The 72,089-nt window shown below is 39.3% G+C and overlaps 1 protein-coding gene across 1 annotated transcript; it reads right to left on the bottom strand.

The window, feature by feature from the left end:
- Window positions 1–43,636: 43,636 nt before the first annotated feature.
- Window positions 43,637–48,669, bottom strand: GAPT (GRB2 binding adaptor protein, transmembrane). Its single transcript, XM_022597176.2, has 2 exons — window positions 48,545–48,669; window positions 43,637–45,457 (listed from the first exon to the last, which is right to left on the bottom strand). Exon 2 carries the CDS (start codon window positions 45,068–45,070, stop codon window positions 44,597–44,599), a length of 474 nt encoding a protein of 157 aa, XP_022452884.2. The 5' UTR covers window positions 45,071–45,457; window positions 48,545–48,669; the 3' UTR covers window positions 43,637–44,596.
- Between the last annotated feature and the right edge of the window lie 23,420 nt (window positions 48,670–72,089).

Genomic DNA, 72,089 nt, shown 5'->3' with positions numbered 1-72,089 from the left:
CTGTGGAAGATGGAGCCTGCACTGGAAGGAAATAACCAGCCTTCCACCCTCTGTCCCCTGCCAGCTCCCCATTGGCTAAACCCAGTCAGAATCATGAGCCTTGGAATCTGTTGATTCAGCCTCCTAAGACAGAGAGCAGAGTAAAGAATGGCAGAGTAGGGTGGAAAAGGAGGGTAAGTAGGAGGTATCAGCACACTGTCCCATTTTAAAGATGAGCAAATTGAGAGTCAAAGCAAATAATAACTTTTGCAGGTCACAGAGGCAAAACAAAATTTAAACTCAGATCTTTCTAGTTCTCTTTGCATTCATTATATGTATTAACTATGCTATTGAGCTTGGTTAAGAGAAAAATCATCTGTAATTTCATCATAGGGAGTTTTCCCAAAATTCCAACTCCATTTTCCTCATTTAACTTTCACAGCCTTAACATCCCCAGGACTATACAATCAAGTGTGTACATGCATCATCACATTTCAACTGGACCCTTGAATAATTTCTATGTACCATCTCTTTTTTGTCTGCTTTTATTATTGTTTCCTAATGTGAACAATTTCACTAGTGAATTTTTTAATTCCTCAAGTCAACAAATACTTATGAATGGCCCAACGTGCACCATAGTTGTTTTTGACACTGTAGAGGATACAACTGACATATTTGCATGGTCTGTACTTTTTAGTGCTTATAATCCTATATTTTTTAATGAAGGACTATATGCTCCAGGAGACCAGGGGTCCTATTTAAGTTGTTCACTACTATTTAATAACTACCTGGCAGATGGTAGGTGCTTGACAAATTTTGATGAATTTAAATGTAAAATACTGAAAAACAAATATAATGAAGCTCATAAGTGTGTGGCACATGTAGTAAAGGGTTAGAGGTCTGGGAAGATGAAGCTCAGGGAGGATCAGCAAAGAGCGAGGAAGCTTTGGTGGAAATGGAGATGTTCAGAGGAACCTGAAAAGATGAACAAGGTTTAATAGATACAAATGGGAAGGACACTTGGGTACTTTAGAGGGGAAATAGTTTAGAGGACTAGGTTTTTCCTACAGGAAATGAAAGCAAACATGATAAAAGGAAGAAGTTTGCTCTGGAGGAACACACTCTGCCCTTTCTGGGGCCTTCCCAGATCTTTCCTGTCCTCATTCCCCCTCCCCCCACTCTGGAGCATCTCCTTTTCCCAAAAATGTCAGCTGTTTCTGGTTGCATGATATTTAGGAAAACCTGCCTGTCTAGCCTCCTTTCTCAGAATAAGGCTTTGTTTAATGACTTCTAGCACTAAATTAAACATGTGTTTAAGATTCCAGCTTATGTCACAAAAAACAGACACCTAGATCAATGGAACAGAATTGAGAGCCCAGAAATAAACCCACACACTTATGGTCAATCTATGACAAAGGAGGCAAGAATATACAATGGAGAAAAGACAGTCGCTTCAATAAGTGTTGCTGGAAAAACTGGACAGATACATGTAAAAGAATGAAATTAGTATATTCTCTAACACTGTATACAAAAATAAACACAAAATGGATTAAAGACCTAAATGTAAGATCAGACACTATAAAACTAGAAGAAAACATAGGCAGAACACTCTTTGATATAAATAACAGCAATATTTTGGGGGATCCATCTCCTAATGTATAGGAAATAAAAGCAAAAGTAAACAAATGGGACTTAATTAAACTTAAAAACTTTTGCACAGCAAAGGAAACCATCCACAAAACAAGAAGACAACCTACTGAATGAGAGAAAATATTTGCAAATGATATGACCGATAAGGGATTAATATCCAATATATATAAACAACTCAACATCAAAAATAAATAAATAAACAAGAACAACCTGATTAAAACATGGGCAGAAGAACTGTATACACATTTTTCCAAAGAGGAAATGCAGATGGTCAACAGGCACATGAAAAGATGCTCAACATTGCTAATCATCAGGGAAATGCAAATCAAAACTACAATGAGGTATCACCTCACACTTGTCAATAGGCACAAACTATTGGGTGTAAGATAGGCTCAAGGATGTATTGTACAACACAGGGAATATAGCCAATGTTTTGTAATAACTGCAAATGGAAAGTAACCCTTAAAAATTGTATTAAATTTTTTTAAAAATTAAAAAAGTTCTCAGCTATCACCATCTAGGAAAATTTCCTTGATTCTTCCAGGCTCCAGGTATATTTGTCCTGTGCTGCTATAGTACTCAGAACTTTGGCCATCATAGCACTTTTTGAGGTGTATTGAGATGGCTTACCTTATGGCCTCTCTCCCCATAGTAAGTGGCAGGAGTTCTGGGACTGTCCCCCTGTTGCCATACAATGTATGAATGACTGTATGTTACCAATAAGCCACAGGGAGGATTTTAAGCTATTTTATGAATATGCTTCACTTATCTTTTCTCAAATGCTGTATTTCAAGCTGATGAAGATGCTTTTCTGGTGAAGGCATTTTTGGAGCCCTGAAAATTACATTGTAGATGTGGCTAGGTGTAGGACTGACTTGGTTTGGGATACAGGGTGACCAACCATTTCAGTTTGCCCAGGACTGAGGGCTTTGCTGGGATATAGGATTTTCAATGCTGAATCCTCAAAAGTCACAGCAAACTGAGGCGAGTTGGTCCCACCCTAGTGGGAAATGAAAAACTGATAAAAAGGAGCTTTTCTTATGCACTGTGCTATGCCTGTAAACACTAGCTAAGGTTATGTTAGTGCTGAAAAATGTAATTTTTGATCTTGCTTTTTCATCTTTTGACTAATGGAACATTATGTCTTAGTAGAAAAGCGTTCACCCTGTGAAGAGTAGCCAATCAAGAGACTGAGAATTCTTAGGCTCTTCCATTATGTTGCTTTTAGCATACCACAGTAATTGGTTCTCTCCAAGTTCCCAGTTAGTCCTCGTGATTTAACTGATTGTAAGGACTTCCAAGTAGGGAGTTTTCATCTTAGATGTTTCATTACAGACGGATTTGTAGGAAGTGTTTTTGTAGTTGTTGATTTTTTGCTTTTAACTCTCAGAAGCTACTTGAGGGAGAAATTACTTTCATCTCTTAGAGGAGACACTGGGTTGGAACATTCACAACCAAGCACCTCAGCACTATTTGAATTGAGCCCCAGTGAATGGAATTTCAGTTCAATTCGCTCCATTATTTCTTTACTGGGTTCCTTGTTTTTGCCTGTAGAGAAAGAGATTGGTGGATGATAGAACAAGGATAAAAATTATGCAAGGTTTTGAGGAATTGATTTTCTTATTCAGGAAATGAAGTGGATGGAATATACTCTAAGGTTGGAAGTGCCCTCAAGTCTAACACTGAAGCCAGGAGAGCAGCAGCAACTCAGCTCTTTCGTTAGCTTGGAATCCAAGAGATGATTAGAAGTTTAACTCATGCAGCTCAAGTGATTTTCTGGAACAGCACGTAGGTGAATACATAAGAAAAAGTTTCGCTCACTAAGAGTTTTATCTTTTATGTGCTTGTGAATGATTGTGGCTTAAATTACTGGCCTATTTGTTGTCTCATTCTTACGGATCACAGGCACAAATTAGACAAAGGCAACCCTAAGGCATTCTTTTGAGGCAAAAACGTCCAGTAGTACATTTAATAGCTGTCTTTTCAAGAGAGTTTACTAAGCTTTTTGTACATGCAATTTTATCATTTTCTTCTCACATAAAACCCACAAGGTAGATATTGTGATGATCCTTGTTTATAGACGAGAAAACCAATTGAAGCGTGGGAAGTTTAAGAAGTTTGCTTTTTGTCAGCAGAAACGTAAGCATTCCAATTCAGGTGGTGTGGCTCTAGAGCTACAAGCTTATCCACTATGTCACAGGTATTTCACATGAGTGAACAAGTGACCCCACCCCTCTATAATGAGAAATGGTCTGCAGGACCGTTTTTGAAGTTCTTGAGTAATTTCCTATAACGTCAAAGAGGCAGCTTTGGTATTTCGCTTTGTAACTACAGAATTTGAGTTCCTTAAGTTTAAAAAAAAATTACTCCCAAACTAGCATACAAATTGCCAATTGTCCCTTTAGGTACGTATTCAGAAATCAAGTCTCAGAATTTTCCTGTCCAAGAATCTTCATCCTAACTTCCACAGAACAAATTTTGAATTAAGAAAATTATCAATGAAAAAGATAATGATAACAGAAACATAATGTTGGATTTGAATTCTGAAGGAGGAAAATGTGCATTTATTTCTTTACAAAGTTAATATTTTTGAGATTCATTAGGTTCATAGGATTATATGCAGAGTGCATGTTTCCTTTTTCACATTATGTTTCTTATGTCCAAATAAAATATCTTCCCTTTTTAAATTCTGTAACATTAGTTCAAGTCTTTTCAAAGTGATAGGCGTGGTATCATAAAACTTTTGAAGAAAAAGTAAATTAGTAAAGTAATAATTTCTTATATCTTCATACCAACTGTGATATAAGCATTATTATTATGAATCTCACTTTATAGATGAGGAAACAAAACCAAAGTTAAAGTGAATTACCTAGAGTGCATGTCAAGCAAATGGAAGACCCTAGACTGGAAGGCAGTTTTGCAAAAGAAGAAATGATTTATCCTGGGCTTAATAGCTATCCCAGGAAGTACAAGGTCATTCCCTTGGTCATCACTCCAGCACTTGAGTTGCTATGGGAAGCGAGCAGTTAGAACCTAGTAGAAATAAATGTACCATTAAAAAGGAGTCACTAACATAACCATGAACATTCATTGACACTGAGGCTCTTTCCTTACTAACATCAGCCTTCTTTACTGAATCCTAAATCTGCATATTGTTTGGTTGATGCTGGATTCTTCTGGAATGTTTGAATTCATCTGGTTGAAACATAAAATACTGCTCATGAAAGGATTCTTAAGCAGGGTGATTTGCTTTGCAGTGGGATGACCCTACCTAACTGAAATAGAACTCTGATTGCTATCATTAATAAAATAATAAGAAGAATACCCCCGTTTTCCCAGGGATATCTACCATTTACAAATCACTTTCATATTAATTAAGTCATTGATTCTCAAGATAATCATTTAGGTGGAAGATATGTTGTTTTTAATTATGTTATATATTTCTATGGCTGAGGGTAGACTAAGGAAACATTTATAGGTGGATTCTTCCTATAATGGTTCATAAATTTATAATAGAAGAAATTGCAAGTGTCTTTTAGTATCGTTGCATTGATCACTGACTTATACTGCTGTTTCTCATTAATTTCCTTATAACTGATGGTTATAATCCTAATGACAAAATTTAGTATTTGTAGAAACTTAAAGGTTACAAAATCATACCCCCATATTTTAATTTTACTTTATGGCACCAGGAGAGTCTGAAACTAAAACAGAGAAGTAATCACTAGGGTTCACATCTATTTATTACTTTGTTTTCAGAAAGAAGTATATACCTTCTAGCAAAAATTTAGTGAGTTCCTAGAAAAATCATGATGCTTGCTGTGGATAATCAGAGGCCCAATTTCATACTCAGACAAACCAATATAAAGAAACAAAAACTTCACTGAAGTTATGGACCATAAAGGTTTTCTAAGTTATTACTATATTAGTCAACAGGTATTGAAAGCTGGTTTTATAGTATCAAAATATCAAATGAAAGTTCAGCTACTCCCTTTTAAGAGTAAGAAACATTGATTAGCCTCTCGGCTTCTGTGAGCCTTTATTTTCCTATCTGTAATATAAGGTCAATCATGGCTGCAGGGCTGTTTTTGAATATGTCCACTGTAAAGAGCTATACTGATGGGATTGATGGTCAGAGGCACTAGGATGGACTTCGGTGAGCTTGGACAAATTATTGAATTGAACCTCAATGTCCTTGCCTGTAAAATAAGAATAATGTTAATAGATTCCTCCGAGGGCTTTTTTTTTCAGGATTAAATGATAGATGTATGCCTGTGAAAAGGTTTCAAACGACAAAGCATATGCTAGCCAGACCACCTTAGTATAGACAGGAAGCACATCCACAACTAAAAAACATTTTGATATCTTTGGATCCCAATTGCTTTTCATAACCACATATTAATTGTGGTAAAAAGAAAAAAAGTGGAAGGTTGTGATATGTCATATTTTAATCTGATTTAAAAACTAGTGTCTGCTGTTTTGAAGGCTCTCCTTCTCTTTCCCCACTGGATATATCAGTGTTACTCTTGGTTATAATTTGCTCTGTCTCCTGCCTTGTATCTACTGTCTTCCTAGGTGAGCTCACCCACACCCTCAATTTTCATTGATCTAATGATGCTCCTAGATCCATATTTTGAGTCCAGATTTTCTCCTGCCCTTTAGACTGGTTCAGCAAATTGCCTACTGGATCGCTGCACCTGTATGTCCAAGGGTACCTAAGCCACAGCAGGTCCAAAAGAGTCCTTCCCTGTTCCATACTTGCACCTTCCTCTGTGTTCCCCGTCTTTGCAAGTGGTTCCACCAACCACCTAGCTGCTTGGGTCAGAAATCTTGGCTAGATATTGACTTTTCAATCTTCATCATTCTTCAAATCCAATCAATCAGCAAGTATTGTCCTTTCTACCATCTAAATATCTATCCAATTAAATCCTTCTCTCCATTTCTACTAGGTTACCTTCATTAGCCATTTGAATTTTTGATTGTAGTCCCCAACCTCCATTTTCTCCCAATCTATTATCCATATCATGTCCTGAATGATATTTCTGAAATCCAAAATTAATCACTTGTTCTCTATGCTTAAAACTCTAATTTCTTCCCTGTGCCCAGCAACTTAACATGACTCAGAAGGCCCACATGATCTAGCTTCTACTTGTTCTCACAGCCTTCCTCTCTCACCTCCACATTCTACACACCAGCTCTACTGAGTCTCTTTCACTCATCCATTGTGCAATGCTCCCTTTTGCCTCTAGACTTTAGCAAAAACTAGGTCTTCTGCTTAGAACATTTTATCACCATTCTCCCTGTAACACACACACACACACACACACACACACACACACTTTACTTTTTTAATTCACTGTCAATTTTTTAACTCTCAAATTAAACTTTCCATCATCTAGGAAATGTTTCTTACCCATTCCACTCTGAAGTCTAGGCTAGGTATCACCCAATATATTCCCTGTACTTCTACCATCAAAAAATTATTTTGTAATCACCAGATTACTTCCATGTCATCTCCACCAAACCACACAATTGGTAAGGATCAGATCTGTGTCTATCTTTTAGATTCCTCTCTCCTTGAATATGTCAGGATTCAACCAGATCACAGAACACATAGGAGAGATACAGCAAGAGATTTTTTTTTTTTGCAAGGAATTGGCCTATGTAATTGTGGGGGCTGGCTGGACACATCTGAAATGTGTAGGGCTTGCCATCAGGAAGGACAGGCTGGAACTCTTGGTAATGAGCTGAAGCTGCTATCCACAGGCAGAATTGCTTCTTCAGGGAATCCTCAGCTCTGCTCATAAGACCTTTCAGCTGATTGAATCAGGTCCAGCTCACTCAGATTATCTGAGAAAATCTCCCTTACTTAAAGTCAACTAATTATGGACTTTAATCACATCTACAAAATACCTTAACAGCAACACCTAGATTAGTGTTTGATTGAACAACTAGGGACTATAACCTAGCCAAGTTGACAAACGAAACTAACCACCACACCTCAACACCTAAATAAATATTTGTGAAATTAATGGCTGCATGAACTATTTTGTTCAGTAAGAGCACCCCTGGGGTACATCTGAAATATTCCACTTTGTACTAAGGACATTGGTGCTATTACATTATTTATATTTCATACTTATTAAAATCTTCTGGGTTTTCTTTTTTGGTACCTTTGAAAGGAAAAAAATTGCACACTTTTTGCTATATTTATGGTCCCTCAGATTTCTTAGAAGAGAATCAATTCACATGATTAAATGTAACAGGCTTTGAGCTTCCTGAGGTCAGGATGGTGTATTATTGTTTGGCGCCCTCTCAGCTCTACCAACTGTATGTGCACAGCAGCTGCTCAATGAAGATCTGTCAAAAAAGAACAAAATTAACCTGCTAGGATTCTTTTTAAGACCGATTTTGAAATTGTTCTGGGTGCTGTGGGTCCTGTATTTTTTTTTTAATTAAGGTATAATTTAGACAGAGCAAAATTCACCCTTTTAGGGTGCACTTATGAGAGTTCTGACAAATGCATGCAGTGGTTCATTACCCAAAAATCTTGTCCATACACTTTTATAGTCAACCCTCTCCCACCTCAAATCCTGGAAACCAGTATGGTCTGCTTGCCATGCCTAAGGTATTGCCTTGTCCAAAATGTCAGGTAAATGGAATCATACAGAATGTCATATAAACTGCAGATCTCAGACTCTTTTGTGTCTGGTTCTATCACCTGGCATAATGCTCTTGGGATTCACCCATGTTGCTGTTATGTCAGTGTCAGTAATTTCCTCCTTTTTCTTGCTGAGTAGAATTCTACAGTATGGATGTATCATAGTTTGTTTATCCATTGCAGGATCTGCTTTTAATTACTCAAGATTTCTCTCTCTTCATTCTTCCTCAATTCTTTTTTGTTTTCTCTTCCTATTCATCTCTATCTCCACCCAGAAGCAGGCGAAGTACTGTTCTATTTGGTCAGATTTTAAGATAGTTATTTGATCCTATTTTGTGGCTGGAGCCTAGTGAGCAGCAATAAACTCATACTAAGCCAATGTTTTCTCTCAAGACACATTGTGGTGGTTAAAAGAGAAGGTTTTCTCCACAAAAATGCTGGGCAAAGATGTGGAGAAAAGGGAACCCTCGTGCACTGTTGGTGAGACTGTAAATTGGTGCAGCCACTATGGAAAACAGTATGGAGGTTCCTCAAAAAACTAAAAATAGAGCTACTATATGATCCAGCAATCCCACTACTGGGTATCTATCTGAACAAAACAAAAAGACTAACTTGAAAACATACATGCACCCCAATGTTCATAGGTGCATTATTTACACTTGCCAAGATATGGAAGCAACCTAAGTGTCCATTAACAGATGAATGGATAAAGAAGATGTGGCATATATGTGCAGTGGAATACTACTCAGCCATAAAAAAGAATAAAATTCTGCCGTTTACAACAACATGGATGGACTTGGAGGGCATTATGTTAAGTGAAAGTGAAATAAGTCAAACAGAGAAAGACAAATACTGTATGATATCACTTATATGTGGAACCTAAAAAATACAACAAACTAGTGAATAAAACAAAAAAGAAGCAAACTCACAGATATAGAGAACAAACTTGTGGTTACCAGTGGGGAGAGGGAAGTGGGGAGGGGTAATATAGGTGTAAGGAATTAAGAGGTACAAACTATTAGGTATAAAATAATCTATAAGGACGTATTGTACAACAGGGGGAATATATCTAATATTTTATAATAACTATAAATGGAGTATAACCTTTAAAAATTGTGAATCACTATATCATACACCTGTAACTTATATAATATTGTATAGCAACTATACTACGATAAAAAGATTCTTTTTAAAAAGAGAAGATTTTGTTTGTATCCCTCCTCTGTCACTTATTAGCTGTGTGATCATGATCAAGTTACCTAATCTCTCTGTGCCTGTATTTCTTTATATGTGAAATGGAGATAATAACAGTACCTGTCTTAGCTTATGAGCATTAAATAAGTTAATAATTACAAATGGTGTAGAACAGTACCTGGCATATTGTAAACTCTTAATAAGTGTTGGCTGTTATTATCTGGAGCCATTTCAAGACACTAAAAGGTCTTTATTTTGAGTAAAAATGTAGCATGTACAAAACTTGCTGAAAAGTTTACTTTTGCTCCAAGAGGAGAGTGGACCCATGGTCTTGGGAGGGTGATTTTGGGCTGCGGGACAGGAGCTTGAAGCTCTGTTCAGCTTTAAGTTATGAAGGCACCCTTTGGGTGGTGGTATAGAGTTCCTGTATCTCTTTACCTCTTTTACCAGTGGAATGCTGCCTAATATGTCCTCATGCACTCTTCCCATTGTCCCTGCTCTGAGGTAATTGGATTGACCTAGCTGGTGTAAAAGCTGTGTCTGGGTGAATTACGGGTTTGGCATTTATCTGATTTACACAGTTCTCTCAGCAATAGGAGCACAGGCTTGCTGGGAAATATTGCTGCCTCAATCCTTGTGTGGGCTCCCAGGTCGTGTCACTCCTGTGGCTATTTTGCCACCACCCTCAACGTTATTCTGTGCACATTTTCACTCTTTGCTGGCTTGTCCCTGGAAAAGGGAAAAGAGAGAACTACAGACAAAAAAATAATTTTAGTTTCCTTTTATTCTTACTTCTTTAGGCTTGAAATATTGATAAAATGAGTTCTTCCAACCTAGTTTATAATTCCCATGCCTCAGTAAAATGTTTGTAACTTTCACTTACTGTGTCTGCTCTGCTGGAAGATAATTCCTTTGTTCATATTATTCTATAAACCTAGTATTTACTTCATTTATATGACCTTCCACTGAGATTTTAGGAACCCATTTTTTTTTTCAGGTGTGGCTCTATATTCCTTGGGCTTCTATTTTTATAAGCAATCTAATCTCCTGCAAACCCTGCAGTAATTATAAAATGGTATCAGAATAAATTATCACTGAGTTATAAGCTTGCAATATAAAAAGAAAACCTTTTCACTTTTAGCCTTTTTTAAAATGATAAAGCATTTTTATACAAGTTATATAAGTATAACTTAGATTTTTGAAAGTCAGATAAAGAAGAGGAGAAAATAAAAAATACTCAAAGTACCACTTGGAGATAACCTTGTTTTTGATTGAGCTTTTCCAGAATTATCAATCTACCATATGTGTATAAAAAAAGAGTCTCATGCTTTATTTCTATGCCAATAAGCACATTTCTACATTATTGTATTTAATGTACGTTATTTATTGTTTTAGTGGCTTCATGAATTTACACCATCTCTATGAGGCACGGAGTAATGTATACATACACATATAAACATAGATGTGTCTGTTTACTGAATTTTTCTCCATTCTTTTATCTTTCTGTATATTCCAATGAGAAAATATCTTGTGATGGTTTAGTTTTCGTAAATTTATAGTACTTTTTCATATTTAATTGAGCAAGTTGTCCATAATTTCCCTTTTTTTAAAAATTTGAAGTAAAGGCCTGCTACTATTTTAGTGACACTATCTAATCTTAGAAGCCAATTGTGATTTAAATGATATTTCCCCACTTTACTATGCATATTTCACAAGTGTAAACATACCCCTTACAGCAGATTTATTACAGGTAAATGGTGAAGTAAAGAGAGTTGATTTCCAGTGCTCACTCCTTTCCTTACATGGGCTTCTCCTCATTCTTGTAGTCTCTGGAGGTGCCCGGTGTTCTCAGGGCGTCTCTGCCAACCCCGCATCAAATTTTCCTTTTAGTTAGTGGTCCAGTTAGAAAGGAAAGGCAATCCCATGTCAGACCTCCTTCTTACAGATATATGCATTTAAAAATGATCCACTTCTCTAACCCACAAAAATAAAGCCCCGATGCTGGAGTTACAGTTCTCTAGACATGGTCCACAAAGCAAGATGTTTTTCATCTCAATGGGTAACCACATATTTTACAAACTAGGTACCAGACTCATGTATCATGCTCTGTGCCAGTCTTTTAAGGTTTAAAATAATTCCCTAGCATTAAAATTAATACTGAGTATTGACTACTATACACAATGGAGCCTTTCCCATTTAGAGGAGTTACCGTTTAAACGGTTGGAAATGGCTCACTAATGGGGAGCATGTGAGGAATGATGTGATGAAGCAGTGTTTGGGGCACTGATGTGACATCAGCATGCAGGATAAGCTCCCAGGGAAAGGACCTGGCAGAGAAAGGACTCATCTGGATCAGAGGGAGGCAAATCAATCATCTGGAGGCAAATCAGAATCATCTGTATGGGACTGAATGAATACTGGAGCCTTACATAAAGGAACAATTAAATCCCAACATCTTGGAGTGGGGATGGGGTTTTGTTTATCTTTTATTATTTGTTTTAATACTCTCCAGGTGATTTTAAAATGACTTAATTATTATTGTACTGAAACATCTGTAACACAAAATTATAATTTTAATCATCTTTAAGTGTACGATTTCCAGGTGATTTTAATCTAGGCTCTCAACGTGTTCTAGATAAGCAGATGGGGAAAGGTATATGTGTTGGGCAGGTAGAAGACTTTGGAAACAATGCAGCTTACTGTTAAACGTAAGTTAATCTATGACATCTGTGGGACCTCTCACTGTTGTGGCCTCTCCCGTTGTGGAGCACAGGCTCCGGACGCGCAGGCTCAGCGGCCATGGCTCACGGGCCCAGCCGCTCCGCGGCATGTGGGATCCTCCCGGACCGGGACACGAACCCGTGTGCCCTGCATTGGCAGGCGGGCTCTCAACCACTGCGCCACCAGGGAAGCCCGACATCTGTGATTTTTAAATTCATGGTGACCCTCACTAAATAATAAAACATTTGAGTTATCAAGACTAAAGAAATAGTGAATTAGAGTAATCACTTATGTAGGCAAAAGCAAAAATTTTACATAAATTATTTGTCTACCTCAGGGCTTCTTTTGATTTATAAGTGCATCTCAGATTTAGTAATGAGGCCCTTCCCTGCTGGGTAGCCAGTGTTTGAAGCTCACATTTTACTCCGTTAGAGCCCTGCTTTCTGGCAAACGCTATACATTTTAGATCTTATACTCTATATGTGTGTGTGTGTGTGCGTGCACACGTGCGTGTGTGCACGTGCTTTTCCTGAGGCTAGAGCTCGAAATAATTTCTCAGATTATCAGCTTCAAATATAAATCATCACCTAAAGTATCACTAAGTTGCTATGATTATTAAAAATGAGTATGCAGATACCTTACATCACGGTCAACTAAATTAAATCAAGCTGAAAAGAATCAAACCCTTGAAACAAATCTTACCTCCACATATGCTAAATCTGCAAATGTCAAAGCTCTGGTTTTCTCTAGCTTCTTTCCATTTAGTTTCCCGGCAACAATATCTACCGCTTTACAAAAGCAACAGCTAGTGTCAATCATTATAAATTTTGTTTATGGGTTTTTTTCAGTGGTTATTAAATGTTGAAGAGGAGGAAAAATAATTTTCCCTCCAGTCTTCTGAGTTCTTGGCTGAGACCTCGGTAATAAAAGACAGATTAACAAGAGAAAAACAGAAGTTTGTTAACATGTATACCTCCCATTTTCATGAGAGAACCCAGGAAAAATGAGTAACTCCCTGATATGTCCCAAGCCACCATCTTAGATACCATCTTCAGGTAAAGACAAAAGGAAGATGTTGGGGAATGGAGGGGGAGCAATTCACAGGGAAGGAGAGGGGAGTAAATGTTTGATAAACAAAGGTTGCCCTGACATAAGGATAAATCTCTCAGGTAAAAAAGTTATCTCTGGTAATAGCTCTCTTCCTGGTACGGACCTCCTTTCTAATGTAAATTTCCATTATAAATGAAGATTTCCCTTAAAAAAGGATAATCTCTACTCTGCTTTTAGAGCTTCTCCTGTGTGTGCAGTTTCTCAAAATAATCCTTATACCAAAGACGCTTATTTTGTGGTGGCATATTCTGCTCCCTTCAACGTGCAGCATCAAGGGTGGTGACAAAACAAACTACTATGTCCTGTTAAGGTCACCATGTCTGAATGTGGTAGAGAATAGCTCATTTTAATCCTTGACTTCTAGAATAAAAATGAAGATTCTCAGAAAGCAAGTGGTCACTGTTCCACTGTACCAAGGTACAAGGAATCAATTACAGCAGCATTTATCAAAGTTAAAGTGAAAGACCCTTTCTTTAAGATTTGGGAAGTCAAAATGGCTAGATTGATTCTGTGCAAATCAAGGTCAAAATCCTGAAAACAACTGCTTCCCTTTGAACTTAGAAAACATCACTCCAGAAGAAGAAGTTTTAAGAAAAGAAGCTAAACCAGGTACTTTCATATTATTTCCCTAGGATGAAGTAAAAAGATCATTTGGTTAAGATCAGGATTTTGATATTGTGATTTTTTTTTTATGTCAGACTAAAATGATCCAAAAAATCTAAAACCTTCTTCTCTTGAAGAACTCTGAACAGATTATTCTTTCAAATGACTTAGATAGTTGGGCAAATCTGAAACACAACATGAACAATGTGTTTAATCAAAGAATCAGTATCTCTAATAAATGTCAAAGGAGTGTTATCTACCATGTCTCCTTTCTTGAGATACTTAAAATTATATGCTATTTTAAGGAAGTTAAAATAAATTGCTGACAATGGAATTTCTCAATATTAAAATCAGCATGCTATACTCCTTAGTCCCACTGTGATAGACAAGATGAAATGTTTCCAGGCTCATGGAAATTCTAGGGTATCCTCAAAGGATGGGTAACCTTACCTAAACACGGCAGCCCAGTCCCTAGAAAGCAAGTGTATTTTCCATGTTCTGGGGCTTTCAGAGCTTCACTAGGGAAGCAGGTTAAGAATGGAACCACTTCCAAAGACCAGAAATTTTCCTTTTTGGCTCAGGTTCATTCCCACTCATGGCGCGGTTAACACTGAACTTCTTATAACTGACTTGAGTCTTTGTTGCAGAATTCCATTCTGTTAAAGAATTTCAAACAGCTGGGCCATTTGCAAAGATGAGCTTTTGCATAAAAAGGTCATGAAAAGAAGAGAAGTGGAAAATATACTAGAAGAGAAAATAATGGGGAACCTTGAATAAGATGCTAAACTTGGACTTTTCCAAATGGCAATGCAGAGTCATCCAAGTACTGGTGGGGGAGGATGCAGAGTAGTGATGCAATAATATGCTGATTTAAGGAAGATAATATGGTATCATGATGAAGATGGGTTAAAAGGGGAGTTGACTACCAGCTGAGAGATCTGTCTGCTCTGGCCATTCTGGAGGTGGGATGGGTTTTAGTAAAGAGTGAATGTCATTACAAATACTCAGTGTTGAAGCAGTAGATCATAGGGAGGTCTTTAGCCCTCCTTATTCCTGGCCTGGAAGATCGGGTTAAAGGTGTTCCTCTGGTTCACTTACGTAGCACTGGCATACTCATCTTGTTTTTTGACTCCCCACCCTGGAAGGACCAAGCATATGAAACACTGTCTCCTTCTGTTATCGGAGCCCCATGTGGAGAAAAAGACAGACCATTAAATTCTGTCCTGGACTATCCCATAACTAGGCCTCTGGATATCCAGATACTGGCAAGAGCAAGATAGCCTGTGGACATATAACTCAGGCCTCTCAACCTCATTCGCTCAACCGACTCAGTGAATCAAATCCTCAGCATCACTATTCGTGGGATAGAAGGAAGCATCTTCTGTGGACCCTCTGCTGAATAACAGTGAGTATTATCAGCCCTGGGAAAGCAGAATCATCTTTGCTAGTTTGTAAAATCTCTCCAAAGAGATGGTAAACATTGAGAATTTGTTTTGAAGCAGAAGAATATTAAGAAAAAATTTTCTGGAAAGGAATAAAAAGCAAACGCATGCGCCCAGAAATGATTGTTGTTTTTATAGTACTCTTCAGAAAAGAAACCCACCTAGGCTGTGTAACAGATTGCAGGTGTTTAATGTGGCCATTGTGGACAAGACTGGCAGATAAGTGCTTTCGGAAGGTGTAATCAACCCCTCAGTTACCTCTGGGCTGACAGTGCTGCTGAGAGCTGTTTAGCATTCCAGTTCCATTGTTGAGTTCTGGGCTTGGAGGGCCTCTAGTGGCTGTCAACCTCATTAGGAAAAAAAAAGAACAATTGCTATGTCATCTAAAGAGTTTTATGCCCAGAATGTAAAATGTGACAGTTTTAAGGCTGCCCTCTTTTTGTGATAGGGAGTTTTAGAGTGGAGTCTATAAGAGAGAAAGAGAGACATTGGTCATTCTTGACTTTATTTGTATGTTATTGAGTTAGTACCACAAGCAGGTCCCTGATAAAAAGAAGAGAGATGGTCACTGTACACTGTACCAAGAAATGTAATTCTACCATCCTCCCGTGTCCAACTTAAAATGTTGAGTAGGTATATAAAAAAACTTTTTAGTACATTTGGTTACACACCCTTACCTCTCCCCAACCCACCACCCCATGCTCAGAGAGCCCCTAAGAAAACAGAAGAAAATGAACACAGCCTTTGGTGGGAGCAGCAAAGTGCATCCAAGCTTTCTCCTATGTGACTCTCACTGGTTCCTTTTCCCCTACAAAATAGTATGAGGGCCTGGAAATGCATTCTGCTGATAGGTGCTCAGGTCAGAAAAGCTGATAAGAACTCGGTGGGCCTGGGTTAACAAGAATCCTATAGAATGAAGCTATACAATCAGAGGAAACATGTCATCCTGTCCTCCACTCTATCTCCCATGTATCATACATAGAAAATGTCTAAAATACATTTTTTCCAATAATAAAATAAATTTTAACATATCAAGTGAATTTCTTAGGGCTAGCTCAGTACCAGGCTGTGTGAGATGCTCCCTGAAAGTTCTTTGTAATCCAGCCTGTAACACCAGGGCAAGAGTCTACATAGGACTTTGGGGAGGGAAAAGGAGATATGCCAAGTAGCAATTAAAATGTTCATATTACCCAAATCCCCCAAATTATATATTCTTGGGAATAATATAGTAATCAGGAGACTGAACAAGGTGTGAAGCCAATAAGGAAGAGCTACCTTAGGCCCAGAAGGCATGAGCTACAGCTATTAAGAGGCAGGGAGGGGGCTCTATAATCCTTAGTATTTACAAACTCACGACAAATGCCTTTACAGTTAAATATTCCTCTTTACATATCATACTTTGTACTTGATAATGATGTGAGATTAACTAATTAAAAGCAAGTGTGTCCAAATGAGCTGAGGTAAACCAAGGGATCCTTTTAAAATACATTTTCAGCAGTGGTCATTAAAGATGGCCATCTGGACATCTGTATTTATCTCCTCTCCCACCCAAGTCCCCATTAAATCACTCTGAAAGGAATTTAACAATGTATTCATGCGTAATAGCAGATAGAATTGGAGAGGGACTGTCAGTCGAAAAGAGATTTCAATACGTCTCTGGAAAGCAGAAAGATAAAGATGGTGCTGACCATACAGCTTGAGTGAAAGCAAACTGGAGCCTAGAACTCATGCTTTCTGAGCTGCCACCAAAGAAACAAATAGCCTGCCCAGTGGAGCCTTGGCAAAGCTTCAGACTCAAGACCCTATGGAGGGAGCGAAAATAGGGGATTACTGAAAGGTCTGAATACAGAGTAGCTGACTTCCCCACCCCGTCACTCCTGAAAGCTGTGGATCAGGCATTTATCCCTGAGGGGAAACATGAGGCTTCCTCCTTAAAGAAACTGGACAAAAGTTGTCTGGGAGAACCAGGGCAGCCAGCATGAATGTTGCCATGCCAAAGCAAATCTCAGGGATTCCTGGACTTCGGGGACCATCCAACCTAAGGACCAGCTTCTTACCCGTTCCCCCTAAAGCCACAGTACCCATTAAAATGTATACCCAGGATAGCCTTTTATGATCTTGTTCTGAAATTCAAAATGACCCAATCAATGCTCACCAAGACTTTTAGGAAAGACGCCTAAATGAAAACAAAAGAAAATAAGCAAATTTTAAGGATCACTCAGAAAGAAATTAAGATTGTTCTGGGAACGGAATGTTAAATAAGTAGGCTTCAGAGAAATTTGAGAAGCTATTATACCCACAAACCATGAACAGTATACTATGAAAAAGGAACTATTAGAAGACATGAAAGAGGTCTTGGAAATCTAAAATACGATTGACAAAATATAAAAATGATTATCAGGTTTAAAAGACAAAGTCAAAGAACTCTTCCAAATAGGTAACATTTTCCAAATAGCCAGGAACTGTTCTAAGCTGTTTAGTCAACACAACAAGCCCATTATGTAGGTAATAATATGATGCTCTTTTTTTAGCTAAGGTATAGAGGAATTAAGCAACTTGGTCAAGGTCACTTAGTTAATGAGCTAGGATTAAAACCTAGTTAGTCTACCTCCAGAGTCAATGAACTTAACTGTGATGCTATACTATTTCCAAAAATAAAGCCGGTATTTTTAAGCACTTACTCTGTGACAAGCACTGTGCTCAATGAATTAACTCATTTAGTCCTCAGAACAACCTTCTGAGTAGACACCACTATTAGTCCATTCTAGAAATGAGGAAATGTAACAAGAAAGGTTAAGAAACTCCTATGGGTAACACAGATAATAAGGGGGAGGTGGGATTAAATCCATGCAGCCTTGTTCCATAACCTATTATATTATCTAAAACACAAGGGGCTAAAATATGAAGGTAATAGTAAAAGAAGGTCTACAACCAAGCAAGTTAATATCTGACTTAGAATAATTTCAGAAAGAAAGAACAGAGAAAATGGAGGTGAAGAAGTCATCAAATACATTTTAAAAGGGAAGTGCCCAGGCTGAAAGAAGACATGAGATTTCCTATCAAAAAAGGTTATTAGAATAATATAGAAGTTGACTTTTTAAAAAAAACGATACCTAGACAATCCCTGTGAAACTTGGGAGCAATAAAGAGAAAGAGAGTATGCTAAAAATTTCCATTGGCAGTAGGGGTATGCTGGTGGAACAAGGGAAGAGAAAACAGATAAAATATGATGTAACTGAGAATAGGTATCTCATCTGCCAGACTTGATGCTAGAAAACAATGGAGCCATAACATTCTTAAAATTCTAAGAGGAATGGTGCTCAATCTAGAATTCTGTTCTAAGCTGAATTATCATGTGAAATTTGAGGGCAAAGAGAAGATAATTTAGATGTGCAAGGAATGTGAAACTTCATCTCGCTGGTAGGCACTTACTTGAGGCTCTGTTCCAACTAGGTAAAACAAGACAGTAAATTTTTTCAAAAGACATGAATTCCAGGAAATAATGGCATCAACCCAAGAAAATAATTAGAAAAACCCAAGCACACAGCCAGTTCCAAGATCAAATAGTCTAGCCTAAAGCAAGGGAAAGAGGGTTCCAATGAGGAGGAGGGAGAGAGAGAGAGAGGGGTAATATAAAAAAGAAAAATGGCAATTTTGGAAAAACAAAGGGCTATACAAAAAATAGGAAATGTAACCATAATTTTGTCTACAGTGAATAATATATTGGTATAGTAATGTAAATGCTTTATATTAATATTCAATCTGTATACAAAGTACATGTAATTTTGGTTGCAAAATAGAATGTAAAGATTGAAAAGTAAAGTACATTTGATAATAGTGGGAAGTGGAAAGAGAGAGGAGGAAAGGAGGGGTGGAGTCAAGGCTGAGTGGATTTTTGTACAGTTTGCGCACTGTGCAAAGGTACACAGATGATGGGGCAGTGGGGGCTGAGAGCTGACACCTGCAAGAATAGGCATGTATTTTTTAACCACTAAGCTTATTTTCTCTCATTATACAAAAAGGGGTTTGTTTGTGTGATTTTTTTAGTGGATGATATGAACTTAAAAGATGAGTAAAAGCAATGTGAATTAGAACAGGAAGTTGGGAGAAGACAGAAGTGATCCCCTCCTAGTGGAACACTGTAGTCAGTGCAGAAGAGGGAGTAACCAGATGCAGGTGTAGAGAGAGAAATACTGAGCTTTAATTTTTTTTTTTTTTTTTGAGAAGTGAAACAAATGTACAAGAAACTAATCTGGATAATAACACGGTCCCATCACATTTTCCAAGGATTTTTTTCACATTATAAACATTCAACTGTGGGATTTGACATTAAATATTTAAATGGTGTCTTCTAACCACATTTTCATATGTATATATGTATAACATTAGATATTTAAATGATGCCTTCTAACCACATTTTCATTATAATGGTGACCTCAACCCATTCTGGATTATTCTGGCAAGGTTTAGGCTCAGCCTAATGCACTGGTATAGTTAATAATCTGTACATTTTAATTGGGGCAGGAAAACCAAAACTCCTTTTACCTTTTCCACACCTTTACTTCCTTCCCCAATTAGCTCCCTGTCAACTTGCTAGAGTTGTTCAAATTCCACAATTGGTTGTTTTGGCTCCTCTCAAATGCAAATCCTCTCTCGGTGGCAAGCAAATACATTAATTTACATAGAAGAAGTTGGCATATGGAGGTCTAGGAGTTAGAGGTGGAAAAGATATGGGAAAAGGCAACAAGACAAGGAGAGAAGGAGAGAAAAGGTGAGCCATGTTGAATATAAAATGGTGTGCTTCATTTCATAGTTTTGTCTAAGGTATTTGAGTATGGCAATAAAACAGCACACTTTCTGTTTCCAACCTTTAAAGCTACTGTGGGTAACTTTTAGGTAAACCCCTCAGAGACATACAGTCAGACACACTCACAGCTGCTACTGATGAGACAGTCTTACCCAACACATAATCTCATTTAAATTATAAGGAGCTACATGCAGCTCAATAACAAAAAAACAAACAACCCAATCCAAAAATGGACAGAAGACCTAAATAGACATTTCTCCAAAGAAGATCTACAGATTGCCAACAAACACATGAAAGGATGCTCAACATCACTAATCATTAGAGAAAGGCAAATCAAAACTACAATGAGGTATCACCTCACGCCAGTTAGAACGGCCATCATCAAAAAGCCTACAAACAATAAATGCCGGAGAGGGTGTGGAGAAAAGGGAACCCTCTTGCACTGTTGGTGGGAATGTAAATTGATACAGCCACTATGGAGAACAGTATGGAGGGTTCTTAAAAAACTAAAAATAGAATTACCATATGATCCAGCAATCCCACCACTGGGCATATACCCAGAGAAAACCATAATTCAAAAAGACACATGCACCCCAATGTTCATTGCAGCACTATTTACAATAGCCAGGTCATGGAAGCAACCTAAATGCCCATTGACAGATGAATGGATAAAGAAGATGTGGTACATATATACAATGGAATATTACTCAGCCATAAAAAGGAATGAAATTGGGTCATTTGTTGAGACGTGGATGGATCTAGAGACTGTCATACACAGTGAAGTAAGTCAGAAAGAGAAAAAAAAATATCGTATATTAACGCATATATGTGGAACCTAGAAAAATGGTACAGATGAACTGGTTTGCAGGGCAGAAATTGAAACACAGATGTAGAGAACAAATATATGGACACCAAGGGGGGAAAGCAGTGGGGGGTGGTGGTGGTGGTGTGATGAATTGGGCGATTGGGATTGACATGTATACACTGATGTGGATAAAATGGATGACTAATAAGAACCTGCTGTATAAAAAAATAAATAAAATTTAAAAAAAAGAACATACATAACAATAATTACCTTAAATGCAAACGGATTAAATGCTCCAACAACAACAAAAAATATATATATAAAGCTACTTTGGGTAACTCTTAGGTAGGAGATAAGAGTGTTAATCAAGATAAAGTTATCAGGGAGAACACAGCAAGAAAAAGGAAGGTGCAGCAAACACTGGGCTGTAAAATTACTAAGATGTATGGCGGGCAAATTAATATTCCCAGAAGAAAAGCAGACAACTTTCATAATTAAATGATGCCACTATCTCACTTAAAAGAAGTGCGGAGAATTTTAAGAATCTGTCTCAAAGGAATTGTGAAAACATTTCTAGTTCTAGCAGAGGACATAGAAAGCAGAAAATATGAGTGCTTAACGTATGACTTAACAATTCCATTCTGAGAAGATGCTAATGCAGCATCTCTACTTTGTGAAGATTTTAAAAATTCTTTTTAGAAAATTGCCTCCTGAGGGCTTTGCACTGTCAGTTCTCTCTTGGTGTTTGAAGTGTAAGAGTTGTGGCAGGTAAAAATCCATTATCACTTAACATGTCAGCTCAATCTGTGATATCCATGTAAATGTGGTAACCTAAAACTAGTGACAGAATTTTTAAAATATGAATTTTATACAACTTTAGATAGGTGTTAAAATTACTGTAATTTTCAGGAATACTATTAATAAGTTACAGTACCTATTTGTTTTTAAGAAAGCATGCATTGAATCAGCTAGCACTGCACACCCTACTGGACACATTAAGTAATGACTTTGTGATGTTGACGTATACACACTACTGTAAATAAAATAGATATCTAATAAGAACCTACTTTATAGCACAGGGAACTCTACTCAATACTCTGTAATGGCCTATATGAGAATAGAATCTAAAGAAGAGTACATTTATGTATATGTATAACTGATTCACTTTGCTGTACAGCAGAACCTAACACAACATTGTAAATCAACTGTAGTCCAAAAAAATTAATTTTAAAGAAAGCCTACGTTGGGTGTTAAAATATCATTCTGTAACATTTTGTTCTGAAAGAAGTATTTGACTTTTAAACAACATTCTGCAGTAAATTCAGATTTTTGAATCTCGAACTCTACAGCAAAGACAACTTGTGACCATCTCTGTTTACTTTTGAGTTTACATTCTCCTCAGGAAGTAAATAAATATTCAGAGGTTAATAAAGCTGCTGTAGACACTCACCTACCGGTCTTTGTAGGGACATATGTTTCCTGTTATCTTAAGCAAATACCTAGGAGGGGGGGTGCTGAGTCTTATAGGAAATAGATGTTTTTCTTTATAAGAAATTGCCAAACTATTTTCAACTGTAACTGTACCATTTTGCATCCTTGCAATGTGTGAGAGGTTCAATTATTCCTCAATCTCCCAAAACTTGCTATGGAGCCCTTATATTGCATTCATTCTACTAGGCATGTAGTGGTAACTTTTTTTTTATATATAAACTTATTTATTTATTTATTTATTGGCTGCATTGGGTCTTTGTTGCTGCGTGCGGGCTTTCTCTAGTTGCGGCGAGTGGGAACTACTCTTTGTTGCGGTGCACGAGCTTCTCATTGCAGTGGCTTCTCTTGCTGCAGAGCACAGGCTCTAGGCATAAGGGCTTCAGTAGTTGTGGCACACGGGTTTAGTTGCTCTGCGGCATGTGGGATCTTCCCGGACCAGGGCTCGAACCCATGTCCCCTGTCTTGGGAGGCGGATTCTTAACCACTGTGCAACCAGGGAAGCCCGTTAACTTATTTTAATTTGTATTTCCCCAGTGATTAATAATGTTGAGAAACTTTTCATATGCTTATTAGCCATTCATATATTTTCTCTAGTAAAGTGTTTCTTCTCACTTTTTGTCATTTTTATTAGTGGGATTTTTATCTTCTTACTGAGTTGTTAGAGTCCTTTATATTATCTGGATACATGCCCTATACAAGACAGTTATATTCCAATTATTTTCTCCAATTCTGTGGCTTGCCTTCAAAGACTCAGCTTTCCCCACTGTATTAAAAAAAAATTACAAGCTGAGTTCCACAGATAATCAGAATTCTGCAGAGCTGCCTGGGGCTGCTGAGGTGGGTAAGAGGCTGAGTGGTTTTGCTGTCTATCTGTCTGCCTGTCTTTCTATTTACATATTTTTAATTTTGGAGTACTGCAAAATATTTTGCTTTAGCAAAACATTTGAAATTACCACTATAACAGAGCAGCTTGTGGTAACTGTTTACTAGGTTAACTATGATCTGACTTTCCAAACTATTATTAAACTACAGATATAAACATAATGGCAGTTTGTGGTACACGGGCCTCTCACTGTTGTGGCCTCTCCCGTTGCGGAGCACAGGCTCCGGACGCGCAGGCTCAGTGGCCATGGCTCACGGGCCTAGCCGCTCCGCGGCATGTGGGATCTTCCCAGACTGGGACACGAACCCGTGTACCCTGCATCGGCAGGCAGACTCTCAACCACTGTTCCACCAAGGAAGCCCATGGCAGTATACTTTAATGGGGATGTCTTAAGACCTTAGAGGACTTTTGGCATCCTTAAGTTTGATGGTGTCCCTATAGTATTCTAAACATTTTTAAATTACTCACATTAAATATATTTAAATTTCTTAATTCAATTACTTATGTCAGTATGGATACATAGATGTTCATTTTATACTTTAGGTTACAATTGAATACTATTTATTTACTTTATTGCTCAAACTGTTCCAGTTTTGGCTACTCGGAGCTCTTTATGTTGTCCCCTGTGTCCCTAAACATACTCTTTGCATTAAAAAAATTGAAATAAACTTTTAAACTTTGCTTCTGAAATTATTTGGCTATGGATAATGCACCTCATGAACATTTGGCTATAATTCTCAGCAATTATCAAGTATACTCGGGAATTCTTGCAAAGCAAGGTAAAGCTAACCTATGCATTATTTTCAAATATAATGAAATTTTTGTGATTATTAATAGTAACAATTAAGTAAATGTAATATACATTATCTAGCAATGACTAATTTTTTTTTTGCAATGACTAATTTTGATTTTGCAGTTTTATTTGTGCACTTTAGAGTCGATACTTCCGTTTGGGTTGTTTGTCTAAGGTCCTGGTTCCTTGAAGAGCTCACAAGCTCTACACTCTGTACCTTATAGAGAGTGTGCAGGGGAAAATAATCCACCCCTTGTGTGATGATTATGCAGAGCAAATGTCAGGGTAGCCCCAGTAATTCCCCTCCAGGTGTCTAAGTTAAGATGGTACTTTTGCTTCTGCTTTGCTCCTGTCTTCTTTTCTCTCTTTCCCACAAAGGGGCAAGACTGAGCAGAAGAAAGTAACAGCTGTAATTAAGATCAGACTCAGGGAAGAGAAAGGGGAATAAGTTATAATGAAATGAGCCCACATAGTTACCACAGGAAATAGACAAGTGGGGAGAGAGGTTAAATTAGAAATTAGAAAGGAATTACAAAGAATGTATATATGTGTATAACTGAATCACTTTGCACAGCAGAAATTAACACAACATTGTAAGTCAACTATACTTTAGTAAAATAAACTTTTAAAAGAAGTAAAAAGAAAGGACTTATTCTGCCAGTGTTTTCTTGGAAATGTTAGCTGAGCATGATTGTAAGAGCTAAGAGGCCTCACATCCACAGTGGTTGTGAGTAGTAGCTGTTAGTTCCCTCCTGGTGGGTACCCTGTTGGTGGATTGGAAACAGGCAGAAACCATATCAGATTAATACCCAACAGAAACAGAGTTTGGTAACAGGAGCCTCTCACATCATGAATTTCAGCAGCCTTATGTAATGAAGCCTCTTGCTTCCATACTTACTCGCAACCAGTTAAAAAAGAAGTGTAGAGATTTAAAAAATGCAGATTTCCCTGTTCTTTGCTATAAAGATTTGGATTCAGTTTGCAGAGCTTCCCAGAAATCTGTAGTTTTAAGTCTCCAGGAAACTCTTAGTAACCAGTCAAATATTTAGACTGATTTTCTTCTGTCTGAAGACTTTTTGTATAGGATTTCAGTCTCACAGGGGAAATGGTGAGTCTCTTGGATTTAACATGGTTTGTTATTCATTGAAAAGGCACATGCTAAAAATTTGCCTCTTACTGTGGGTGAATAAAAAGGTAAAGGAACCAGGACCTTAAATTCTAATCTAACAGCTCATATATTATGGGCAGGACTGGGGATGTAATTTGCAGGGCCCAGGGCAAAATGAAAGTGCAGAGACACTTGTTAAAAAATGATTGAGGATTTTAAGGCAGCAACAGCAAAGCAGTAAACCAAGTATGGGGCCGTTCTAAGCATAAGGTCCTATATAACTGCATGGATGGTACACACAATGGAGCATCTAATGATGGGATTAAGATTCTGGTAAACTGCATTCTGTAAATGAAGTCATCAGATTCAAAAACTGAATTGTTGGCAGGATTAAGGTTAGACTTAATCATTTCACAGAGACAGTGTAAAATACTCAATATTATCATTAGCTAAGCATTTTCTTCTCTAGTAATATAGCATCTATCAGGGTAGGAACATCACAATGTCCTATCTGTTCATGTAAAAGAAAGTCTTAGCTATTGATGAAACTTCACATGCTTAAATTAGAAAAATCAGTGTGAACTTATGCTTTAAAAAGAAATACATATATTCAATAACGTGGTACTAACTTTGTATGTTAGTAGTTTCTAAACTTAGTAACTACTAAGTTAGATAGATAGTTACTAAACTTATGGTGATCATTTCATAATGTATGCAAATGTCAAAACACTATGTAGGACACTTGAAACATAATATTGTACGTCAATTATATTTAATAAGAAAGAAATACATATATATGTACATATACAAATGTGTACATACATACACGCATGTATATATGTTTTACCTCTGTCACTAAGGAAAATGGATCAAATGAAGAAACATTTCTGCTCATCACCAATCCTCTTGTGCAATCCAAGAACCCAGGTATTTTATTCTAATAGTATTCTCAACTAAGAGGCAAGGGGTATTACAGGAAAGTAATGGATTCCATATCTTAAGGAAAAGAAATATCAAAACATGTCTAATTCTTACCAAAAAGGGTAGTGCTGAAAGGACAGACTCTTCAAAAAACAACTCATTAATCAAGTGGTGATAATTTAAACCACAGCCACCACAGCAATAATACTGTAATACTGATAACTATGATTATTCTTGTTATGTCAGTTTGAACAAGGTTTGCTGTGAAATTCAGTGAGTTCCTAATGCCATTCCAAAGAGAACAGTTTGTATAAACATTATTTTAGAAATACAGAACGAAAGAAAGGTGAATACATTCAAATTTATAATGGTTTTGTAACTGAGCAGGACCCTATGGGGCCTTCCTGGGACAGACCCCCCACATGTCCTCCACCTGCCTCTGGTTTATAGAAAAGCTGAGGCTCCCAGGCCTCCCCTGAGTCACAAAAAGCTAGCTAAGGAGTTAATGATTAGAAGAATGTGAAAATGTAGTTACAAAAAAAAATAGCAGCTGGGCCAGGAAAACTGGTAACAGTTTAAACAGTAGATCAGCCATATGGCAGAGTCACAGAACCTTTGGTTCCTCCCTAAAGAACATGGGCAACAGTGTCTGATGCACATTCCTGAGTTGTCTTGTAGATAATAAAATCCCACCAGATGGGAGAAACTAACTGCATGACGACCATGAGCACATAGGCCCCAGACTGGCTGGAGGCTGAGCACTGATGATGTTAAACCCTGTGACACCACTTTCCAATGTGCTTCACCATCAACCAGGCAGAAAATTATGAACGAGCTGATCATGCACCTTGTGACTCTCTCCCTCATCTTGCCTTTAAAAAACACTTCCCTGAAATCCACCAGTGAGTTCGGGTCTTTTGAGCATGAGCCACACATACTCCTTGCTTGGCCCTTGCATTAAACCTTTCTCTGCTCCAAACTCCAATGTTTTGGTTTGTTTGGCTTCACTGTGAGTCGGGCACACGAACTTGGGTTTGACAACAATTTTAACAAATAAAGTTGCAATATATAAAAGTGCTCAGTTTCTTATACTTTTATATATCTGCTATATGTCTGTTTATAAAGAATAGACATGCTGTTGCTTTCATCTGTGTACAATGGAAAGAATAAAGAGAGAAGCATGGAGAAAGTCTGGGGAAAAAAAGGAATCTATACCAAAACTAGGAAGGAATGAACATTAACAGGTGACCCAAAATAAAAATCAGGTGGAAAGGGAGCTCAACAGGTAGTCAGTATCAGTGACCACAAACAAAACTAAGTAGAGGGCTTCCCTGGTGGCACAGTGGTTGAGAGTCCACCTGCTGATGGAGGGGACACAGGTTCGTGCCCTGGTCCGGGAAGATCCCACATGCCGCGGAGCGGCTGGGCCCGTGAGCCATGGCCATTGAGCCTGCATGTCCGGAGCCTGTGCTCCTCAGAGGGAGAGGCCACAACAGTGAGAGGCCCGCGTACCGCAAAAAAAAAAAAAAAGTAGAGAAGGAGGTCACCATTGTTCCAGGGAAATAAATAATAAGCCAGTGTTCTTAATGAGGAGAGCTAACTACCTAATGTTAATCGCTTATTGCCTAGAAAGTGAAGCTCCTATACAGCACTATTGATAATAATAAAATGTTACCAAGAAATATATCAGTTTGTAATATTGCTAACAGACTAGGTCAATATATCATAAAGACAAGACAGTGGGTTGTGTAGCTAAGTGATTATTTGAAAGTATATTATGGCTGGGGGAAGACAACAGGAGACAAAATAATGACAATAATAATATCCACATAAGAAGTGAGGACTTAGAGTCAATGAAGTAACAGATAAAATATGTCCCCTAAAAGAAAGCTCACTATGGGAAAAGTGACCAAATTCTTTGTCCCATCTGTTGGCAACAAAAATCCTTGGCTGGTCTGAGAAGGTATTATTTTTCTAATGCATCTGCTAAGATTACTCCAACCCCAAGAAGTTATCAAAATAATATGACTACAGCTCTAGGTATGTATTAAAATTAGTATAGCTATCCACCTAGGAAGGTATTAACATCAAGTGTGAAATAACAAAGGAATGAATTAAGCTTGTAATAGTGAAACTGTAGAATAGTTTTAAGAGTTAGTAGAATAATAAATTTGCTGAGTTTGTATGTGTGTAAGTTTTGTCGTCTTAGTGGTTTTGGAGTATTCAAAATAATCAGTCATAGTAATTTTGTATTTCCCATTTAAATTGAAAGGATATTTTGTTATTCATGTGTTATTTATATTAAATATTTATGAAAAAATATTTTCAAAGATTTATTAAATACATAAGTTTAACAAATTTAATAAATTTGCCATTATGATGGTTAATTTTATGTGTCAACTTGACTGAAACACAGAATGCCTATATGGCTGGTTAAACATTATTCTGGGTGTGTCTGTGAGGATGTTTCCAAAAGTATTAGCATTTGAATTGGTAGACTGAATAAAGCAGATGGCCCTCTCCAGTGTGGGTGGGTATCGCCTGCCCAGTCCTTTGAGGGCCTGAATGGAACAAAGGGCAGAAGAAGGTTAGATTCCTGTTCTCTCTGCCTCACTACTTGAACATGGATCTACCCTCAGCACTCCTAGTTCTCAGGTTTTCAGACCCAGGCTAGAATCTACACCATCAGGTCCCTGGCTCTCAGGCTTTGAACTACACTACCTGCCTTCCTGGGTCTCCAGTTTGCAGACAATATATCCCATTGGTTCTACTTCTCTGGATAATCCTGACTAATAAAACTATTAAACAAAATACAAATAGAAATGGATGTTCTTCTCCATGAGGTGTTCACCTCAGACATTAAAGAATTGATGACTACTCCGAAGAACAATGCTCACTTCACATCACAATGTAATGTCTAGGTGCTTCAGAGTTTTTTTAAAGGAATTATTCACATGACATAGAAAATGAAATATCATAGCCCATTAAACTGTGTAACATACCTCCAGGACATGTGTCCTGCAAGAATATAAACTCTCCATATTTGTATTACACAGAAATAATCTGTGAGCTTCATCCTGTGGAGTGACCCACCACTTATGTATAGGTTATATTCCTGGATCTCACCGCTTTTACTGGTGTCGAGAGGTGAGAGTGGAAAGTATGGTATGGGGCTAGAAGGAAAACTTCACTGTATATCTTCTTGTATCTTTTGAATTTTGAACCACGTAAATATATAACCATTACATTAAAAAAATTGTCTATTGAAGTTGCCCTTTCTGGATAATTGATGTCTTACAACTCTTGCTGTAATAGGAAGGTGTTAGCTACTATTATAGAGTGAATGAAGCAACTAGCCTTGAAGAAAGTGAGAAAATCGTCGAGATGGGTATCTAGGGGAAGAGCATTCCAGGAAGAGGAAACAACTAGGAAAAGGGTCTGAAGGATGCTATTTTATGGTGTGTGAAATCACCCTGGAGAGGAGATTATGGTGAAATTATTACTACTCCAAAAATATGTCTATTAAGAGCAGTGCCATGCAAACTGCCCCCAAAATTATAGTTACAGGATGATTTTATAACTTTGCAAATTAATTGAAAGATCAGGATTTTGTTTTATAGCTTTAAGTTTTGACTTCTCCTGATTTCTCAGCCTAAATTTTCAATCAAGTGACACAGAGTACCATTTAAAATATACCCTAAAGAATATTGTATATTTGTGGGCCACTAGTGTGCACTGCCTTTAAAAACTTATACAGAGGGCTTCCCTGGTGGCACAGTGGTTGGGGGTCCGCCTGCCAGTGCAGGGGATGCGGGTTCGTGCCCCGGTCTGGGGGAATCCCACATGCTGCGGAGCGGCTGGGACCGTGGGCCATGGCCGCTGAGCCTGCGCGTCTGGGGCCTATGCTCCGCGGTGGGAGAGGCCACAACAGAGAGAGGCCCGCGTACCACCAAAAAAAAAAAAAAAAAAAAAACTTATACAGAGGAAATAGCAATGTAAAAGCAAAAACATAAAAGTATTTTTTACTGTTTTTACTTTAGCTTCTTTTAAATTTTTATATTAATCTTTTAAAGATCAACAAATGCAATCATTTTTTTTGAAAAACAGAACTCTTTTATAAATTAAATAGAAAACCCAAGATTCTCTCTTTGGCTATGTATCTATTTTTGTTCTCCAGTTGAGTTTTCCAGTTGTCATTGTTCTCTGATCTTTAGCCATTTAATCTCCTTTTGACAGAGATACATCTTATTTTCCTATCTAAATATGTGCCATAGAGCATATTTGAACAACCTGAATAGCTGTTTAATAGAGTTAGCTTTGTCATATTTCATTATTAGAAACTGTTGGGTTGGAAAAATACAACTTATTTTCTTCTTAAATCTTTAATTGTGGGAGTAAAGCAGATATGGTGACCTAAAAAACTAAAAAGGAAAGTATAAATGTATAAAATAAGTGGATTTTAAAAAATTTTGTGTTGGTAAAGAAGAGGTTAGGAATAGAGGAGACTATTATTTTTCTAGATAATTACTACTAGCCTTCTCTGCTTTTTTAAAAAATTAATTTTATTGGAATATAGCTGATTTACAGTGCTGTGTTAGTTTCTGCTGTTTTTAAAGGCTTTCTCCTGAACCTGTATCTCTATTTGTTCCAATTTTCCCTCATTTATTACCAGTACATACTTAGAATAACATACTTAGAATAATTTCCTATTTCCCAAGAGTAGACATGACTATATATGTAGGTAATGCCGAAGAAAATGAAAACAACTACACGAGTGTCCTCCATGTTGTTCTTTGTTGATGGAATACTGGGGGTAGGGATGATGGAGGGAGATTCTTAAGGGATTCTTAAGTCAGGACATGAGTTGTTAGATAGTGTCTATTATCTCTCAACTCCATAATCATTCTTCTATGGTCTCCTCTATACCACTGGGGATGAGAACCTGCATGTTATATTTCTCAAACTCCCAAGCTCCCTTGTCGGTTGGCTTTTTGTTAGGTTTGAAGGTAGGGAGAAGCTCTTGTTCTGCTTTCTCGCGGTACCTCCTGCAGTGATGGCTGCTGAGCATCACTTCCTGGGCTCCTGCTCACACAACTTGATCCCCAAGGAGCAGGCTCAGGGGCATAGGAACTGTGAGCTCTAGTCTAGTCTGGATCATTTCGCTTTAGCTCTCCCTGCTGTAAGGGAGGGAATAGATTCCTGCAGTTACTGATCTTTTGAGTAGAATTACCTACTCCTTTTTGTTCTCGCAGTCCTGCAACATCTTTGCAACCAATTCCTTTATTAAGTTCCCTCTATCTGAAATGCCTATACACACTCACATATACATTTTCTACAAAATAGTGAAAAAGTGTGTACTTATATTTTATAAGCTTCCCACCTCTCCTTCTTTAGTCTCTCTCCTACTTTTAGTGTTTTCCTAACACTAAAACTCCCTCTGACCTCTGGTTGCCCAGAATTTATCATGATGCTTCTGGTTTTCTCATGATGCCCCACTGGGTCCCCATAGTGACCATGCTCAGATTATCTCTCATATCAAGTCATATGTATCTTGTATTAATATTTCCTGGGACTTCCAAGGTAATGAAGTCTTGTGCTGTTCCCCCATCTTAGCTCACCATTTCTTTCTGAAGACACATTTTACCCTCTCAGTCAGAATTAGACTTTCTCATCTCTGCTCACATAGCTATGAACTTACGCTTCTACTAAAGATAGAATTTATTACATTGTACTAAAACTGTTGGTTTATTTATGTGGCTTTCACAAAAGTCTATGAGTCATTTGCATCATTCTGTGTCACTACAGTCTAGAATGGCCATGGCATATGAATATATTTAAAAAAAATAAAGCAGTACATGTTTTATCTGGAATGACATTGAATTCGAAAGATTTGCAGGCCTAATAATGCAAATTAACAAGTGAGTGGCAATATCAGTCCATGATTTGAGGGGGAAAAATGATTATAAGGTTAAGCAGACTATAAACCTCAAGGGTAGAGGCTTGCCTTTCATGTATCTGTATCCTCAGCTTAATACTGTGCTGAGGTATTACATGGGCTAATACCTGGAGGGCTGTAAGAGATGCTCTTAATTAGGCAGCCATGGTGATGAATGTCAAGGATTAAAAAGGACAACTGAGTACCAGAAGGCAGGAATATAGAAGAAATATGAAGACAATTTGGCTTATTTCTTCATAGCATCTTTTTACCAAAAGCCATCTGAAACTCCATTATACCTTCCCCCTGAACCAGCCCAGAATTCCAGAACCTCTGCACTATGTGATCACTTGTCTTAGAAGAAAGCAGTTCATTAGTTGCTCAGATGTGTGGTGGCTCTTCTCTAAATCCCTGTTACTTACCTGAATCATCAACTCTTGAAAGTATTAAGTAGTGGGTAATGGTTTAAGAACACAAAAGGATTTTAGAGACTCTAAAGAGCAAGGAAGAACCCTGTATTGGTGTGAGTTTCAAACTCTGTGACAGGCAGGAGGGATGTGTAATTGGGACTTTGGACACCCTTAAATTACCTTGACCCAAGCAACAACCTCCTATATCATTCTGACTCTTGGACAAGTGCACACACTCAACCAGCAGTCAACGTGGTGGAAGCAACTTCAGGGCACATCAACAATCTTGGTAATTGAAAAGAGGGAAACTTATATCATCATGGCATGGCCCAAATGGGGGTGGATATAATTTTTATGGACACTGTCTCTTTAGGTAATACTTCTGTACCCATCATGAGAATTTCTCAAGGCCCTCCATAATGCTCCAAGGAGGGAAGCTTGTAAAGTATGGCAGCCAAAGAGAGGCAGTAAGATATACAAAAGCTGATGAGTTTTGAGCAGAAATGTAGACTGAACTGAGCAAATTTTAATATCCTTTGAACTCATCAAAATAAGTGTGACAGGGCTTCCCTGGTGGTGCAGTGGTTGGGAGTCCGCCTGCCGATGCAGGGGACACGGGTTCGTGCCCCAGTCTGGGAAGATCCCACATGCCGCGGAGCGGCTGGGCCCGTGAGCCATGGCCGCTGGGCCTACGAGTCCGGAGCCTGTGCTCCGCAACGGGAGGGGCCACAACAGTGAGAGGCCGGCATACCGCAAAAAAAAAAAAAAAATGTATGACAACTTTCAGAAGGTGAGCTCTGTGACAATGAAGTCATTCCAAACATCTGAGTCAATGATTTAACAGTAGAATCAATACAACTTTTAATTGACACATATTGAAATTAGGGATTAAGTTATATCGTTCTAGTGCATTGGAGTTCAACTAGGACTCTCAGAGCTGGTGCGAGAAGCACAGAACTCATCTACCTCCAGCTCCAGCCCAGCCTCCCTCAGTCTTGCCCTTGGTTCAGCATTCTTGCCCCTTATTTTCCTGGAAAGGAATTTGGACAAGAGCTGCTTCACTGTTCACATGAGAGGTAGCTATTTTGAATTTTAAAAAGTTGAAGTAGTACAAGAATTTTTTTTAGTTATATAAATTCAATTGTGACCATGCTGATCAGAAGTTCTGATTGGTAGTTACAAGTGCATGACTTGAAAATTTCAAAATCAATTATTATTATTATTAGTTTTTAACGTCTTTATTGGAATATAATTGCTTTACAATAGTGTGTTAGTTTCTGCTGTATAACAAAGTGAATCAGCTATACATGAACATATATCCCCATATCCCCTCCCTCTTGCATCTTCCTCCCACCCTCCCTATCCCACCCCTCCGGGTGGTCACAAAGCACGGAGCTGATCTCCCTGTGCTATGCAGTGGCTTCCACTAGCTATCTATTTTACATCTGGTAGTATATATATGTCCATCAAAATCAATTATTATATAATAAATGCTTATTTTATTGAGCAAAATATTTCAAAGCACAAAATCTTTGAAGGAGAAAATCATAAAAAAATAATCCTTAATGGTGAAAAGTCCAACAATAATATGTAGGTAATATAACTGAGACAAGTAATACAGCAGATTAATGTTTTATATGCATCTTAGGCATTGAAGAATTTTTTTTTTTTTTTTGCAGTACGAGGGCCTCTCACTGTTGTGGCCTCTCCTGTTGCAGAGCACAGGCTCCGGACGCGCAGGCTCAGCGGCCATGGCTCACAGGCCCAGCCGCTCCGCAGCATGTGGGATCTTCCCGGACCGGGGCATGAACCCGTGTCCCCTGCATCGGCAGGCGGACTCTCAACCACTGTGCCACCAGGGAAGCTCTTTTTTTTTTTTTTTTAATCTTTGTCTGCGTTGGGTCTTCGTTGCTGAGCAGAGGTTTTCTCTAGATGTGGCGAGCAGGGGGCTACTCTTCGTTGCGGTGCGCAGGCTTCTCATTGCGGTGGCTTCTCTTGTGAATCACAGGCTCTAGGCATGCAGGCTCAGTAGCTGTGGTACTCGGGCCTTGAGGGTGCAGGCTTCAGTAGTTGTGGCTCGTGGGCTTAGTAGCTCCACGGCATGAGGGATTTTCCCGGACCAGGGATCGAACCCGTGTCCCCTGCACTGGCAGGTGGATTCTTAACCACTGCACCACCAGGGAAGTCCAGGCATTGAATAATCTTAATGTCTGAGGCATTTTCACATATTATTAAATTTCCACAATAACCCTACCGTATTCTTATTAGTGTTACTTATCAGCTGTGGATTTTCTGACTCAGAGTGGATAAATAACTTTTGCAAAGCCACATAGCTAATATTCATTAGAACTGTGATACTAATATAGGTCTAGTATATGTTTTAGCATTTATTTTTCCACTCTATTACACTGCCTAGAAATATTGAAATTCATGCCAGACCTGTGTAGAAAGCTAATCTGTATGAAATTTTCTCAACCAATATTTTCGCGTTTCTAATTATTTTTAATAGCAGTTTACAAGCCCTTCAAAGCAATTGGAGATTTTGCCCTTTCTTTTACACAAACAAGCCAACACAGTGATAATGTCCTATAATAATGGGCCTCTTTTGTAGAAAGGCAGTCATTAATTCTTATTTTCATTCTAGGTAAATTCTGCTATATAATTCATGCTTTAGTAATCCAGTGTAAGTAGCCTGTTCTGACTGCTCAACTAAGTCAAGTTCTTCTATTACAGGCTTTAATATCACCATGTTTCTTTCCTTCATAGCATTTATTTATGTTTTTAATTATGCTTTTGTTTGTAGGGCTTTTTTTTGGTATTTCATCTAGACTGCATTGTATGTTTTTATTCACCATTGAGTTCCTATCACAATGCCTAACAGCTGATGCACCCTCAGTAAATATTTGTTAGCTGGGTAATGGCTAAATGGATGCATGGATAGACAGAGGAAGGAAATCAGCACAAGACAGGTCATTTTGGACTGCTGGCATTAAACAAGGATTCATACGTGATCTGGAATTTAATATAGGCTTTGAGAAGGGGGCAAAATGTTTAACATGTCAATCCACATGTTAAAAATATACACCCCTTATTACAGCTTTTTTTTTCCCATTAAGTGCAATCGAGGAGATGCATCCTAAATTAAGCCTCACAGCTTTCTTTTTCAACACATGTGGGTGAGAAGGTATTGTTATATTAAGCAACACAGCTAATTAAAAGAGGAAATGAAAATCATTCTTAAATGAAAAGAGTACCACTTCCCCCTCTGGTTTCCTTTACTATTATATATCCTTGAACTATAAAGTGTTTCATTAGAAAGAACTATTACTAAACAGTAAAATCAAGCCATTTCTACAGATCTGCATGACGCATTAGAAATAGTAGGAACAAAGAACTACATCTTGATTTAGAGCTAAGGGACACATTTGCTTGATTATTGTTTGTTCTGCAGAGGGTCTGAAAAGGAAAGAAACACAGTCTTGCTCCACATACAAGACTCTTAGCCCCCCACTGCCTTTCAGCAGCCTCATTCATGAATATATGCCCTTGCCTAGCCCTTGTAGATGTCTAGCTTTCTCCTTTAGACAGAACGTTCTCTTTTGATTACCATTAAGGGGATTATATATTCTCAAGGTTCTTTTTTTATGCATCTTTTCATTCCTCCTTTTTCTAAATGTTCCCCCTCCCGTGCACTTTTCTAGTCCTCTCCCAAACCTTTGCTCTAAGATTTAATTAGTTGATCTAGCAAATTCAAAAGTAATTATTGCTTTGCTTTTGCTTTTCCATCTTTTGATGTTAAAAGGAGGAGATTCTCCCTTAAATGTAACATCAGATTTTTCCTTGCTCAGGTACTTCACAATATTCTCCTTGATCTTCTGGAACAAACAGACTGAAAATAGCTTCTTGCCATTCCAGCCCAGAGAAAATATTTGTCATTAGCTCTTCCTTCAAATGTGCTCTCCAGCCCTCTCATTGCAATGCAGTTGTCACAGACATTTCCCCACTTCCTCCCCCTTCCCCTCACCCTGAATGCGCCTCTTCTGTTGGTCATGTGTTTCTCTTATCAGATAATTGAGTTAAAAGTGTATATAGTCTAGACAAATTCTTCCAGATGAAACAAGATGACAAAGGAGTACATTTTAAGAAATAATGACCAAAAGAGGACATGTCGTGCACCACTCCACTCCTGATTGATGGGCTTCATTACTTAGCTCCGGCCACACGAGAACCACATGCATTAAGAAATCTGTATACTCTGCTCTCTTAGGGCTATCTTTGCTTAACATTTAGAAAAATCAGCGTCATTTCTAAATGCAGAGAAGGCCCAGCTAAAATAAAATAGATAAAAGCAAAGCCCTCAGGAAATGAGACTTGAAAGGATGCTATGAAGAAGACTTGGATTAAGAAACAAACAAAACCTTTCTATTTTCAGTCAATAAGAAAGGCAGCAAGTTACGTTGAATAGCCCTGAGTTCTGATCCTGGTTAGTCATGAATCACTGTATTACTTTAGGGAAGTCACATAAACTTTCTGGGACTCATTGTTCTCATTTGCAATATGAGGAAGTCAGTTTAGATAATTTCCAAGTTATTTTCTCAGTCTGAAATTCCATGATGCTAAGATAGAAGATATCATCTACTAATAATACTGTAATAAAATAACCTGAGCAAGTCTCTCATCAGAATGACTGGGTTCAAATCCTGCCTCCATTTTTTTTTTTTTTTTATTGACCCTAAGATCTTTGGTCAGATTTTAACTTCCCTAAGTCTCAATCTTCTCATCTGTAAAATGGGGATAACAACAGTACAAATGCAATAGAATTGTTGGTGAATTAAGAAAGATAATTCACATAAAGCCTTATCATGGTGCTTGGTGCTCAGAAGCCACTCCAATAGTAGGAATGTAACAAGGACTACAGTCTTCTCAGAAACACCTAAGAAGGAAAATAAAATGTACATTTCTGTGTGTTTGCTTGATGAGTTTCCAACATCCTAATTTGATATTTAAAAAATCATATGTTAATAAAGCCTAGTTAATTATATTCCTCCTCCTAAATTCTCAGTATCACAATTAATATGTCAGTCTAGCATGGAGTGGAGCTGGGGAAGTGGGCCTGAGGCAACAGCTAAACTCTGCTTTTCACTGAGCCTCAACCTTATGGCTTTTACAGCTTCCGGGCTTCTGGGGAGCTCACCTCAGACCCAGCTAGCCACCGTCTCTGTCACTAACAAAGATTTAGAATACATGTGGCAGTGGATGGTCTGACTTCCATAATTTTCAGTCTTAACTATTCACTAAAGCCAGTCTGTCCTTAAAAAGGAAAAGCACTCCAGAACCACCGAGCTTTTGTTCCCATGGCAACAGCATAGGTCAATAGCTGCAGTCACACCTTCATCAGCCTTGATTGCATCTGGCAATTTACCATCTTCTGTGCTTCCTTTTGTTTGAGCCTCTCTCATTTGCTTAATTCCCATCTCTATTGGGAGAATCGCAAAATGCAAAACTACGGGAGCTGAATTTAAATTAAAAGCTATGGGAGCCTTAATAAAACACTGGAGAGCACGGCTTATTTTATAAAACTCATAGACATGTGCTTGTTAGAATCAAATCCCATATCCTGAACCTCAGAATCTCGCTTCCCATATTCTGTTACAGCCGAGAAATTATTTATTTGCAATACCTTATGGTTTTTGGGAAAATCGATGCCACTTCTGCCTTTCAAGATCCTCTTCTGATATCATGGGTATCAGCTTTGTCAGGATAAAGTCCAAATTCCTCAGCTTGTCATACAAAGCCCTATATCAGCTGACCTTTGCTCACAGCACCACCTTCCTCTTGCCCGTCTCCCTTTACACTCTACACTTAGGTGGTATTTCTCTTCTTTCACTTCTTGAACACATCCTATACTCTGGGTCCTCACACATGCTGTCCCCTCTTTTGGAACATCATTCCCTCAGCCTCCTTGCCTGGCTATCTCGTAATTGTCCTCCAGGTCTCAGTTTAGGTGTCACTTTCCACAGGAAAGCCTTCTTAACCCCAAGCCTGGAGAGTCTTCCATTACACCACGTGCTTCCCTGTTACACCATTATCTCAATACATTCTAATAGCCTGTAGAAGTATCAGAACTCCTTAAAGCTGTGTAAGCCCACCGAATGCAGAGGCAGGGTCTGTCTCTACACCCTCCATCCACTAACCCCACTGCTGAATTTGCAGTGCTCCTTCAGTGTTTGATACATCACAGGCACTTCACAAATATTTGTTGCATGACTGAAATCACTTTATCCTACTAGATCATGAGAGTCCCTTGTTATAAATTTCATGACTTTGGTGTTCTGCAACTTCCTGTCTATCCAACTGTAAGCATTTACCAGAAGGTGCTTTTATTCAAGATGTATTTGCAATTTTCCTATCCTTCACAGGGATTTCAGTAGATAACCAGTCACTTAAAGTGGACAAATTCTAAAATCCCTGGTCTGTGGTCTGTGTCTTTTTTTCATGATTTAGTCCACTAACCACTGATTTTTAGGTCAGCTCAATGCAGTTATCCTAAAAAGGTTTAAAAATAAGGAACAAACAAAAATGTTGAAGTAAATGAAATAAATAGCACTACTGAGCCATACACCCATAGTCATCAGACAAGTCCACTAGCCTGAGGCCTAGCAAGCCCTGGACCCCTTCTTGCTGCTGTACACAGAGTCTTATGTTTCAGAGCTCATCAGTCAGCAGTCAGGGGAAGAGAAGGACAGATACACTGTTTGTTAAATGTGACACCACCTGAATTCAGTGACTGGGGATCACAGGGGCAAATCTTGAGCCAGGCACTAATGTTGAAGAGGCAGCTACTCAGTACGTGGTACACTGACACCATGATACTTTGAGGCTGAAGTTTCTGACACTGCGACATTCTGAACTGTCAGCTTCTGAAATTATTAGCGAGCATCCCATGCAGTGGATACCCTCCCTTTATCTCTGAGCCTTCTCTGATCCCATCATTAATTTCATTTCTATTTCTGAGTGACACCCACACCTTGACCTCTAGCCATCAGTCTGGCCCATGCTGAATTTCAGATGTCTGAAGGATAATAATACTGCATAGAAATAAGCATTAGATGGTGAGCTATGTGAGTCAAATGCTTCCAAAGGACATTGGGGGCAGGAGAGTTCAGGCATAAATGTCTATGTCACCTGGTGAAGAAGTGTGAGAAGAAGCTGGGAGCTAAGGAAAGCCTCATGGAGCACCACTGTGCTGAATGGGTGTACAAGAGGAAAGGAACTTGCAAAAGAGCTGAGGAGGGGAGAGAGGGAACAAGAATACCATGCTGCAAAGTGATAACACAATATAAGCACTAAAAGGGGATGATGGAGTTTATAACTCCCTGAATCGTAAAAAACCAGCTGGTTATTGTGGCTTAGAAGAGCAGTTAAAAATGTGGAAATAGGGCTTCCCTGGTGGCGCAGTGGTTGAGAGTCTGCCTGCTGATGCAGGGGACACGGGTTCGTGCCCCGGTCTGGGAAGATCCCACATGCCGCGGAGCGGCTAGGCCCGTGAGCCATGGCCGCTGAGCCTGCGCATCTGGAGCCTGTGCTCCACAACGGGAGAGGCCACAACAGTGAGAGGCCCGCGTACTGCAAAAAAAAAAAAAAAAAAATGTGGAAATAGGGTCATCTTTCCCCTCTTTTCCCTTTCCTCCATGGAACCCAATGTCCAGTCTCCCCACTGGCCCAAGTGCCACATTTGCTCTGCTCCTTCTACTGATGTGGCACAAAGCTCACTTGTACTGAGACAGCAAAGAAGTCTCATGGCACTGAATTTCTATTAAAATCTGGCTTAATATATCCTTGCATATTAGTGATGTTCAAAATAATACTTGTAAGTTTTCCCATTTTGTTATTTTCCGAAGTATTTCAGCACTTTCACTAAAAATGTTAGTCTTCAAGAAAACACCTTAATGATTTGATCGGCAAACATAATTGAGCATATCCTATAAGCGAGTACTGGTGATCAGGCAGGGAGTAAGACAGAAAATGTTTCTGCCCTCATGGAACTTACATTCTAGCTAAAGAGAGCAGATTATAAACATACAAGAACACTTGTCAGGTAGTGATAAGTCTATGAAGGCAACTAAAGCAAGGAAAAGGGTCTGAGATTCACAGTAGGGGGCCACTTCAGATTGGGGGGTCAGCTCTGAGTAGGTGTCCTTTGATCAGAGAGTTCAATGAAATGAGGAGTTCACAGTGTGAATATCTGGAGGAAGAGCAGTCAGGGCTGAGATAATGTAATGTCCCTGAATTCAGGCAAGTTTGAGGACCAGCGAGAAGGCTAGTGATCACATAAGTACACTTCCATGACAAGGACGGGTGCAATTACCAATATGTTTACCAGTAGCCAATTGTTATCTACATTCAACAAGGTTAGAAAGGCAGTAAAGGCAGACAACTTCTTCCTTCTTTTTATATCTACTTACCTTACTAGCAATTCTTTTTTTTTTTTTTTTTACGGTACGCGGGCCTCTCACTGTTGTGGCCTCTCCCGCTGCAGAGCACAGGCTCCGGACGCACAGGCTCAGCGGCCATGGCTCAAGGGCCCAGCCGCTCCGCGGCATGTGGGATCCTGCCAGACCAGGGCACGAACCCGTGTCCCTGCATCGGCAGGTGGACTCTCAACCACTGCACTACCAGGGAAGCCCCTTACTAGCAATTCTTGTGTGTGTGTGTGTTGGGGGGAAACAACAGAGGGGGTAAAGGAAATTGTCATTCAACTTCTCTTTTTACCATACATGCCCTCCATTCTCCGTCCCGCTCCTATTTCCTATTCTCGTTTCTCTCTCTCCTTCTCTCATTTCCCCCACTCTTCTGCTCCTCCTCTTCTCTACCTTTGTCCCCACCTCCCCTTTCAAATTTCTATCTTCCATCTGCATCCTTTACAATATTTCTGTACCTTCTTAAAATCTCAAAAGTGAAAATCGTCCTTGAGAGATAAAAAGATTGCTTACATTGGCTGAGAATAGCAGTTTGCATCTGAGTTAGATTATTAGCAAAAGTAACCACATGTACCACAATTAAAAGAGGAAGGAAGGTGGGGGTGGGGAAAAAGACCCAGTAGCGTCAAATATAATGAGCGCGGCTTTACGAGGTACTCACAGAAATGTCGGCATGTTCACACCCCGTGACTCGTAGCTAGTCTCTGCAGGGTTTCATGGCCAACATCCAGCAACAACGAGCACCGGGCTCCTTGCCCCGGCGCTCACACCTGCAACTTGCAACGTTTCACTTCAGTCTGACTTAACACTTCATCATAAAGGTAATAATAATATACCCCAATAAGAGGGTAGAGTAATATACCCCAACCCACTATTGATCTCACAGCAAATGGGCCCTTGCTTAGCTCACTGAGAAACCTTGCTTTACCACCTCCCGATGAATGCTCAGACCAGACTGTTAAGGCAGCTCCTCCAGTGCCCACCTGTGGCTACTCACCTGCACAGGGAGTCTCGTGATTCCTTTAGATAATACCACTTCAGCTGTTCTGGATTAAACCCCCTCTTCGTTCCAGCCTGATTCCCACCATCCTACCAAGACAGAGATACTCTCTGGTGGTGTTTCTGGCAGGTAATTTTCAGCTCCTATGATTGAGTACTAGGTAGGCATGGGTATAGATTACTCTAGCAAAAAACTTAGTGTTTGGGACTTCAAAATGACCATGTGGTCCGGGACCAACATAAATGCTTGAGATCAACATAAATCCTTTTCTCCTCTAGAAAGTGAATAGGAGCCATTTCAAACCTTGCCAGGCTTTATGGACTTTCATTAATGAGTAGTGAGGTACTGAACAATATTCTTTACTGCCTTAAGCACTTCCATCTTGACCCTTTCCAGTTATTTCTCAACCTGGTAGCTCTTCTAAAAATGTAATGTTGTCACTCCCCTGCTTAAAATCATTTTTTAGATTCCACTTGCACCCACGTCAGAGTCCAAGCCACCTACCAAGACCTACGAGAAGCTGCGCTGTGTCTACTCTTCCCCCCTTTGCCAACACATCAGGTGTCACTTCAGCCCTCCCTCACCAAGCTCCAGCCACCATGGCTTTCTTTAAGTTCCCAGAGCACCATACATTCTTTCATGCCTCAGATTCTTTCCATATGCTGGTTCCTTTCTTGCCCATCACCACATTTACATAACCCCTTTCACCCTCAGGTCTCAGCTTAAGTGTGCCTTTAGAGAGGCCTCCTTCGGCCATCTTATTAAAATTCAAATCCTCTTCCCTACTGAACGAATGCCATTGTTCTCAAAAACAGAAAGCTTTTGGGCTTCCCTGGTGGCGCAGTGGTTGAGAGTCCACCTGCCGATGCGGGGGACACGGGTGCATGCCCTGGCATGCCGCGGAGCGGCTGGGCCCGTGAGCCATGGCCGCTGAGCCTGCGCATCCGGAGCCTGCGCATCCGGATGAAAAGACAAAAAGAGGACACTGAGGTACCAGAGAGGTAGGAAATGCAGGAAATAGCCACCATACCTAAGGCTGGGGATCATCAGAAACTAGGAGGAGGTGTCCTGCAGGGCTGGGACCCAGAGCTCAAGGTGCTGTTTGCTTCCTGCCAGTCCCTCAGGAGCTTGGAGGAGGGCCTGAGGGGCTGGTTCTCAGATACCAAGGAAAGGGTGCTGCTTGGCTGGTGCCGGCAACTCTGACAAGGTGCAAAGAAGCTGGTTCTGGGAGTGCTGGAAGAATTAGAAACTGCGAACCACCAGTGATGCTGGAGTAAGTTAAATGACAACAGTACCTTCTCAGAACAGCAAGGAGAACGAGAACGAGCAAGGCCCCTTTTCCTTCCTGTTTGTTGCCTACCATTCTTCCTCACTGCCCACTATTGACAGATCCTAACGTGGATACACCTGGCAAAGGAAAAAGGTGTTGATAGTTTGCAGAGTTCCAGCCTGAGCAATTTAGAGCAGCATATCCAAGGATGGGTTTAGAGACAGCTTAATAAATAGCATAGTATTTGTTTGTTTTTTGTCTTTTCTTTCGTACTAGACAGAACATGTTCAGGACCCATGTCTTTCTTTTCACTATTTTACCCCCTCCATGTGTACAGCACAGTAAGAAGTAAATAGAAGGTACTCAATAAATATTCCTTGGATGGATGAATTTATTAGATTGTTTTCAAAAGGACTTGGTAAAATATACAGTTCAATTCTTGTCAACTGAATAATATTGAGTGCCTCACATGGTGGTCTAAGTATTGGAGCTAAAATACGAATATGAGACAGTTCCTATTTAGTAGGGAATTTAAGACATCCTCATATGACACTAAATAATAAAATGCCATTGCAAACATTCATATGTTTAAACGCCCAAAGAATTGAACAGGCAGCCAAATCTATAGGAGATCAGGAAAAGTAAAAAGGCAAATGTAGGTTTGGAATGATTCAAGAGACTTGTGGAAGAAGTTATGATCTGAGGCAGGCTTAAGAGGGGGTGGACAAGCAAAGCTGTGGAGGAGGGATGGGTTCGGCAGGTTTTCAGATGATTCTGATGAAAACGAAGTGAGAGATTAGTAGAAGTCACTGGAAAAGTGAATTTGAACCAACTGTGTAAAATCATGAATTCTGGAGTTAGAATTATGAGTAGTATGTCTTTTACAAAGAGGCGACATTAAGAGATTATATGCAAAGGAGTGACGTAAAGGCCACTGGGAATATTTTTTGCAGATGAATCTGGCAACATCATGGGGATTGATGCAGCATCACTGATTATGTAGAAACTAGAGCCAGAAAGACTAGTTAGCAGGCTGTGACAACAATCCTGAGCCAGGAAAGATGGTGGAGATAGAAAAAGAAGAAAAATATAACAAGTAATGTTCAGAAGGAAGAATCAGTAAAACATAATGCAGAATTAATCCAGGGCAAGGAGGGTGGAGAGGATATCTAGAATTAATCCACAGTGATACATGCAGAGAGGATTCGGAAGTGTGGAGATAAAACAGAGATCATTAAGTTTGAACAGAAGAACTTGATCAATAATGTTATCAGTACAATAAAAGTTCCAGCAAATATTTATCCTCCAGTAACTAAACCCACATTTTGAAAAGTTAATAAGAATCCGGAAGAATATATATGTCTTCATCTTGAGGTTCTTCAGAAGTACCAGGCTTCTGGAAGGTATAAGAGTCAAGTGGTGCCTCATTTCCATAGATGTGTTCCTTGAAATTGGTCTGCCAAGTGTTTTCATATACTCCCTTGTCTGTTTCTTCTTTAGCTTGGGGAGGATACGCTTCCACATTTTCATAGTTGCCATGTGTGTTAGTGTCCTTCCCAGCAGAGCTGTGGTCTTGGGTTTGAACTGAGATTTTATGCCTTGGGCCGATAACCTGGGAGCTCAAGGAGACTCTTTTACTTTGGTTTTTTCTCTTTTTTCTCCTTTGCAAACACTTTGGTAAGGTAAATTGCCTTGTATTATGCTGTTTCCAGTGCCAAACACACCCAATTCCACAGATCACCAACAGTAAAAGAAGGGAAATTCCTATGGAAATGGCCACTGAAGTATTTCCACAGCTTTTCAGCATTTCTGCACAGTATTGTTTCGTAGTACGGTGTAGCCCTTAATGAATTCACAGGTACAGTCCGCTGTAATTCTTCGTAGGATATGGTCTGAAAGTAATTTTGGAAGTTCTTTTAGGCATTTCTGTTTCAGGTATGAAAGAACATCACGGCAAAGTCCTGGTGTACATAGAGGAGAGGTGAGCAAACGTGACTTTGGAAGCTGGCTCTTGTTGTAGCTGATGATTTTACAATTGTTGTTGTATAATTGCACCGTGTCGGGGGGATTTCATTCAACTCCGCTTCCTTCTTTATCAATGAATCACAAAACGAAGCACAAATGAGTGGAAACTAATAGCAGAGCAGAAAACTCAAGGGAGGGAAGGTTGAACGATCTGCCATCCACGTGCCTGCTGTAAATTAGAAACATTTTAATTGCGTGTTTATTACATAGCATAGAAAAAATCTGCCAATTTCTACCACTACATTAAGGACCAGCATTTAGTGAGCTCTTCCTTCAGGGTAGAATACAGTACGAGCTGATGTGTGTGTGTGTGTGTGTGTGTGTGTGTGTGGTGGGGGGAGAGTTAAAAGAACCTGTCTCTGCTGAAGCCTGAGTGGTTTTATCACTTAGATTTCAACATGGTTTTTGACCATAAGGCTAATAATTTTCAAGAGAAAGATAATGCTTCAAACACAATAGGAGCAAAGAGATAAGAGTATAGATGTGCAATCATTTCCATTACCTATCACCTCCTCTGTGAAACCTTGCCTGTCCCTCTTTGTAATGATCTGGGACCATGTCTTTTCCTTAATCACACATTCCTCTGTATCCCCATATTAATGAGTCAGTTCTCTATTATAGCATGGCAATCTAAATTACAGGAAATTGTTTGTCTTCCTATCTGGTTAAATGGTGGACAAGGGATCAGGTCTTTTCCTCTGAATACTCCTAGAGAAAAGCGTAACACCCAGCACAAAAAAGGCACTCAGTCAATATTTATTGAATAAATGATTAAATAAACATAGGACTCCAAATCTAAGCATCTAACTGTTTAAGTTCACAGTTTAAAACTCAAGACATGTCTTCTAAAAGGTACAGTGTATACTTAAAAAAAGAAAAGAGCTCTTTGACGTAACACAAAATACCTAAAAACAAAATATTTAAAACAAAATTTGAAAGACTTCCTATCACTAGCCTTCTCACAACTTCCAGCAAATAGCTTCCACTTAATTAAGATAATTTTAGAGTGCTACCTGTTGATGCTTTAAAATGGCAAAGAGGAGAGAAAAATGGAAGTGTTCGACTCGGCTGAGTATTCTATTATGATTTTATCAACAAAATATTATTACTGTATGTTTTTAGCCCAGTCACAGAAATACTTATATCCAATATTGTTTTCATTATTGTTGTTGTTTTCTTCCAGTTTTATTGAGATATAATTGATATATACCACTGTATCAGTTTACGGTGTGCAACATGATGACTTGATATATGTGTGTATTGTGAATTGATCAAAACACTAAATTTAGTTAATATGCATCGGCTCAGTTACAATCTTTTTTCTTGTAATGAGAACTTTACGATCTACTCTCTTAGCAACTTTCAAATAAATAATACAGTATTGTTAACTACAGTCATCCAATTTCATAGGGCTTATGAGATTGTCATGATCCACTGAATGTCATCATCAATAATATTTAGTTATTTGGGGTCAGCTTCTAAACACTTTTACACGGGTTATCTCATTTAATCCTACCATGCACAGCTGTCATGTTAAATAGATACTACTGTTATGCCCATTTTATACGTGAGAAAAGAGAGGATTAAAAAAGTTAAGTAACTTCTTTAATGACTAAGAAGTGATTAAATCTGGATTCAAGTAAAAAGTTCCCCCAAATATTATTCCTACCCACATTTCTATGAATGTCTATCAAGCACATCCATCGCTAAATTTTTATAGATGATTAGCTCTGAGGTTCTTGAGTGTTCGGAATCATATCTTATTCATCTTTATATTACCAGCAGCAATACTAGACACAGAATAGCTAGCTTGTTAAATATGTGTTAATGAAGGGAGCAACCTGCATTAGGATAAAAATAGTCATGATAAACAGGAACAAAGAAACCCCATGAAATTGTGCCCTGCTCTCAGTAGGAACTCATGTACAACAGTGAACTTTTCTAAATTTGTTCAAGGTTAGAATACATCAATATGCAAATTTTCAATTGGCATTTCACATAAAATATGAAATTAAATAGGAGATGCAGTTAACTCATAACATTTATTTGATAAAACTATAGGGACAGACACCCCAGACTGCAACATCTTTTACTCTCTTTGGAACTTTTGTAGGTTCCCTCCTTTAAAAGGCCAGACACAGTGCTTGTGTTCAAAGGCAAAGGTTTGGCAAGTGACTTTAACCATTCGGAGCCCACTTCCTTTTTTTGCAGCAGTTGAGAACTGACCATATGTAAGATATTTCATGGTATAAATGATTACTCATTTAAGTAAATATTTGCCAGCATATTTGAACTAAATTTCACATATTGATTGAAATTAATCAGTTTTTTAAAAGCTGCCAGGATTGCAACAGCAGTGAGGAAGGCTAACTATTGTCCTCTGAGGATAAGGTAAGAAATTGTTCTCTGGATTTTCGAGAGGAGAATTTATTTTTAACCATCTATGTTCTTCTATGTAGACATTCCAGTACATTCCCTATATATATATATATTTTTTTTTTTTTTTGCGGTACGCAGGCCTCTCACTGTTGTGGCCTCTCCCGTTGTGGAGCACAGGCTCCGGACGCGCAGGCTCAGTGGCCATGGCTCACGGGCCCAGCCACTCCGCGGCATGTGGGATCTTCCTGGACTGGGGCACGAACCCGTGTGCCCTGCATCGGCAGGCGGACTCTCAACCACTGCACCACCAGAGAAGCCCTACATTCCCAATATTAAAGCTGTTTGTCAAAGTAGTGTTCTCTGAGATAAAGACAAGGAGATATTTTACAGGAAAATAAATGCATCTGTCCTCTTTCTTCAAAATAACAATAGGAAAAACCCTGCAAGACATGAATAAAGACCTACTAGAATGGGATACATATGTTAAACAAGAGTCCTTCAAATATAACTTATAGGTTTCACTTTGCCCAATTTGAAAGAAGACTGCTTCTGTTTTGGAAGACAATTCCAACAGGTTACCTAACAATTATTTGTCTTAAGATCACAAATTGTTGACAAACTTCTGAAATTTTCAGTCAGATACTGCCCTTCTGTTTGAAACCAAGGCAACAACAAAGCATACTCTTATCCTTGTGAGGCTCTATACTAGTAAAGAAACATTAACCTCACTCTCCATTTGTAAAGTGGTTTTTCAACGTATGGCCACCTAATTCTACAAACTGTGTTTGATAAGATAAAAGGCCATTGATTATTTAAAATGAACTAGTTTGTTATAGTTTTCATTTCACACAAACACCTTAAAGCAGGTCTTACTTACCTTGAGATTGGTATGCCGAGCTTTCTTTTGTTCTTTTGGTTATGTTTTAAACCCGCTTTTGTTTAGAACTTGTTCCTCTTTTTCACGTAGGTCAGTTACTTCCTTCTTTACTCCCTCCTTTCAGATCATTTCATACTTGCAAAGTTTCCTGGCTCTAGAGGAAGTTCTCATCAGATGCACAAGAATTAAGATAAATTGCACGAGTTTTTGAGTAAGGAAGTCCAGCCCTTCATCTTTACCCAGTAATAATTCTCCAACTATATCAGAAAATGATGCATAAAGCCTAGGTGGTGTTTTTATTTGAGCAATATTTGCAGTCTCCACTTTATTTTTGTTTCTTTTAAACATCAGAAATTTATTCTCTCACATTATGGAGGCCAGAAGTCCAAAATCAAGGGGTGGGCAGGGGCGGTACTTCTGGACACCCCAGGGGAGAATCCATCCAGGCCTCTCTCCCAGCTTCTGGTGCTTCCTGGCGATCTCCGGTGTTCCTCATCTTGTAGACACATCACCCCCATCTCTGCTCCATTGTCTCATGGCTTCTCCTCTTGTCTTTTCCTCTATGTATCTCTTATAAGGTCACTGTCATTGGATGTAGGACCACCCAGATAATCCAGGATGATCTTTTCACAGACCCTTCATTTAATTACACCTGCAAAGACCCTACTTCCAAATAAGGTCCTGTTCACAGCTTCCAGGAATTAGGATTTGGATGGCTCTTTTAGGGGCTTGGTGGGGGGGGGGGTCACCATTCAACCTACTACAATACCTAAAAGAGTGTGCATTTTACCTTTTAATTTTTATAACTTCTTTTTTTTGCGGTACGCGGGCCTCTCACTGTTGTGGCCTCTCCCGTTGCTGAGCACAGGCTCCAGATGCGCAGGCTTAGTGGCCACGGCTCACGGGCCCAGCCGCTCCATGGCATGTGGGATCTTCCTGGACCGGGGCACGAACCCGTGTCCTCCCCCCATCGGCAGGTGGACTCTCAACCACTGCGCCACCAGGGAAGCCCAAATTTTTATAACTTTTAAAAGTTTAATTCTGTGTGTAATCTTCAGGCAGTTCTCACTTTAGAATAAATAAGTCATTTTATTTGCACTTTAAAATTTTTAAAAAGAAATGTTTTAAAATGTAGTAATGCATAGGTCTTTATTTATTTGCTTGTATGTTAGAACAGTCCTTGTTCCAAGTACTATGTCCCAGTGCCCCAGGTTACATCTACACATGTCAAACCAGTGTCCCAATTTTGGTTCAGAATATGCTAATATTCTTTTAAATTGATAAGACAGGATTTCCTAAAGTATATTCCAAAGTGTACTACTTCTGGAATTTTCTAGTAGAAGTTTCATCAAGTACATTTGGAAAGTACTGCTTACCTGGAGACTCATAGGCACTCAGCATACTAAAAGCTATGAGCAGTCCTACAGCAAGCAAACAAAACCAAACCAAACCAAACATGAAAGAACAACTGTTTCACTTCATTTAATAACAGTCGCCAGCATTTTCTGAGCACTACTATGTATTTAAAGCCTTTGTGTGCCACTCAGTAAATCCTGACCACAGCTTGATAGGAGAGGACTCTATTCGTCCTTTCTTACAGAGGAGGGCAGGAAGGCTGAGCGGTGAGGTACTCACTCCCCCGTGCGGCTGGCAGTTTGCCTCCATCACCTGTGTGCTAAAGTCACCATACTAGCTGTCTCGCTAGGCTGAATGACAAGTCTCCATCACGGAACCCTTATTTAATAGCATCTCTCAGAAGACAACTCTGCGGAATACCAAAATGGGAAATGCTGAATTAGACAGACAAGATGATAAAGTAACGGAAATTTTGCCTTTTATGTTGTACTGGAACTTTTTCAAGCACAGAGGATGAACTTTGCATGAGGCAGTTTAAAAGAAGATTTAGTGGGCTTCCCTGGTGGCGCAGTGGTTGAGAGTCCACCTGCCGATGCAGGGGACGCAGGTTCGTGCCCCGGTCCGGGAAGATCCCACATGCCGTGGAGCGGCTGGGCCCGTGAGCCATGGCCGCTGAGCCTGCGCGTCCGGAGCCTGTGCTCCGCAACGGGAGAGGCCACAACAGTGAGAGGCCCGCGTACCGCAAAAAAATAAATAAATACATAAATAAATAAAAGAAGATTTATTTACTGCAATACCAATTGGACATTTGAAGAACAATATTGTCAATACTGACTGGACACTGACATTGTGCCAGGCATTATGCTAAGCAATGGGGATGCAATAGTGAACAAACTCCCTTGCAGCACCTAAAGCCTAGTGAAGAGGTTGTACCCACAGATCTTTTCAGATCAAGACAGTAGGAGCTAAGAAAGACACCGTTATGCACAGGGAACAGTGGGAGCGAGGAAAAGAGACACCAGCTCACAGCTGGTGAAGGGAAGGGAAGACATGAGCAAAGCCTCACAGAGCACGAAGGAGATAAGCAAGGCAGAATAGGAGTGTTCTAGGCAAAGATCTCAGAGTGAAGGAGGTTATGAAGTTGTGAAGCTTGAAATGTGAATTCAATCTTCAGTCTACCAATATTTTAACTGCAACATTAGCCACCCTTCCAAGTAATAATACACACACACACATGCATACAATCTGCAAGTAATGTAATAAATACAATATTTATGTGAGATTATACAGTCTACTCTAGAACTCAGGACAACTGGAAGTTCATCTGGATTTTGCTGTTTGAACTTAGGAAAGTTTTAACCCTTTATCACTTTAGTTTTTCTAAAGATAAATAAAATGAAGGGATATTCCCTGGCCTTTTTCTCTAGATATGATTTATTTTTAAGTAATAGATATAACCATCCTTTGAATTTACAGAAGAGATGCTATATATATTTTTTCAAAATAGAATTATTGTATAATCATCATTTGTATGGATCAGATATTATGTCTTGAGTTCTGTTTTCCTACCTTCCTATCTTTGGCCTAGCAAGACACATTTTTATTGTCTTCTTACAGTTCCCTTTTTAATCATAGCAATTATAGTTAGGCTTTCTTTTCCTGCTTTTCCTTCCACCATGTCGTTTGGGTAGCAGAGGGCATGGGAGGTAAATTGTTCTCTAGTGTAATTTGGACTGAAAAGTTTATCCAGATAATCTTTCTTCTATTATTTGATGACTAACAACCAATTTACTTAACTGTGATTAAAATTCCTAGCAATTTCTTTTGTGTCAGTTAATACCTATTTATTTTAACCATGTACTTTTTCAGATACTTGAACTGAGTAATATTGGTGATGACAGATGTGGAAAAATGTTTGTGAATGTGGATTTTATTTGAAAGCATGACTGACTAAAAACATCTTCCTGGATATTCTGTAGGGAGCCCCCAAACTCCATGCTACTGGTTAAAGGCATTATGGAAGCATACATTTTAGCATAAGGCATTATGTTGCCTGGGAAAGGTAGCATATTATTAGCTAGCAAATTCATGAATACTGATGGGTTTATGGGATTAGCCAAAAAGCAACTAGAGCTTTAATGGAATGAGTCACTGCCTTTCAACTAGTAAAGTTTCACTGTGTGGGCCAAGGAGTTAAGAAAATTTTAAAGTGAGGAAATTGAGCAGTTGAAGGTGAGAAGACATGAATAAGAAGAGGTCAAAAGAGAACCACTGTTGCTTTAGTTATGCTTAGTGTCAATCCTGTTAGCAGCTGGCAAACTTAAATCATATAATTTTGAGGGGACAGGAATGGATTTTACTGGTAGAGATGTGCGATATTATTTAGTCAAGGAATTCATTCCCAAACCTGAAAGTCTATCAAGGTCACTTATGAGGGGCTTCCCTGGTGGCGCAGTGGTTGAGAGTCTGCCTGCTGATGCAGGGGACACGGGTTTGTGCCCCGGTCCGGGAAGATCCCACATGCCGTGGGGCGGCTCGGCCCGTGAGCCATGGCCACTGCATGTCCGGAGCCTGTACTCCGCAATGGGAGAGGCCACAACAGTGAGAGGCCCGCGTACCGCAAAAAAGAAAAAAAAAAAAAAAAAAAGATCACTTATGAAACGTAAAAAAAAATACAAATTCATAGGACCCTGGGGATTCTGCTTCATTATGTCTGGAGTCAGGCCCAGGGAACTTCATTTTAAAAGTTAAGAACAATACCAAGGAATTTCTGAGTTAGAGGAATAAGGGATTGCACAGACTGTGTCGGGGAGAGGAATTTTTACCTTTGATTTTACAGTCTTTTATACTTTTTGATCTTTTTTCATAAACATGTACCACTTTCATAAGAAAAAGGAACATTGACATCTCCTCAGATGATTTTGAATTGTGGCCAGGTTTGGGAACTATTGATATAATTGAACCCTCTGAGGGTCAGAGAAGTGATGTGATTTACTCCATAGAAAGTAGAAATCTAGACCAGATATCAAAACAGTCTCCTGGGGCTTCCCTGGTGGCGCAGTGGTTGAGAGTCCGCCTGCGGATGCAGGGGACACAGGTTCGTGCCCCGATCCGGGAAGACCTCACATGCCGCTGAGTGGCTGGGCCCGTGAGCCATGGCCGCTGAGTCTGTGCGTCCAGAGCCTGTGCTCCGCAACGGGAGAGGCCACAACAGTGAGAGGCCCGCGTACCTCAAAAACAAACAAACAAAAAAAAAAAACAGTCTCCTGATTCTGATCTAGTAATTTTCCTCTATACTATGCCACCTCCGTGAGGAATAGATAAAAAGAAAGTCCCTAGATGTCCCCTTCAAGAGTCTATCTGTTTTTCTCTCCTTACATTAAGTCAGAATATATATGACAGGAAGTTAGAGATAAGAAAATGAGAGAGCAAAGTCCATCAGGGATGCCATAGGTAGTGAACCATGAAAGATGTTACTCTATTGGTGGACCATTTTAAACTATGAAATCTGCCACCTGAAACACTTGTCAGGACTAAAGAGACATATATTGTTATGGTTCATTTAACAACTTAGAAAGGTTAGATTATGGTCAAGAGCTAAAAAAAGAAGACATTGAAAGAAAAACAAAGTAAAGAGACCTAGGAATTGCACTCTTATGTATATACTCAACAGAAATGAAGGCCGTTTCTGATCATGACTGCTTTCTTCATATTGTCCCAAAGCTCTAGAAACATTCCAAATGTCCATCAACAATACAGTGGGTAAATGGAGCATGGTAAATCCACACAATGGAGTACTACACAACGATGGAAACAGCCAAGTTACTGACATGCACAAAAACATGGATGAATCTTACAAACTTAATATATAATTAAAGAAGCTATACACAAAAGAGTACATGTTTTATGATTCCACTCCTGAAATCATGTAAAGCTTTCTACAACCATATAATGGTAGAAGTCGGAAGAAAGGTGATTATTATAGACTGGGAGGTATATAAGGGAGCCGTCTCAGATGCTAGAAAATGTTCTATATCTTGCTCTTTGTGGTGGCTACAAAGACGTATCTATGTATAACCATTCATCAAGCTGTCCATTTCAGATTTATGCACTACATTATGTAATTGTATCTTAATTAAAAAAAAGAAACTGGAGATGAAGAGTAAGACAATACCTTTAAAAGTCATGACAAATTGAGGTAACTAGATATATGTTTTTATTCATTCAGATTACCATCTTCTTTGGTAAACTGATCTACTAATTTGGGAGGGGAAATTTTGCTAAATTGCAGGTAGACTTTGAGCTGGATGAGTTATAACTTTATCTGGAGCTTCCTGAGCCTGAAGGTTGGTAAAGGCTGGTGGTAAGAAGGATGGGAGTTATTAATGAACCTTGAGTTTCCACCCAGTCAAAGCAGGGAATTTCTACTTTCTGAGATTATGAATATGGTCTTTCATTGGCACACCTTGACTTACTTAAGGGATGTGTTGCTGAAAAATAATATTCAATCTAAATCACAGGTATAAAGCAATTTAACCTAAAAGGAATAATTCTGTGATCTTGGGCAAATAATGACTTCTCCATCTTGCTTTCTTCATCCACAAAACAAAAATGGATTCAGTAATCCCTAAGATTCCTTCAAATTCTACTAAGTACAAATGAATGATATAAAAATGGCCATCACATTCAGAAGATGATATTTCAAAGCAGTTTTCACGTTTAGCATATATTTCCTTTCACTCCAACTCCTTTTTCATCATGTCTTTCCTAATTGCTAGCGCATATCAGATAACATGACTTGAAGCTTGTTTCAACTTCAGTTGAACAACACTCTTCCTTCCCTCGCTGTTTCCCCTTTTATTCCTTCAGATTAAAATAAATGGACATTGGGAAAGCTGAAAAAAATTGAAAACATTTTACTGCTTCATGAAAAAAAATTGAAAGCTGCATAATTTAGCAGTCCAACAGAAGATACACCGTTCATCTTAGACTGTGTATATAATTTCACAAGTCAAATAACGGATAAACTATTTCAACAGATTTTTGGTTTTTGTTCATTTGAGGAGGAGAGTATTATAAACTAGGATTAATAATAGGCACCAAATCAGTCACTGGTTGATTCTGCCAACTTCCTCAGAAAATTCTGCAAGGCACATTATAACATACCATTACTTTAAAAATAACTGCACATATTTTGAAACTTTACACTGTAGTCAGACTGGATGTAAGAACTACTGGATAGCAGACACCTTTCTCCCAAGAACAGTGTCAATCACTATTACCATTTCAAACCTGGCACGGGAAGCGGGTACTAGGGAAGGCTCACTCATCAGAGGTAAGCATATTCTCAGGCCTTTGCTTGAAGACCCTGAGTGATCTGAGTTATACACTGTTTCTGAGAAGGAAATTAGGGGGGGAGAGAGAATAGTAGCTGTTTAGAGTCACTTTTTTCCCCCCAAAATGAGATTGCGCCCTATATAAATTTATTCCCAGGAGGAGGAGTAGAGGGTGAAGAAAACAACAAACACTAAAATGGAGTGGGTAGGGCAGAGGGCCTGTCTAAAAGGGTCCCAATAAAGAGGGCATCTTTTTCTCTCCCTGTGGGAAACACACTCTGGAAGCCAATTCATCTTCAGGTAAATATTGGTGAACATTCACCCAGAGCACGAGGGCATTTAGTGGCGAGGCATAAATTGCTAATAGTCTCAGATAAGCCAGTGTTATGCCCCAGCCAAGTCGATGTCTCTGAAACCCATTTTCTGTGCTTCGTTGTAGACCACTGGCTTCTTGTTAGTAGACCAGGCTAACATCATGCTGTTCATTCTTAAGAGACATATCTCACCGTAATATGTTCCTTTTATTAGCTAGTTTATCAGAATTTGAAGACCATCTCTTTCTTGTTCTCAGAATCTATCATCTCTCTAACATTAACTAGCTTGAGCCAGTCATTTAATCACAGAGAACCTCAATTTCTCATCTGTAAATTGGATCTTAATGAGTTAATGTTTCTTAACTCTAGCTGTTCATTGGAATCTCATTAAGGAGCTTTAAGAATCTTGATGCTTGGGTTCCAGGCTACAAAAATTAGAGCAAAATCTCTGAGGGTGTAACTTGAGCATTACTAGTTTTTAAAAGATCTTCAGGTATTTAAAGTCCCCAGCAAGCCAGTATTGAACAGTCAGGCCTCTTTTGAACTAATATTCTATGGCTCTGTGCTGTATGATCTTGAGAACCGCTTAACTCTTTATTTCAGTTGTCTTCACTATAAAAAGAGAACTTGAGGGACTTCCCTGGTGGCGCATTGGTTAAGAATCCGCTTGCCAATGCAGGGGACATGGATTCGATCCCTGGTCCGGGAAGATCCACATGCCGTGGAGCAACTAAGCCTGTGAGCCACAACTACTGAGCCTGTGCTCTAGAGTCTGCAAGCCACAACTACTGAGCCCTTGTGCCACAACTACTGAGCCTGTGTGCCAAAGCTACTGAGACTGCATGCTGCAACTACTGAAGCCCGTGTGCCTAGAGCCCGTTCTCTGCAATGAGAAGCCACTGCAATGAGAAGCCTGTGCACCACAATGAAGAGTAGCACCCGCTCGCTGCAACTAGAGAAAGCCCACATGCAGCAATGAAGACCCAACGCAACCAAAAATAAATAAATAAAGAGAACTTGAAATGTAGTGTTGTAAAAACATATCTGCAAAGTGCTCAAAGTTCACCACAAAAACATATGTTACTAAAAGCTGCCAGGAATTTGCATGATGGCTAAAATGGCACTAATAGTACATACACATTGATTTCACACTTGAGCATATGTCAGACCATTCTCTCATCTCTTTATGTGGATTTTCTTCTTTAATTTCTGCAAGAATAGGGATGGGTGTTACTTACTAGTTTGAAGATGAAAAAGCTGAGGTCTACCCAAGGCCATATATCTTTCCAGAGCCTGAATTCAAACTCACAGCATGTGACCTGAATCTAGAGCAAGTGCTTTTAACCTCTACGGTATTTATGAACTGCCCTCCTTCTCTTTGTGTAACCAAATGCCTGTGATGTACCAGATTAAACAATTCACAGAAGGGGAGTGACATGCTTAAAATGGCCTGAGGCTGGTGACCCTTGTGACTACCAGGGAGAGTGATGGAAATGACCTCACATTTAGCTCTGACTGGACTCAGTAAGCTGTGACACATAGAGTCTGCCCTCTTCTCTGTATGTACACGGACATGTCCTCATTCCAGACCACACCATCTCTGCCTGAACAAATGAAATAGCCTCTTGCTGCCTCTTTATCCTACCCTGCTCGCCCTCCAATACTGCTGTAAAGCTGACAGAGTGATATCTCTCAAACATAAGTTAGACCACATCAGCCCCCTGCTTACTAAGACCCTTGAGTGGCTTCCTGTAGTCTTGGAACTACCCCACTTTTACTAATAAGGATTTTCATAATCTAGTCCCTGCTACCTCCCTCCCTCACTGAACCCCAGACACATTTGCTGTCTGCGAACCCTCCACTGCATTCAGTTTGTTCTTGCCTTTAGGCCGTGCATTAGCTGCTCCCTTTAGCACGATGTTACATAGGTGTATGTATCAATACTCAGGTAAAGAAACTGAAAATCACCACTACTTTGGAAGCCCCAAACTTGCGCCACCCTATGACACTGTCTTCCCTCATCTCCAGAGTAACGGCAGCCCAGGTTTTTTCTGTTAATCATTCCTTGCTTTTCGTTACAGTTTCACCACCTATGTATATATCACTAAATAGTCTGGAAAACTGCAGAGCAAGCACAGACTCAGTTCATGTAGACATGGCAAGATCTCCACTGTCAGATGAGGCTCTCTGCAGAAGAGAAGTTGTGTTGAGCCATGACACCACCGGTTGCCTCAGCCTCCTTGAGTTCGTACAAAGTCCCTTCTGGTGGGCTGGCGTGTCTCTGGACAGGTCTAGGAAGTGGCATGAAAATGTACAGCTTATTGTCAAGCAGCTGGTAGGCCTCTAGTATGGACCAGACATGGATGTCTAGTGGAGACAAGGTCAGGGACAAAAGGTGCTCTGTATTTTCTGCTTCTGAGTATGGCCTTAAGGGGTAGGTCAAAGAAGAGCATTTCTGTGGGGTAAAAAGGGGCTTCAAGTATCCTGGCAGCATGCTGTCAAGACAAGATAAGTATAGGAAAGTATCAGGGCCAGGCTCACTGAGACCTTCTGTCCTTAGGCTTAAAAGGGTGCAAAATCTTGGTGGTTTCTTACAAAACTAAACATACTCTTACTGTACAATTACCACACAATACCATACAATCATGCTCCTTAGTATTTACCCAAAGGAGTTAAAAACTTATGTCCACACAAAAACCTGCACAAGGATGTTTATAGCAGCTTTATTCTGCTATAATAATATAAACTGGTACAGCCACTATGGAAAACAGTATGGAGATCAAAAAACTAAAAATAGAACCACCATATGACCCAGAAATTCTACTCCTAGGTATATATCCAAAGAAACAAAAACACTAATTCAAAAAGATACATGCACCCCAATGTCATAGCAGCATTATTTACAATGACCAAGACATGGAAACAACCTAAGTGTCCATTGACAGATGAATGGATAAAGATGTGGTAGGCAGGTAGATAGATAGACAGACAGACAGACAAGCAGATAGATATATATAGATAGATACACAATGGAATACTACTCAGCCATAAAAAATAATGACATTTTGCCATTTGCTGCAACATGGATGGCCTTGGAGGGCATTATGCTAAATAAGTCAGACAGAGAAAGACAAATACTGTATGATATCACATATCTGGAATCTAAAAAATACAACAAACTAATGAATAAAACAAAAAAAAATGCAGACTCACAGATATAAAGGACAAACTAGTGGTTACCAGTGGGAAGAGGGAAGGGGGAGGAGCAATTAAGGGTAGGGGGAAAAAGGGTTATTATGGGATTATATGAAATAATGTGTGTGAAACTTTTGAAAACTGTAAAGCACTACAGAATTTAAAGAATGTTTTAGTCAATAAATTTTTTAAAGAATAAAATATGCAAACATCCCTAAAAAAAAAAACAAAACTTGGAAGCAAACAAGATGTCCTTTAGTAGCTGAATAGATAAATAAATATCTAGACAGTGGAATACTAAAGCGCTAAAAAGAAATGAGCTATCAAGCCGTGAAAAGGCATGAAGGAAAATTAATGCATATTACTTAGTGAAAGAGGGCAATCTGAAAAGGCTACACACTGTATGATTCCAACTATATGACATTCTGGAAAAGGCAAAACTAGGGAGATGGTAAAAAGACCGGTGGTTGCTTGTGATTGGGGAAGGAGGGAGATATGAATAAGCAGAGTACGGAGGATTTTTAGGGCAGTGAAAACACTATTTATGATACACTAATGATGGATAAATGACATTATACATTTATCCAACTTGTAAATTGCACAACACCAAGGCTGAACAGGTAATGTAAACTATGGGCTTTGGGTGACTACGATGTGTCAGTGTAGGTCAGTTGTAACAAATGTACTGCTCTGGTAGGGGGTGTTGATAACTGGGGAGGCCCCACATGTGTGAAGACATGGGAAATCTTTATACCTTCCCTTCAAGTTGGCTATGGACCTTAAACTGTTCTAAAAACAAAAGTCTTAATTTTTCAAAAAGGGTTAAAAATCAGCTTCAACAGGATCCATTACTTGCAACTAAATCTGTGATTGATGCACTGTGCATTTATTTACATTTTTACATTTGTACTATGCTTTCAGATCATCTTAGGACATACTTTACTGGATACGTGCTGGAACTCTCCTGTTGTAAGGGACACAGCCTCAACTCAAACTGGCTTACACAAAATAGATTTACTGACCTTTATGACTGAAAAGTCCATGAGTTCAATTTCATTGGTAATCTTTTATTTCCCAAACTGCCTGATGGGTACATGGATGTTCATTACAATAATTTTCATACCTTCTTGAATATTTGAAATACTTCAAAATAAATTAAAACAAACCAAGATAAAACAACATGAAGTGGCTGGATCCAGCAGCTCAAGAAATGTCATCAGCAATGGCACCCCCTCCTCTTGGTTGCACCCCCCGTTCCTCTGCAGGCCCGCTGCAGCTGGAATCGCCTGCAGCCCCAAGCTTGCTATATCTACAGCTGGAAGTTTAGTGGCAGGCGTCTCAACAGTTCCAGAAGCCCCAGAATTGACCACTGGCCTGTGTCAGGTTTCAAGTCAGTTCTTGGAAGAACTGTTTGACTCAGGGGGTGTATGATGCTCTGATGGGTTAGGCCAAGCTTGCATGTCCTCCCCCGGAGCGGAGGTGACAAATGAGGTTAACTACTTCTCTTTGCCGGCTGATGCATGGTTTACAGAAGGACATTATGGAGTTTTGTGAAGAAACACAAGTGACCCTTTCTCTTCTTGAAGATTCTTTAAAGGAAAAAGGACAGGGACAAGACAACAGTTCTCTCAGGACAGAGAGAACCATTTCTCAAGTTGTCTCCCACATTCTGCTGAGATCTTTTTTTTTTTTTTTTTTTGTTGCGGTATGCGGGCCTCTCACTGTTGTGGCCTCTCCCGTTGCAGAGCACAGGCTCCGGACGCGCAGGCCCAGCGGCCATGGCTCACAGGCCCAGCCGCTCCGGCATGTGGGATCTTCCCGGACCGGGGCACGAACCCATGTTCCCTGCATCGGCAGGCGGACCCTCAACCACTGCGCCACCAGGGAAGCCCTCTGCTGAGATCTTAAAGCAGCTCCAAAGCAGAATTATTGTCAATGAGTCAAGAAGTACCAGCATTGTCCCACTGGTAGAAGAAGGTAGTGGAATTATATTTTTGTCAATAAAACTAGTATTAATACCATTCCCTGTGACAAAAATTGTCTCCTTGACCAAACTCTAGCCAGGTTCCTCTCAAGCCCTTTCTCAAGCAGGCCTCACCTTGGCCTATAAAGACTTGAACAAATAGCAACATAGCTTCTAGTAGCTCAAGACTGAACCCCTAGGATGACCCTCACATCCCCTTAAAGTACCCGCCTGAGAAAACTCATTGCTGCCAAAAGACTTTCTTGTTTGTTCCAGCCAATACTTAAAGATAGAGCCCACCTCCCAGTCTCTGTGGGATGGTAGGAGCCTAATTTTGGTGAGTGCCAGTTAGCAAACCCAGATGGGTTTCATATGGACCTACCCCAACTTCGTCCTGCTTTTTGTAAGCTTTCAGCTTCCTGACTCTGCTGAGCCTCTGCTCACCAACACCCTCATTCTCATTCTCCCTTTAAACACCCAGCCACCTCTGTATAAGTCAAAGTTGAGTTCAGTTCACGCTGAACTCCTTTCCCTACTGCAGTAGTAGGTTACTGATTATAATGTGTTCTTATCACCTTACCTAGTGTCTGGCTTTATCTATCTTTAATACTTGTATCACCACTAGGAAAAACTAGGAGCAAATGCTGTAGAACCCCAAACCTAGAGAAGACTGCCCTCTACTGGCTAAAAGTCTGGGTTTGGTAATGAACCTTTTTGTTTTTCACACCCAATTCCTGTATACCTGCCAAGTCATCACTATCTTTGTTATAAACGTGACTTCTATGCAAACTGATCACTAGAAACCATCACATTCAGGGCCAGCAAAATTTGAGCAGGGAGTATGGCTGACTGTCGGCTCAGCTGTGGGTAGACTGCTTGAAAGCCCTCATCTAACGTTTCAGAAGACGTCTTCATAAGCCTCCTCAAACTGGCAAAACAAACTCAGAAACACTGAGCTACTACTCCACATAAACGCAATGACTCCTCCTTTACGTTACAGTATTACAGTACCAAGGGAGCTTGCTGAGGACATTGTTTTAAAACTGTTTTAGCTCTATTGCGGATCATTGGCACCTTATGATACCTTCAAGGCATACACTGTGATGACTTGATACGCGCATAAGGGTCCCCAATTGAATTATCACATTCATCACTCACATATTTACTTTTTTTGTTGGTGAGAACACAAGATTTACTCTTAGAAAATTTCAATTATACAACACAGTACTGTCAACTATAGACACCATACCACACACTAGATCCTCAGACAGTATTCATCTTGTATCTGAAAGTTTAAACCCTTCTACCAACGCCTCCTCATTTCCCCCACCACCCCTCATCCCCTGGCAATCACCGTTTTATTGTTTCTCTGAGTTTGATGTTTTTGCTAGATTTCATATATAAGTGATCCCAGGCAACATTTGTCTTTGTCTGTCTCTTTCAATTAGCATAATGCCCTCCAGGTTCATCCATGTTGTTGAAAATAACAGGATTTCCTTCTTTATTTTAAGGCATTTGAATAACATTCCATTGCCTACATATGCCACATTTGCTTCCTTCATCATTGATGGACACTTAGCTTGTTTCCGTACTTTGGCTATCATGACTGATGCTGTAGTGGACATGGGACACAGGTATCTCTTCAAGACTATGATTCTGTTTCCTTTGGATATATACCCAGACGTGGAATTGCTAGATCATATGGTAGTTCTATTTTTAATTTCTTGAGGAATCTCCGTATTGTTTTCCATAGTGACTGTTCCAGTTTACATTTCCACCAAGAGTATACAAGGATTTCCATTTTTCCACATCCTTGACAGCTTTTGGTATCTCTTGTCTTTATTATAATAAACATCCTAACAGGTGTGAGGTGACATCTCATTGTGGTTTTGATTTGCATTTTCCTCATGATTAGTGATGTTGAGCACCTTTTCATGTACCTGTGGGCTATTTGTATATCTTCTTTGGAAAAATGTCTATTCAAGTTTTTTGCCCATTTTTAATTGCGTTATTATTATTATTAGCTGTGGGTTGTACGAGTTCCCTGTATATCCTGAATATTAATGAATTATCAGATAAATGGTTAGCGAATATTATCTCCCATTCTGTATGTTGCCTTTTCATTTTGTTGATGATTTCCTTTGCCGTGAAGAAGCTTTTTAGTTTGATGTAGGCTGATGACATTGTTTACCTGCACCTTCTTTGATCTTTTATTTTTTAACCCCTTATTTTGGAAAAAAATTTCTTTATTCCTTGTTCATTGTAGGAAATTTGAAAAATATAGAAACCTTAAAGGGGACAGCATTGACAAAACTACACTTTAAAAACTCATAAGAAAATTACAATGCAACAATCCTAAAGTGGTCCTCTCTCCTGAACCTCTCTTAGAACCTTCTTGGCATAACTTCTCAGCAGTCGTTGGACCCCTCTGCTCTCCACCCAGACGGCTACTCTCAGCACAGGAGCTCCCCTTCTCCTTCACTGAGACCGTCGCCTGGAGCTGGAGGCTCTGGCCGCTTCCCTCTTCTCCAGCTGTCTCAACAGCTCTCTGCTCACTCCCTCCAGTTTCAGAGGAAGAGCTCTCTTCCTTCTCCTGAAGGCAAGTCCCTCTCTCTATGCCCCCTGCCCCCCTGCCACTGTATGCCTCCAAACAGTCTTCACTGGCCAACATCCTGAATTGCTCTTTCAGTTACAAAATCCATTTTAACCCCAGTGATCTGGCAAATAGTATTATAAACAGTATTCTATTTTCCTTGTCATCACTGCCCAGCTTTTTTTTTTTTTTTTTTTTTTTTTTTTTTGCGGTACACGGGCCTCTCACTGTTATGGCCTCTCCCGTTGCGGAGCACAGGCTCCGGACGCGCAGGCTCAGCGGCCATGGCTCACGGGCCCAGCCGCTCCGCAGCATGTGGGATCTTCCCGGACCGGGCACGAACCCGTGTCCCCTGCATCGGCAGGCGGACTCTCAACCACTGCGCCACCAGGGAAGCCCTGCCCAACTTTTTGAATGATCTAAACAGACTATTAACTCTATCCCACCTGCAGAAACTGCATTCACAAAGATTTGTATCCAGTTATTATTCTCCTTAACCCTTCTGCAATGTTTAGCGCTTCTCATTACCCCTCTTTTTTGCCATCATACTTACCTCCTGGACTGGAGTCTCTTCTGCCGTCTCTTCTGGTTCTCCTCCTTGCCCCTGACTTTTTCTGGTCCTTTTCTGTCTCTTCAGGTCCTCTAACTCACAGGACTTCAAATGTTTTGGTCCCTGTACTCCATAATAAAATAACGTTGAAAATTATGTACCACCTCACACATTTTTAAGTTGATATGTAAATTTTTTCATAAGATTAAGGGTCACAAGGAATACAATATGTGACACAGTGAATATTGTATATGTGCCTCTAATACATTTTTGACAAAACTATGGAGTTGCACCTTCAGTTTATGGAAAACTTCCCCTATATAATTTAATTGGCAAACACAGTCTTCACTGCCGAACAAATCAATCAAAAAATTGACTTTGTGTTCCAACTCAAATAAATGTGTTAAAACCTGTCTCTGCGTCAACCATCTTGCTTCTAAATTCTAAGTCTTCGGCACAGAAGAGAAAGAAGTAAAAAAGGAAAAAGAAAAGAAATGATGAGGCATGTGGTCTTGCCACAGGTTTGCCACTTGGAGGAAGCTTCTTGCAGAAGCTCTGCAGTCTCAAACCTTCCCTTCGTTCTGGGGAACAAATACTCCAAAGGTATTTATGAAACTGAGGACAGTCATTAATTAGGATCCCTTAAACTATAACTTGCTTAATAAATGATACCCTGTAACCTGTCTTCATTGACTAAGCTCCCTTTAATTGTTCCTGCAAATTGCCTACCCTCCAAACTTCAGGTAGCCTAGACAATATATTGTAAGCCTCCTTTAACTGCCTTTATAGATAATACTTCTAACGTATGGGTCGCTATGGTAATGGTTGATTAAGTTTTTTTTTTAGGAATTTGGAGTATTTGTTTAGTTCAAGTTCAAGCTGGTTAGGGCTGTTTGGGACCACTGACCCTCCAACTGGGCCTGCATGAGTGTCCCACAGATGACCTTTTGATGTCAGAGGGCCAAAAACTCCACCCTCAGATCTCGCTAACACTGCCATTTTCTGATCATGCATCCCATGAAGAAGCATGTAACTCAGATATGCCTGCACGGAACACTGATTACCTCACCTTTTTCCTACTTCCAATCTCCTTTCCCCACACCTAAGACCACTCTGCTTCTCTATCCTATAAATATCCTGAGCCCCTCACCTTTGGGAGGCAAATCTGAGACTTGTTCTCCTATCTCCTCACTTGGCTGCCTTGTGAATAAACCCCTTACCTGCTGCCAACCTCAATGTCTCAGCATTTGGCTTGCCATGTGTCGAGCAAACGAACCTGGTTCAGTAACATTTACACCTGGAGGAAATGCACAAGAGTAAAATTCTGGATAGATGGATGGATGGATGCACAGATGAGAGGCATGCTCTCCTACTGTAAAATGAGAGAAGGGCAGTTGTGAAAGAGAAATTGGGAAAGGAGAACAAACAGACGGGGTACTTCACAGGCAGATGAGTTTCAGGAAAGAGTTCATGTAACAGCTGGTAATTCGTAAATTGACTTCTTTGAAACTATCTGTGTGCCCCAGCACTCCTTGAAACATTCCAATACATGCATATCCTCATTTGAATTGACTTTTCTACAAAATTAGTTACTTGTTACTTTCTCTGTATTTTTTTTCTCTTGGAGAATTGACTCATTCTCACAAAACCAATCATCACCCCTAGGTGGATGACTCAGAAATCTTACTGATATCTTTTTACATTCAGAAACACCAACCAGATGCTTCTACTTGAAGATCTCACATTTAACTAGAGATTTTCACATCAGCATGACAATAAAATCTATTTAAAATTTAAAAATTTTGTGTGAAGGTGTGAGCCTGAGATAAAATTCATGTGTATCACCAACAACCTAATTGTCTCTGGCTAGAACTTGCACTGGACAAAGGCAAAATCACAATCTTCCAGCAGGCTCTTCTGTCTGCCCAGATGCTGGCTGATTCAATGAGTCTCATGCAGATTCAGAGTGAGGACTGGTTATGTTACATTTTGTGTGAGAAAGAAAGAGAAATAAAAGTATTTGAATATGAATATATTATGCATATATATAGATAAGTAGATAGGTAGATATAGATAGGCAGACATATCCACTTATATTTTCAGAAGGAAACTCTGTAAGGCAAACCCAACACTAATGAAAATATCTACTGGTTAGGGATGGGTGTTGGGACATAAACAGTATTAAATGAACAGAAATGGAAGCAAGACCTCTTGGAGTATACTTTTATGAAATTTTGACTTTTGAATCATGTAAATATTTTACACATTTAAAAAAAAGTAATCCCTAAAATTGAAAATATTTTAAAAGGAAAGATACTAACTGTATATCAGAATTTAACATAACCAGACAGAGGAAACAATTACGTTAGATCACTCTAGAATATTGTATTCTTGCTGCAAACCTTTGGAAAGATATATTCTAAGGTCAAAAAGAGCTTCAAATTCAGTGGTTTTACTGTTAATAGTAATATTGGTATTGTTATTTGGAAGTCATTTTATGTATACTATAGAGCTAAAGCAAATAAATGATTATGCCACTATAAAATAAAGTTTTCATTTTAAGAGGGGAAGTATAAAATCTAAGGAATTAGATAAAACCCTATAAGTCAAATTTGAATTGACAAATGTCAATTTAAACACCTGATTAAAAAAAATGTATTTCCTACCTCTGCTGTCTGAATGGGCCTGCATTTTTTAAAAAAGTGAATATAATTGATTAATACACTTGAGACATAAAAAATTCATGAAACCACAGTTGTATTAAAAAAAAAAAGTAAGCATGCAAACATAAACTTCCTTGCCCGCACTGGAATCCTTATTCCAAAGATTGGTAATTAAAGGGAACGCATTAATTTACTCTTCTTACTCTTTCTTATATAACAATATAACCCCAGTTGATAAGGAAACTTTTTTCCAGTTTTTCTGGGATATAATTGACATACAGAACTGTATAAGATTAAGCTGTACAACATAATATTTGACTTACATATATTGTGAAATGATTACCACACTAAGTTAAATTAACATCCATCATCTCATATAGATACAAAAATAAAAGAAAAACAATTTTCCTTGTGATGAGAACGCTTAGAATCTACGCTCTGAACTTTCCTATATATCCTACTGCAGTGTTAACTATAGTCATCATGTTGTATATGACATCCCTACTAATTTATCTTATAACAGGAAGTTCATACCTTTTGACTACCTTCATCCAATTCCCCTTGCCCCCATGCTCCGAGCCTCTGGTGATGAGAAAATATTTTTTATGGAATAGCAACTAATAAATGTAGAAAGCATGGACACTATCAGAAAATCACCATTCTGCAACCATGAATGATATAACTGGTTCTATTAAGAATCATCAAAGTGGGATCGAATCATTAGGTGAATGGCTGATGGAAAAATTTTCCTACATTGCCCCCAGATTCCCTGAAGCTTTATGACGGTGAGATCGGGCTGCCAGCATCTTAACTCGGAGAGCAGAGTGGCTATCAGGAATGGCGGGACGACACCACGTGCCTCCTGATGGGACACATGGGCATTATACGGTGTTCTCTAGGACGCATTCTTACTACAACATGCTCAGCCCCAATCTAAATCAGTCTGCATTTCTAACTTCAAGTTTAAAGGAAATACAGACAAAGGAATATGTTAAATGAAACGTTTAGGAAAAAAATAAAACAAATCCAGAAAACAGACATTTTACAAGACACCTAGCCCGGTCTCTTCAAAAAGCCAAAAGAAGGACTGACTTGCAGCTTTATCGAGTTAGGAGTCATAACAGAATGCAGTCTGTGGTCCTTGATTGGCTCTTAGTTTGAACCAAATCAGCTATAAAATGCATCTGCGCAACAAGTGGGAAAACGTGAATATGAGCTAGGTATTAGATATGAAGGATTATTGTTTATTTTGCAAGGTGCAATAAAAGAGTTACAGCTCTATATGAGAATTTCCTCATGTTAAGAGATACATGTTGCAGTATTTAAGGATAGCATGTTATGATATCCACAACATACTTTTAAATGGCAAGCAAGAGAGTGGGGGGAATATGTGTTAACAGCTGCTGAACTCGGTGCTGGATGTATGGGCATTCACTGTGCCTTTTTTTTTTTTTTACAGTTCTATATGTTTGATTGTTTTTCACAATTATGTTAAACAAAAATATGCTCTGTGCTGCCAACCTGTCACTGCAGCTCCACAGTGAGATGCCAGCGGCCCAGATCCCTCCTTCTCTGCCAGGGCTTTGCCCCTACCCCAGTGGTTGGAGGTCCTGGGTTGCAGGCACCACACTGAGTCCCCAGAGTCAGCCTTGCTCTTTGCACCCCTGAATTCACAAAAGTTGAGTTAGGTGTGGGTGTGGGAGCCACGGTGGGAGGCGGTGTGGAGAGGTGTTTGGACGAAGTGGGTTTGGGACTTCTCAAGAGGAGAAGGTCGCTTCCTACGCACACGGCCACTCCAGGCACCAGACTGTTTGCCAGGGCTGGCCTCCTGGAGCAGAGCTGAAGAAGCCCGTCCCACTTGGACTGCCTAGGCAGCTACTGAGAGAAGCACAACAGCCTCTCCCAGCCCTCAGAACAGCTAAGCTGCAGCTTCCATCACGTTCCGGGTCCAGAGCTGGGACATCTTCTCCCTTGGCTGGTGGTAACAACCTCCTAGATGCTTCTCCTCTCTCCACTTACCCAAGCCAAAAACAAACCCAAAAGGCAAACAAAAACAGTGTTTATTTGCTCACTCTTTCTCCTTGTTAGTTCCATTTATTTTTGTTCAACTCCTTTCAGTAAACCAGATGCTGGAGAGAAGATCTTTCCACTAGGCCTTGGGTTAAACTTCTCTTTGTCCATCCCTGTTGCCCTTGCTAGTTCTTTGTCTTGCCCCTTCCTTTCTCCTGAATATTAAATAGTAACTAACATTATTGATCTCTTCCTATATGTCAAGCACTGCTCTAAACACATTCTAAGCATTGGATTATTTAATCACAACCACCTTATACAATATTGTAATCCCCATGTTAACTGTGGCACAGAGAGGTTCAGTAATTTATGCAAGACCAAATCTAGAATGTGTCTAGTCTCCTCAACTGTTTTATAATTATAAATTGATTTATCCAAAGAATAATTGATTTCCTACTCTGTACCATGTACTGTTGTAGACACAGGGAACACAGCACTGAAGATAGTAATGAACTTGCCCTCATGGAGCTTTCACACCTGTGGAGAAGAAAAATAACTACCAAACAATTAAATAATACAAAGCAAGGTACACATCAGAAATCTTGATCAGATGATTGACAGTAACAGAGGGAGTGTAGACCAACAAGCCCTCTTTGAGGAGCTAAATCCTGTCATAAAAATATTTTTACATATTTTAAAATAGGTAATCTACTCTCCTGGTCCAAACACTAAAACCTATAAAAAAGTGATCAGAAAAGTAAATAACCCACCTGCAAAAATAAATGTATAAACAAGTAAATGGAGAAAACCTTTATTGTTATTAGTTTCCTATTAATCCTTCCAGAAATTTTATGCCCTATTCACATTTGAGACTATAAAAGTATATTATTTTCCTTTCCTGTTTCACCCTAAGGAAATCTTAAAATTTGTATGGAGATACAAAAGACCCCAAATAGCCAAAGTAGTCTTGAGGGGAAAAAACAGAGCTGGAGGAATCAGGCTCCTGGACTTCAGACTATACTACAAAGTTACAGTAATCAAGACAGTATGGTACTGGCACAAAAACAGAAATATAGATCAATGGAACAGGATAAAAAGCCCAGAGATAAACCCACGCACCTATGGTCAACTAATCTATGACAAAGGAGGCAAGGATATACAATGGAGAAAAGACAGTCTCTTCAATAAGTGGTGCTGGGAAAACTGGACAGCTACATGTAAAAGAGTGAAATTAGAACACTCCCTAACACCATACACAAAAATAAACTCAAAATGGATTAGAGACCTAAATATAAGACTGGACACTACAAAACTCTTAGAGGAAAACATAGGAAGAACATTCTCTGACATAAATCACAGCAAGATTTTTTTTGATCAACCTCCTAGAGTAACGGAAATAAAAACAAAAATAAACAAATGGGACCTAATGAAACGTCAAAGCTTTTGCAAAGCTAAGGAAACTACAAACAAGATGAAAAGACAACCCTCAGAATGGGAGAAACTATTTGCAAATGAATCAACAGACAAAGAATTAATCTCCAAAATATATAAACAGTTCATGCAGCTCAATGCTAAATAAACAACCCAATCCAAAAATGGACAGAAGACCTGAATAGACATTTCTCCAAAGAAGACATACAGATGGCCAAGAAGCACATGAAAATCTGCTCAACATCACTAATTATTAGAGAAATGCAAATCAAAACTACAATGAGGTATTACCTCACACTAGTTAGAATGGGCATCATCAGAAAATCTACAAACAACAAATGCTGGAGAGGGTGTGGAGAAAAGGGAACCCTCTTGCAGTATTGGTGGGAATATAAATTGATACAGCCACTACGGAGAACAGTATGGAGGTTCCTTAAAAAACTAAAAATAGAATTACCATATGACCCAGCAATCCCACTACTGGCCATACACCCAGAGAAAACCATAATTTAAAAAGACACATGCACCCCAATGTTCATTGCAGCACTATTTATAATAGCCAGGTCATGGAAACAACTTAAATGCCTATCAACAGACGAATAGATAAAGAAGATGTGGTACACATATAGAATGGAATACTACTCAGCCATAAAACGGAACGAAATTGGGTCATTTATAGAGACATGGATGGATCTAGAGACTGTCATACAGAGTGAAGTAAGTTAGAAAGAGTAAAACAAATATCGTATATTAACGCATATATGTGGAACCTAGAAAAATGGTACAGATGAACCGGTTTGCAGGGCAGAAATAGAGACACAGATGTAGAGAACAACTGTATGGACACCAAGGGGGGAAAGTGGCCGGGGCCGGGGTGGTGGTGTGATCAATTGGGAGATTGGGACTGACATGTATACACTAATAGGTATAAAATGGATAACTAATAAGAACCTGCTGTATAAAAAATAAATAAAATAAAATTGCAAAAAAAATTTTTGTTTAAGATTTCAATGAGACAAAATGTTTTTTACTTCCAAGAATGAGGAAAAGCTAAAACACCTTTACCTTGTTTTTGTTTGTGTTATATTCACTTAATAATTTGTTTTTATTTATAAAAATTTAGATAATTTGACTTTAGAAAATAAGTGTGGCGTTTAAGATAGATTCAAAAGTGAGATTACTTTTTATGCTGATGCTACACAAGGCAATGGAATGGTGGGTATGACTTAAAGGAATAGCTGCATTTTAAATAACCTTAAAAACTTTATAGCATTGATTGGCATTATCATTTTGTACCAGTAGAGGGAGATCTATGTCCACTGCAATAAATTAGTAGTTTCAGTCTGTGCAACAGTGAATGAAGGGAAAGGGGAGTTGCTCTCAAACACTGTTATTATCATGTCCAGGAAACAGGTGGATGGGTAGTTAGGCAGGTAGACAGGTAGACAGACAGATGAATGAATAAAAGTTTGGTCAACTATTTTGATAAATGTATAATATAAACCTTCATCAAAGATTACTGGCAGGATTTACCACAGAGTTTTATTCACTTACAAAGTGCCAGTATGTCAAAATGAATGTAACATAAAAGGTATTTAACATATTTAATATTTATTTATTAACGTTAAGGCAGCTACTCTATTTTGAAGAAGAAAGTGGCATAATCAAGTGAGGGCCCCCCTAACCCACCAGCTCATCTCCCACGGCACCCCCCCCTCCCACCCAGCTTCCTCCCATGTTTTGGGAGAAAAGCTTCTTCTCTCTGCCCAGTCCTGTCATCCACTATCACTCCTCCGCACAAGGCAGGCATGGCCTCATTTGGTACCTGCTTAAAGTCCAAGAATCAGGTTCAGATGGGGCAGCTAAGTGGCTCCGTTTGGGGAGTTGAAACTCACTCGGTCACAGCTGAAGGCACGAGCTGATACAGGGCCACTGACCACTGGTCCTGAATTAGAGAAAATGAACGGATTTGCCCAGATTTCCACAGGTGCTTCCATGTACCAACCGGTTCTACAGCTACTTCCATTAAAACGTATTCTGATCAAACAATCTTGCAGAGGAAAGCTCACCTAGCCTCAAGTCTACAACACAAAAGCAAGGAGAATAGGACAGATTTTCTGCTGCTATCATGTCC

This window comes from Delphinapterus leucas, chromosome 3 (assembly GCF_059928025.1).
Source record: "Delphinapterus leucas isolate spDelLeu-1000000601 "Yukka" chromosome 3, BTC_Dleu_Yukka2, whole genome shotgun sequence".
In the NCBI taxonomy this organism is placed as follows: Eukaryota; Metazoa; Chordata; class Mammalia; order Artiodactyla; family Monodontidae; genus Delphinapterus; species Delphinapterus leucas.
This window is presented reverse-complemented; position numbering and strand designations above follow the sequence as displayed.

Excerpts from the sequence above, each read along its gene's own strand:
- GAPT (XM_022597176.2), bottom strand. The coding sequence starts at position 45,070 with ATGCTGAAAAGCTGTGGAAATACTTCAGTGGCCATTTCCATAGGAATT.